This window comes from Sabethes cyaneus, chromosome 1 (genome assembly GCF_943734655.1).
Source record: "Sabethes cyaneus chromosome 1, idSabCyanKW18_F2, whole genome shotgun sequence".
NCBI lineage: Eukaryota > Metazoa > Arthropoda > Insecta > Diptera > Culicidae > Sabethes > Sabethes cyaneus.
Window position 1 is genome coordinate 85,671,683 of NC_071353.1, and position 60,948 is coordinate 85,732,630.

The 60,948-nt window shown below is 41.1% G+C and overlaps 1 protein-coding gene and 1 long non-coding RNA gene across 2 annotated transcripts; both read left to right on the forward strand.

Annotated features, from left to right (window-relative positions):
- Nucleotides 1-34,675: 34,675 nt before the first annotated feature.
- LOC128745908 (uncharacterized protein K02A2.6-like) lies at nt 34,676-36,928 on the forward strand. The gene has a single exon (XM_053842974.1). It carries the CDS (start codon nt 34,676-34,678, stop codon nt 36,926-36,928), a length of 2,253 nt encoding a protein of 750 aa, XP_053698949.1.
- Nucleotides 36,929-40,219: 3,291 nt separating this feature from the next.
- Nucleotides 40,220-43,253, forward strand: LOC128732717 (uncharacterized). The gene is made up of 3 exons (XR_008411833.1): nt 40,220-40,444; nt 40,499-40,667; nt 42,764-43,253. It is a non-coding gene; the product is annotated as an uncharacterized LOC128732717 (long non-coding RNA).
- Nucleotides 43,254-60,948: the final 17,695 nt, after the last annotated feature.

Here is a 60,948-nt window from a genome sequence, read left to right on the forward strand (position 1 = left end):
GGCTACCTATTAGTTTGAACTGCCTGAACATTAATCGAATGTGGCATGGACTTCACGTTATCCTATTTGGGATGAGAAGCGGTTTTAGACGTGTGCTAAACTAACACATACCAATATTTACCTCAAAGTTGTCGAGCCCGTGTAGCTACTACTCTAAAAATCCTTATCATGATGGCACATCCAATGACGATCATCGGTTATTGGGACTTCGAATAAATTGGAAACATCTCCCAGGGGCATTATGCAGCAGAATCCTGTACGGATGGGAAAATCGATAATCCTGGAAATAGTTTTCTGGACATATGCCGTATTCTTGACTGCAGACAACACGTCTAACTTAAGCCTATCCATGATGCCAATTAACTACAGGATAAGATTCTCCACCGTGCACCATGCATTGAAAATATTGTTATTTCAACTGTTATAAACGGCAAGCAAAGGTGATCTCCGTCAAGTGATTTAACAATTGGTTTCTGATCAATTTCATCAGAACAGGTTGGTACAACCGACATAATTAGCATTTTATATATGTTCAGTTCTAAGGGAAAGTCTGTCATACGGCAATCTAATCATGCCGGCTGTCTTTCGTTGTCTAATGCAGATAAAGAGTGCAATATGTCTGAAGCAGGCAACAGTAATTCAACTAGCGGAGCATCCATAAAATCAAACTGCAGGAAATCGTTAATTCCCAGCTGAAATATCATTGTGGTCAAATCGGTACGCTAAATTTTTGGAACCAGCATCGGAAGCGTTTTACGTTCCATTCTAGTTTTTGAGATGAAGACTTTTTGCTCAACAAATCCTGGATTAACCACATAATAAATACCATCGACTGTGAGCGATGTTTTCGTTATGTCCGTTCGTAGTGTGTCAGCAACTTGAATAACAGACGACTGAAATGAACAAAATTGAATAAACATTGAAATACGACAAAAATTAAATACTCACTTCGTTCGTTCGTTGGATATGCCGTAGTTTCGGGGTAGTTTAAAGGCCGGCCGAAATCTTCCGATCAAGTAGGACGTCATAACTGCTGGTAGAAGTAGATTTTAAGATTGAAATATTTCAAAGTCTCGGAGTTGCTAATTGTGACTCTGATCGGTTTTAGAAGTCTATTGTGCTCCAGTGTCTGCTGACGGAAATAGTTTGACGATGGTCTAGCTCAGTGGTGGCCACGGTACAAGCATATTGCGGGCTAAATCAGATCTCCCCAATAGATCCGCGGCCCTAAATGACTTCTGACATTAATAAATTCAACCTATAGTGTCCGTCCGCCATCTATCAAACCAGTTCGCGGGCCGCAAAGGCCAAATTCAAGAGCCGCAGTTTGGCCATCACTGGTCTAGCTGGTGTTACATAGGATGTCATTTTGAATTATTCGACTGAAGGTACCGAAAGTGTAATCCTCAATTCCCGACACGAATCAGCCATCGTTGGCAGTTCCAGAACCTGCTTTTTGTTTGTACGTGTGGCAGGATGTTCGAACTGGTTTGTCTGATCATCTGGATGCTACGCTTGTTCCGCACCTGCCACTCTACCGGTCAGGAAAAATATGTACTAACTTTTGATTCCTGTCGGTCTACTATATTGCCGCTTTCCTCTGTCGAAACGTATTTACTTCTGTTTTTTTTTTTGCTGAAATATCCAGTAAAACACTGTACCTGGAAAACAACATATTAGCCTCAACCGTTTGAAACAGTCCTAATCGAGTTCATTGCTGGTCCTAAAAAGAGTTATTATGGTGTATTTGAAGATAATAAAAGATGATTTTTCTATTTCTTTACCTAAAGCACAAATGGTGCTTCCTGTAGTCCGTACGGTATGGAGTTATGATGACGGCGATTAAAACTTTGGATTGATTCTTTTTTTTTTCACTGGCCTAATAAAATAAAAAGTTTCACTGGCCTGTGGATTCCGATATAAAACATCTGTTGGTGAGCAAACCGTGATCATTGTATTGTATTTACGACGAATCAAGAAGATCTATGACGTGGATCTTGGACCCGGCAACAATACCGTTCGCACAATAGAGGCTAAATGTTGTGATTGCTGGATGCTGTTGGCTCATTCCTAGTTTTTGTAAAGAGCTGCAATCCGGTTATGTTCGATATTTCGGAAGCAAGTAACAGATGCAAATTTTCTTAAAAATATGTTGCGGAAAATATAAAGAAAAAGAAAATATTGTACCCAACAAATATTTTTGTTATATAACAACTTATCAGGCGTTTGCTACTCGGTATTAGCTATACAATGGTTTTAATAAGGTATACTATTAAACAAAAATGTGTGTTGGGTATACAGAAAAATGAATTTTGTCTGTTCTGCATGTGCCTTATAGACTAGGAAACTACTAAACCGATCGGAGTGAAAATTTGTATGCGGTTTTTAGGGCCAGGGAAGGTTCTTATTGTACTAGCTAGTGCTGCTAATGAAAATACGTCTGTGCCGCCCAGTTGTAAAGTTTGTACTTCCCAGTATGTATATTAAATAGCATATCCAAGAATCTATGTTTACTAGATCAACGGATAATAGAGTTTATAAATATTTTACTATACTACACAGGGTGGCTCCCATACAAATAAAACCCAAATTTTACATATCTCGAGAACCAATCAAGCAAATTGAACCAAATTTTGGATGAGGTGGGGTTTTCCCTTCTCTGGAAGGGGTTGTATTCACACAAATAAAGCGGATATTTTTGCAAAACTCAAAAACTAATTGAACTCGAGAAAAATTCTTCCATAAACATTAGTCAATATCAAGATCACTAAAAACTGCTTATATACACTAGATGATTCAGGACGAGACGGCCGCAGGTCGCGAGTACTGCCGGCGGAAGCGCTGACCACTACGAGGGGGGGCAGTCCCCAGAGAAAACACCTCTGTCTAGGTTTATTTGTTTTCCTAGGTCTACTGCCCTCTATTACTTTCCTTCAGTTGGGTCCGAACGAGCGACGGCGGGTAAGTGAGGATCGCACCCGCGAAATAGTACTTTTCGCTAAAAGGGTTTTCGCGAAATGGTATTCCGCTAACACTATATTCCGCATTATGGTCAACTGAGAATTGGTTTTCCGCGAAAATTCGGCGAAATGTTATATAATCACGGTGAATATTTAAATACTATTAGCTTTATTTTATCTGCCGTAATAATAATGGTGGGAGCAGCCACGTAGCCAGGGGGGCCTGGCGGCCTTGGCCCATCCCCCGAAATATTTTGGCTCACATTTTTATCGCGGCACTGCAAGAGATCTGTCGCAAAGGCGAGAAGGTGTGGAGGATCCGTGGCGGTAAAGCCAAATTTTTCCAGAGCGGTGGAGCGATCGACGAGCTGGGAACGGGCTTCGTAGTATTGGGAAAAATGCAGGATCACGTAATGGACTGGAAAGCGATCAACGAGAGGATGTGTGTGTTGAGGATAAAAGGCCGTTTCTTCAACTACACCATCATAAACGAGCATTGTCCATACGAAGGTAGACCCGACGACGAGAAGGAAGCGTTCTATGTGCAGCTGCAGGCAACGTACGACAGCTGCACACGACAGAACATCAACATCGTCATCGGCGATATGAACGCCCAGGTCGGCAGGGAAGCAATGTATAGACCGGTGATCGGGTCCCATAGCCTGCACACCGATACGAACGACAACGGCCAGCGATGCATGATCACCAGCGATGGTGATCAGAAGCACTTTCTTTTCCCACAAAGATATCCAAAAAGCCACCTGGAGATCACCTGACCAATGAACTTCGAACCAAATCGACCATATTCACATCGAGGGCCGGTTTTTCTCGAATATCACCAACGTACACTTCCTGCGGGGTACGGATACCGACTCGGACAATTACCTAATAGCAGTACACGTGCGCTATAAAAAAAAACACGTGCGCTTAAAGCTAGATGCTTCGACCCTCGAAAACGGGTGGAGTATGATACGCTCGGCCGTCAACGGGGTCGCAACCTCGGCGCTAGGAGTGGAAACCTCGAGCGGAACCAAAAAAGTGGTCTCTAGGAAACTCCGGTAATATACGTGGGAAAGGCGAGACCACACGAAGCCAGCTCCCCCTCGATCCAAAGTGTGTTCGGCTACTGGTAGTAAGAAAATTACGGCCTCCATGAGGCCAAACCTCCGGTAGTTCTGTCTCTCCTAAATGCCAGTGAACGGAAAAATCACAAAAATACAGTGCAGATAAACCTTCCACTTGCGAAAGCTGTTTCGGGCGTAATTTTCAGGAGGTTTATCGAACACGGTGTGGACCTGGCCCTGGGGTGACATTGCGATTCTCGTTTCGAGTGATTTTGGTTCGTTTCGACCACGTTAAATGAATGGGCGAAACGAACTAAAATCACTCGAAACGAAAATCGCAATACCACCCCTGATTCAAGAGCCCTGGGTCTACAATGGAAGAATACAAGGTATTCAAACAAGAACATGTAAGTTCTTCTATGATGACAAATATGATCCTCCGAGAGCTGCTGTCTTGGCCAACGCAAACATTAATTGTTTGCCCATTACAGAGTTCATCAAACGAGACATAGTGGCGATCAGAGTTGAGGTATCAATCGCCAAGGGAAATCCGATATTATCGTAGCATCGCCCCATTTTCCTGGAGACGTTCCTAAGGTTGCAACTCAAGAGGTTGCGGCGTTCGTCAAATTCTGCATAGAAGTCAACAAAGACTGTATTATCGGCTGCGATGCCAACGCAATCGCATTTTGTGGGGAAGCACCGACCAGGGGTGTGAAATTGTCAAAATTTTGCGGACTAAACATCCATGAATGGCGACAATTTGGAACCAGCCAGCGTATCGAAAATAACAGCTAATAGTAGTTAAATTATAACTAAAAGGCTACGTTTAACAGCTTTCTAATTAATTTCAGTTGTTTTAAAACGAATCAACCTTTAAGTAGGTCCCAGCACCAAAGGTATTAAAACCAATGAGTGGGACATGGACAATGTATGTGATTTGACAGCCACACCACCTCGCTGGCACCGACATCAACAATCGAGATGAGTGCCTTTTAGAATTTCTCTCGTTAAACAATATCGACATTGCTAATAAAAACAATGAACCTACATTCATGAATGCTATGAGGCAGGAAGTCTTGGACCTGATCTTGTGAGAAGCTAAGAGGCAAAAGGTTTCGAATTTGTGGGTTTTGCTGATGATTTGGTCATCATGGTTCTTTGAAAATTCGACGACGTGATATCGGATAGAATGCAGAGGGCCTTGGTGTAGTAAAGAAGGCCTGGGCATCAATCCCTCTATAACAACAATTGTTTGTGTTGTTTCACTAGGAAGAAGAAACTGAAATTACAATCTCTACACCTTAAGGAAGAAATTAAATGTAGAGTCTCGTCTCAGGAGTAATCCTATACGCTAAACTATCTTGGCACGCACACTTAGATTTAATAATTAGCAAGGCAGACTGCCTTATGGGTATGTGCTAGACTGGTAGGAAATGGGTCCTCAAACCAAAAATGGTGATGTGGGTCTATACCGCCGTTGTGAGACCTAAGATAGCTTATGCCTCGTAGGTATGGTGGCCAAAAACTAATAAAAGCCACAGCTATTGAAAATTTGAACAAACTTCAACGATTAGCATGCATGGCCGTAACTGGAGCAATGAAAAGCACACTTTCAAAGGTTCTAGAAGCTATCCTCCACTTACTACCCCTGAACCAACATGTTCAGTTAGAGGCTAAGAAAAGTGTCCTAACACTTAAACGATTGAAGACAATACTCGACGGAGATAAAACCGGTCACTTGAGTATCCTGAATCTTCTACCTGTTTGTAGGTCCAGCTGCGGAAATGAATAGTGATTGGATGGAAGCTAGAACCAACTATGACATCCCATACACATTAAACGAACCCTCACGTTCGGTATGAGTTGGGGAGGGACCTAGCCTCCACAGTGGTTCAATCAAGTTCTATACCGACAGGTCAAAAATGGAAGTCAAAATGGGTGCTGGAGTGTACGGTCCCAGAACAAGAATATCTGTAGCTATGGGAGACTGGCCCACAGTCGTCCAGGCAGCGATAACAGCTATAATAGAATATAGGGTCACGTGGAGCAAGACGGGTCACCTAAGGAAAGTACCCGATGCGTTTTTCTACGAATTCAATTTTAAGCAGCTTATCATTTATTTAGATAAATCACTAATAATATAAATCCAAAAATAACCAAAATAAATAAAACGAAACAAAATAAAAGTTATATCAGACAAAAAGTGAAATGTCGGAAAACTACCCTTTTGCCGCATTAACTGTTTTGTGGATAAAATATATGCCGGGCCAGCTAAAAACTTATTTAATAACAACAATAAATAAACTCAAAAATATAGATATATGGACAAACATAGAGTGCCACACAAGTCTTTTTCAGTCTAACCCATCTTGCCCCTATTGAGCTGGTAGAACAAAATACATGTTTATTTAAAACTTTGTAGTATATAACAAACTAGCTGACCCGACAAACTTCCCCCATTGCTTAGCCTGATAAAATAAAGCGGATAGCATTTAGATATTCGCCATCATTGCAAACCATTTAGCCGAATACCATTTTGCGGAACACCAATTCTCGGTTGACTATAACGCGGAATATAGAGTTTCGCAAAATACTATTTCGCGAAAAACCTTACGCGGGATGTACCATTTCACGGAAAATCTTTTCGTAGAAAGTACCATTTCGCAGGGGTGACCCAACTGAAGGAAAGTAATAGAGGTCAGTAGATCTAGGAAAATAAATAAACCTAGATAGAGGTAATCTCTACGGGGGGCTGCCCCTCACAGTGGCCGGCGCTTCCGACTGCAGGTCGCCGGCAACACTCGCGGCGTGTGGCCGTCGCACGCTGAATTATCTAATGTTACTATTGATAGTTTTTGGTGGTTAATCAATAACAAGATTAATGTTTTATGAAAGAATCTAAAATTGCTCGAATTCGATTAGTTTTTGAGTTACGCAAAAATTTCTGTTTTATTTGTATGAGAGTCCTTATCCCCCTACCACAGGGGTGAGGGGTCTCAAACCATCATTAAAAGAATGCTGGCTCCAAAACCCCCCCACATGCCAAATTTGGTTCCATTTGCTTGATTACTTCTCGAGTTATAAGGAAATTTGTATTTCATTTGCATGGGAGCCCCCCCCCTCCTAAAAACCGAGAGGGGTCCAATTTCATCATAGAAAAAATTCATGCCTCCAAAAACGCCCACATGCCAAATATGGTTCCATTTGATTAACTAGTTCTCGAGTTATAAGGAAATTTGTATTTCATTTGTATAGGAGCCCCCTCTCCTGAAGCGGGGAAAGGTTTCAATTCATCATAGAAAACATTCTTGTCTCCAAAAACACCCATATGTCATATTTTGTTCCACTTGCTTGATTAGTTCACGAGTTACGAGGAAATTTGTGTTTCATTGGTATGGGAGCGGCACTAAAAGCCTTTAAAGTTTTTAAGTGCTCCTCAAAAATTGTCTGGGATTGCAATTGCTTCTTACGGCAACTAAGCCAAGTGAACTCGGTAAAATTGTACTAGGTTCCTGGTCATTGCGCTATAGAGTGGAATGAACTTGCAGACGAACCAGCCAGATGTGGATCTAACCCTCCATTCACGGTTCCAAATCCATTTCGCTGCATCCCTGACTGTGTGCTGAAAAGTGAGCTGACACAACGGGAGAGCCGAACAGGCATGGCCAATTGGATGGCCGTACAATCCCTCAAAAATTATAACGCCGTGTATTAGGGTTACTCAAAAGTTGACATCAAGAAATCTCAGCACGCTTACCGGTCTTGTGACAGGACATTGTGCGAGTAAATACCATCTTCGGAATCTCGGTTTCGTACAAGATAACATTTGTCGCTTGTGTAATGCCGAGCGTGATACCTCGGAACACTTGCTCTGCAATTGTGGAGCACTAATAGGACGTAGAGTGCAGTATCCCAAAAATGGTCTACCAGAGCCAAGGGAGATCTGCTTTGCGTCGCCGATCAAGGTAACAACGTTCAAAAACCAAGTCATCCCTAATTGGTACCTGTCTCGCTCCAGCTACGAGCCTATTACTTACTTAACAAGTGATAGGTAAGCTTGAAGCGTACAGTAAAAGAAATAAACGGGGCATAGCACAATAGTTCAAAATAATGGACGCAGTGGTAAGAGTACTCAACAGAAGAGGGAGTTTCATAACGCAATTCTTGACAGTTATTCAAGATCAGTGTGATCGCTCAGAAGTACGAAAAATCGAGCAGATATAGTATAATGGGGACATGGCAATCGTTCGCATTATTCCAATTTTTCTCGGTGACGGTAATTGCGGCTTTTAAAAGTAGAGAGTGTTGGTTATTGGGTTATTAGGTTAGGTTACATACTATACATGAAACTAAAACTGGCGGTTGCTGAAGGACTCAACAAACCACCTACTCATGGAAGAGAAATTTATGTATCTAAAGTAATTGCTCAGATTGAGTAATTTTTATAAAAGAGAATTTGAAATCAAAGCATATTAATAGCTAATACAATAAAAACATTAAATGCATACCTGTCTGCAAGATTCTTGTGTTTCGCAACTTTTGATGCAATTTGCAATCTATGTTCAGTAATGATTCTCTGCTCAATCGCTTGCGATAGTGCTTTTCCACTCGCGCCTCCACATATTGCGATCTCTCTAAGGCCTAACTCAAGAGCATGTTTGTCGCTTAAGGATTACTCGATCTGTATAAAACATTTCAATTAAATTATGACTATTAAATTTTCAACCGTTACTCACCAGGTCATTGACTAATTCACAAGGGTATATTTTACGCTCAAGGATTGCAATTGGCAATCGTAAAGCCATAGCTTAGCCAGTACATTTCCTAAAAAAGTTATTTATCACAATTTGCTCCTAGTAGTTTGCGTCTCATGTGTAGTAATCCAAATATACCTGACGAATATTAAAGAAAAGATAATACCAATAATTCATACAATCAAAAAATATCGAATACTACCTATAGATGATGGTCTGCATGCATGCAGAGATATATAAATTGCCTTTATTACAGTTCCAAATATACCTTTCCAACAGTCTATCCCGCAGCTCCCTCACCGCAGTCAAGTTAAATGGAAATATTTGGACATCATTTCGCGTTTTATCCAAAAACACTTCACGGACACGTCTAAACCACCGATTGAACTGTTTAGAGCGGAAGTCCAGCACCATCCGCAATTAAAAAAATAAAACAGACAAGCTATAAATAACACCGATTACACCATAACAGTTTAGCAGTTTGTTTTTGTTAGTACACTACACAGTAAAATAATTCAACCTGTTTTCACGTACACAGAAAATAATTTAATACAATTTGCCACTTATAAAGATTAGATTTTTTTTATTATTTATTTTGCACTAACAAACTGTTCATAATATCAAAAAAATTTTAATAAAAACAAAAAAACTCACAACTATGGTGTCACCACCACTATAGCACAGACAAACAGACATAACTCTTATAAGAAAAATCAACAAAAATTATCGTACCTCACATTTAGCCTGAACACTAGCACCACCTATGATCGACATTCCCAAATATCAAATAGCAACATGGATATCCATCGAAGTAGCAAGTATTTTTTTATGAGGAATTCCACCTCTTTCATCAAAAAGCGCCACTTTGACCAAAACGGAGACATTCCCAACTAAAGCCAAATTTGAAGTGACGGTTTAATCGGTACGAAGAATGGAAAACGAGTGTTATGTCTGTTTGTCTGTGCTTAATATCTTCGGAGATGTAAGCAAAGGAATTCGGCAAAAATGAGGCTATTCATTAAAAAGAGGGGGACTCCGATTAATCAAGTGGAGGTCCAATCGGCGTCAAACTTGGGATTTGTGCTTTGTCGCCCAAAACGAACAATCTGACCAAATTTGGTTGATATCCGAGAAGGTCGACTACACGTTTGTACTTTTTCTCGGTCTCTTCGCGTGGAATGACCCATATGCATCATTTCCAATATCTGGCATAAACAGACGAAAAGGCGAAATCGATCCATTCTTTGGTTTATTTACAACATGCACCCTTTTGTCGATTCGCAACAGGAAATATTTACATCACCGCTGCGGATTGATCTAAATTGAACCATTTCGCCAGTTCTATTTTCAATTTCGCTGGTGCAAATGTTGTATAACTCTGATCTAAATATAGACCACCGTAGAAGATGCCCTTAGAGTTCAAAACCTTCTATTCTTTCGGGACGCTAGCTTGAGATTTTGGAATGACACCCTGTCGTGGAACGTAGTTCTTCGTCAAAACATAAGCATTTCCCATAAAAATCCTATGTAAACTTCGCTGAGTATCCAGCTTTTTACGAGCCATAATGGCGGACATGTTCATAATATTTGAACAGCATTTTTGACATTTCCCTAATACACCGCACGTTCTCTTTTCGCGCGTTCACGGTAAAACTAAAGGAATGTGCGGAAAGAAAACGTGCAATGTATTAGGGAAATGTCAAAAATGCTGTTCAAATATTACGAACACGTCCGCCATTATGGCTCGTAAAAAGCTGGATATGTGAATCAAACATATACTCTACTATTGAGATGTTCGACAGAAACTTATGCGCTGACGGTGGTGGTCTTTGGAACTAGCCGAACGGCGAGAAAGTTGACACACTGTGTTGATTCTGTAACCAACGAAGGAAAACGCTTGTTTGTTTTCGATAGTTTAACAATATATTTGTGGATTGTTAAATTATTCCTATAATTAGTATAAGTTGATTAATTGCTCGTCTTACCAAATCATCTATTTACTTACGTTTAGTTTGCTTCCTTCTTATTAATTTTTCAATAAGCTCGGTTCTATAGTTTTACAAACTTCCGTTACTATTCTCTATCGCTTCATTAAACTCTTTTCACCTTCTTCTGTCACCTTTCCTATTACGATTTATATTAATTATTTGCCCATTTAATAATTTTACCGTTTCTTACAATATTTGTAGCTGTGTACCGAGTAGTTCAGGGTCGCTATAATCGCAGATGTCCAGTACGCTGGCACTTAGTTTAGCTAGTAGTCTAACCCAAATCTAGGTTAACTTTAGATATAACTATATAGAACAGATTTATTTATTATTTAGCTGTAAGTTTTATGCATGGCAATAATACCTGAGTATGGCTTGAGATTTTTGACTGAATGCAGTTACGAAATCAAATAACTTTAATGTATTTTTAATTTAATCTTAAGTTTTAATCAAAGGAAACGTGTTCTGACCTATTCACACTATATGCCTTTTTACTATACTCTGTTTATGACAAGTTGTCATCCAGCCTATCCCTGTCCTCTGTACACGCTAGTGGTGTTGCTCATTTGCGCGATTCATCGCAGTGAGACGCGCCGACCAAGGGGTCGCAACAGTCCCCCCCGGGTATGCCGATCTCCTGGCTTACCTTCGTGTCGCGTCGAACATCTAAAACTGCTAACTTGGTGGCAGGGCGCTCATAAACTCCATTTTGCGTTTGCACAGTGGCTGCTCTCACTTGTCCATCGTTCCCTCGCCTGACACTGATGATCCGGCCCTTTGGCCAGCAGTTGCGAGGTAGTTTTGGATCAACCACCACCACGATATCATTCAATTCTATTGGTTTAACTGCAGTGTACCACTTCGTACGCCTGACTAAGTCTGGCATGTAGTCTCGTAACCATCGACGCCAAAACACATTGGCTTCAATTTGTGATGTACGCCATGAGCGTCGCAGTACCATGGCGCTATCGTTTAAGTTTGATGCTGGCTTAAGTCCACTCGACGATCCCAAGATAAAATGATTCGGCGTTAGGACTGGAGCCTCAGGGTTGTCTACCGGGACATGCGTCAGCGGCCGTGAGTTGATAAGGTTTTCTATTTCCGTTAATAAATTTCGAAGTATCTCATCGGTTAACGGACGTTGCTGATTGATTTGAAGCAGGTTTGTTTTCACTATCTGCACCAGACGCTCCCAGGAGCCTCCCATGTGAGGGGAAGATGGTGGCAAAAATTGCCATTCTGTTTCAGGACTGATTATTTCTTGCAGTACTTTGTCTTGATCCATCATCTTTAGCGCAGCCTTGAGTTCCTTGTTAGTCGCTGTGAAGTTAGTTCCACGATCGCTTATAATTTTTAACGGTTTTCCTCGTCTTGCCATGAAGTTCCTGAGAGCCATTATGCATGAGTCGGCGCTCAGGGTGTGAGCTATCTCTAAATGTACCGCTCGTGTGGTTAAGCATGTTACCAACACACCCCAACGTTTTTCTATTCGCCGACCGACCACCACAGTTAATGGACCAAAATAATCCACGCCCACAAAGGAAAACGGCCTTGTGAACGCCGCGAGTCTTGCTTTCGGAAGGTCGCCCATTAAAGGAGGATGGGGCGCTGCTCTCAAATTTTTGCAGATCTGGCAGTCTGACCTAACCTTTCGGAATAGTACACGAATCTTTGGAATCCAGAACGTTTGTCGTAATTCATTGACCACTGTCTCATGATTACGATGATGGTAACGCTCATGGTAATTTTGCACAATCAGCTTACTGACATAGTGATTTTTCGGCAATATTATTGGGTTTCGGGCATCCATAGTGGCATACTCACACGCGCTAATCCTGCCCTGCATTCTTATTACATTATGCTCATCGAGAAATGGATTCAACTTATATAACGCGCTGGATTTCGAAAGATTGGGTTGTTTACCGGATAGCGTAATGATTTCCTCTGAGAACGAATCATTTTGTGCGGATCTAATAAGCAGGTTCGACGATTGGGTTAGTTCTTGACTAGTAAGTGGATCATATGTGCGTTTCATACCCGTAATGGTGCAGCGGAAATTTCCAACACATCTTAAAACCGTAGCAAACACACGAACTAGCCGCCTCTACTTAGCAAATTCCGTTACATCCACTGGCAGTTTGGAAATGAAACAATGATAGAAAACGGTAGCGCGCAATTCTTCTCTCGTAGCGTCAGATATCGGTGGTTCTTCTGGCCATTCCCGATTTGAATTCCACAGCCAGACAGGTCCTTTAATCCAACGACTTTTACTTCCTAGCTCCGGTCGTCGCGACCATTTCGTCGCCTCATCGGCTACATTTTCCTTCGAACTCACGTATTTCCAGTCGCCTATGTTGCTCGTCTCCAAGATCTCACTGACACGAAACGCGACGTATGGAGAATATTTACGATGGTCAGATCGGATCCAGCATAAAACATTGCGAGAATCAGTCCAAAAGTGTCGCTGATCCACTTTGAACGATAGGCTGCTTATAATGGTATTTGCTAGCCTCACTCCGATAACTGCCGCCTGTAGCTCAAGCCTTGGAATGGAGACGTACTTTAACGGGGCTACTCGTGACTTGGCAGCCACTATGGCACACTCCACATTGTCGCCTTGCTGAAATCTCAAATAGACGACCGCGGCGTAACCAGCTTCACTCGCGTCAACAAATGTGTGTAGCTGTATTACTGTTTCCGGACTAATTGATGTTAAGAGGCGATAACACCGCGGTATACATACATCGCTCACTGTTGGTAGTACTTCTAACCAGTGCTCCCATTTTTCAAATAAATGGCATGGTATTTCCTCGTCCCATTGTATTCCAGTTCGCCAGATTTCTTGCATCAGGATTCTCAAGAATATTAGCAGATTAGATACTAGTCCGAGGGGGTCAAAAATAGCCATTAATGTCCTTAGGACTTCCCTTTTTGTTGGTCGTCGCTTTCCAGACAGCAACTCTACGTCGTGTTTCGAGGACAACTTGTACATGAGCATATCAGTGGTCGTACACCACCACATTCCTAGGACCTTTTCGGTCGCCAGCTCTGATCCTAGGTTAAGATTTTTCACATCTGTTCGTTCGTTCTGGAGGGCTGAGACTACTGCGGTGGAGTTTGACATCCAGTTTCTCATTTCGAACCCAGCTTGCGCATGGACATGGTGAACTTGTTGGGCTAGAAGGAAAGCCTCTTCTTCTGTCTCGGTACTTGCCAACATGTCATCGACGTAGTGGTTTTTAATGATCGCGTTGACTGCTGCCGGATACTGTCCTCTGTGGTTTTCTGCATTTTGGTTCTTCACGTATTGGGCGCAGCTCGGTGAACAGCTTGCCCCAAACGTCATGACCCGCATGATGTACGTACTCGGCTGCTTATCCGACGGATTTTCCCTCCACAGAAATCGCTGACAATCCTGATCATCCTTCGAAATGAACACTTGGTGAAACATTTCTCTGATGTCACCACAAATGGCCACTTTATTTTCCCGAAATTGAAGTAATACCGAAATCAAAGATGTTAGTTGGTCCGGTCCTTTGAGAAGCATCATATTAAGCGATATGCCTTTGGTTTTAGCAGCTGCGTCCCATACGATGCGTACTTTCGAAGGTTTATTTGGGTTGAAGACTGGAAATATAGGCAGATACCAGACGCGCTTTCGGGGTTCATTTAGCTCTTCTTCAGGTAACCTGCGGATGTACCCTTTTTGCAAATATTCATTAAGCTTCTCTCGTATGACAGTGGATAAGCTTGGGTCCTTTTTTAGTCGAGATTCTAGACAACGCAGACGCTGCAGCGCGACAGGCTTGCTATTCGGCAACCTAAACTGATCGTATTTCCATAACAGACGGGCTTCGTAGTGTCCGCTATTTGTTTGTGTAAACGATTGCAAGATTTGAATGGCTCGCTTATCTTCGGTAGTCGCTACAATGTTCTCTGTTTTGGAAATGCCTAGTCCTACTAAAGAGAAGTAATCGCGAACAGACTGATTCAACAGATTATCGATTTTTTCACTGCATGAACACAAATTCCAACTGTGGTGACCAACGAAAACAGTATCCTCGTCGGACCCTCCATGGATAACCCAACCGAGCCGCGTTTTCGTCGCGATGGGTTCATGAATTTTTCCTTCTTTTCCCTTCAGTGGATAGCTAAGGTTGGCGTTATCAATTCCTATCAGTATCTTAGGTTGTATGGCTTGATATGATTCGGCAGGAATGCCACGTAAGTAGTTATACTTCTCGGTTAGCTGCTGTACGTTAAGAGATTGACGGAATAGGTCGAGATTTGATACTGTGGAGCACCATGTAGGCGATGCTTATCACGGTTCGTTCCAGTCCCAGAAATATCGATGTCAATTCTGATCGAGTCGTTTTCTTGGCGGCGCTTATTTCCTGTCCATTTTAAGCATAGTGGCTCAGGCACTCCTTCGACATTTAACTCCTTGGCTACATCCGCGTCAATAAGCGTTAACGATGATCCATCATCAAGGAATGCGTATGTTCGAAGTGACTTCTTTGGGCCGTATAGGACAACCGGAACTACACGAAATAGAACCTTGTGAACGTTCTTAAGATGCAGATTACAGTCATGATCTGCGGCATTTGCGACAGGATCTGAGAAGCTCTGTCCACTTGTGTCAGAGAGTGTTCGCCGGTCATTATGAAGGAGTTGATGATGCTTGTAAGTACACCCGTTCTTTCCACATATTTGCTCTTTTTTGCAGGCTCCTTTATGTCTACGAAGGCATTTTCTGCAAAGCCCACAGTCCTTCACGATGGCCCATTTTGCATTGTATTCAAGATCTTTAAAACGCTGACATTTTTCCAAACTGTAACAGTCGCCTCTGCAAGCCGCACATGCTTTGATGGTAGCGCGCGGCTGTACCTCACTCGTTACACTGTTTTCGTCTACCTGTTCATCGTGTGCGTTGAGGTACGCGGGATTTTTTTTCATTATTCGTGACGCCTTTGAATCGCAGCTTGGTAGCATTGCTAGTGGACATACTGTTTCTGCAAGATCATACAACCACGCCGCAAATGTAGAAAGATTTACAGCCTGAAGAGTTCGTCTGAATCTAGCCCAATCTAGTTTAAGCGACGGAGGCAGTTTGTCTACTAGCTCTCGTAACAATGCAACATTATAAGAATATTCTTCCAGTTGACACGCTTCAATGGTAGCACAAAGATTTTGAACGGCCAAGGAGAATTCTACTACAGTATCTAATCTGTCAGCTTTTGGTGCTGGAGTTGAATTAATCTTTACTATCATGTTATGTATAATAATTTCTGGGTTACCATATAATAATTTTAAAGTAGATATAATACCGGGAACGTTAGAGGGATGCATAAGCCTGCATTTGACTGCCTCATATGCCTTGCCTTTAAGGCATTTTTGGAGACGTATCAGGTTTTCCTCTGGACTATACCCGCACATGGTAGTCGTCGTCGTAAACGTGGAAAAAAATAATGGCCACTCCTCAGGAAGGCCGTTAAAACTTGGAAGCTCTCGTGATACCGCCTGCCGGGCGGCTACCTGACTATGTGTTAAATTGTGGCCTTCTTCGTCGTGGTACTCTGTTCGTCTAGGTGTAGAGCGCCGTACAGGCACAAATCCAGCAGTGTTTCCAAATTGTAAGCTCCTCGTTGGAAGTTGCGAATTTCCTCTAACCTCTGTGGTCCGAATTGGTCCCGGTGGGATTTGTGATCTTTGTTGTGGAGCGGACGTAAATCTCCAATCAACATTATCACGACTCTGTCGACACCTCGTTTCATCAGGCTGTGCTTGAGCTTCGTTCGTACGGGTAACACCTTGTAGCCATTCTGCTACTCTGGTTTGAGATCTGTCCTCTTCGATGCTTGCTACTGAATTATTATCATTAGCGATTTCTCGTAACAAATCATACCGTTTACGCAAGTATTCTCGCTTCTTCTTTTCCTCTTGTTCCTCGAGCGCTCGTTCTTGGTCTAGCAATTGCAATTCCAGTTCTAACTGTCGTTGTTTCGTCGATCGCTTAGAGCTTGGTACCCTTGCACAGCTTCTTGCGGGTTCCACAGGATCTTGCTGCGTGTTTTCCTGTAGGATTTCTGTAAACTGAGCAGGGCATGTTTCTCTAGGAGCTACGATACTGGTAGCTGTTGGAATGCTTGCTGTAGGAATTGGCTGCATCATTTGAGTGGAATGAAGACCAGATGGTACTGCAAGACAGCGAGCTTGGTTGGTAGTTAGGCGTACGCTCGGTGGGCGCGATTTGGTAACCGGTATCTGTGTTCTTGTCACTGTAGCTTTTTGAGGTGCGCTCATAGTATACGGTGGAAAGAGATCTAAAGCTGGCATATTTGTCACAGACGCAGATACCATTGTAACGGCAGATGGCTGAGGCATAGCTCCCGTCAATACTTGATTTTCCAGTACAGTTTCTTGAGTGACTGCGGACACACCACGAGTGACGTTAGTCAGACGTTTCTTCCTGGCACCTTTTGAAGGTTGGCAATTTGAACAGAGAAAATCCTTATTTACGATATCTTCTCCAACTCCTGCGCAGTCGTAATGGAACCAGTGGTCGCACTTATCACACTGTACCATTCGTGAGTCGTCCTGTTCGTCACAAGCTCCACAGCTATATTCAGCGTTGTCCGTGGTCGTTTTATTCTGTTCGCTGACATGGATGGTTATTTCACTTCTGGGCATTATGAACGAGTCTACAGGATCGTCCGAAGTAAACGAATAATTTAATATGTTGATTCTGTAACCAACGAAGGAAAACGCTTGTTTGTTTCCGATAGTTTAACAATATATTTGTGGATTGTTAAATTATTCCTATAATTAGTATAAGTTGATTAATTGCTCGTCTTACCAAATCATCTATTTACTTACGTTTAGTTTGCTTCCTTCTTATTAATTTTTCAATAAGCTCGGTTCTATAGTTTTACAAACTTCCGTTACTATTCTCTATCGCTTCATTAAACTCTTTTCACCTTCTTCTGTCACCTTTCCTATTACGATTTATATTAATTATTTGCCCATTTAATAATTTTACCGTTTCTTACAATATTTGTAGCTGTGTACCGAGTAGTTCAGGGTCGCTATAATCGCAGATGTCCAGTACGCTGGCACTTAGTTTAGCTAGTAGTCTAACCCAAATCTAGGTTAACTTTAGATATAACTATATAGAACAGATTTATTTATTATTTAGCTGTAAGTTTTATGCATGGCAATAATACCTGAGTATGGCTTGAGATTGAGGCTTGAGACGTGTTCTGACCTATTCACACTATATGCCTTTTTACTATACTCTGTTTATGACAAGTTGTCATCCAGCCTATCCCTGTCGCGATTCATCGCAGTGAGACGCGCCGACCAAGGGGTCGCAACACACTGACGAACTGACATGACATGTAGAAGAAAATCCTTTAAAAACCATCGTCCTGCACATTTTGCTTGCACACTATAGGCACCCTCTGTTATCTAAAATTATGCATGTTGCGGAGTAGCTTGCATTTGCTGGGTTTTATACTGCAGGTTTTTTACATTTGCAGGGTTTCATTCTGGAGGTTTTTTACACTTGTATGGTTTTATACTGAAAACTTGAAGCGCCGTGGTGTGGCCATGTTGCGAAACATGCTTTTTTGAAAAATAAGCTGTTTTTGAATGGACGATGGAATTAATGCGAGTGTCTCGTCTGTTTATCTGTGGTTGACAGTTTGCTTGAAGAATCGGAAAAAAGTTCACTTTTTTAATTTTCTTAATGTATAGTGAAACAATGTACAAGTAAAATTATTATTGAAAAATGTAAGAAAATTGAGTTCTTTATTTTTGGTATATACTTTGTCAGTGGTTTGTTTACACTTATATACGAGAAAATAATGTTTTTGTCAAGGGGTCGGAGACTCAGCACATAGTGCCCCGGCACTGCAGAGATATCAAACGGCACACTTCTAAAGCCTTATAAAAATAACATTTATAGGGCTTTACACTCCTCCGGTTCAATTTTACATATATGAAATGGGAGCACTGCCAGTTGTCAAAATCATCTCGCACGGTTGCCAGATCTATCAGATTTTAACGAATTTAACAAATCTTGCAGTTCGGCACTTTCGGTACAGTATCGGCACAGTTCGCCTCGTTTCAAGTCGCCTAACATAAAAACGGCTGTGCCGAGTGACCAACCCCTTGGTTTTTGTATATTTATGCGACAACAAACAGGTTACATATCACGCTAAATTATAAAAATCCACGTGCTTTATTAGTAAAAAACTTGTTTTTTTGTGAAATTAACATAAACCAGGCTATTGCAAGCAAGATACACATTGGCGGAACTAGCGGTCATTTCTAGGGGGGGGGCTATAGCCCCGGAATTTTATTCGACCGTTTTATTGGTCGGTCAAAGCAATTTTTCTAGAGGGGGCTAAATCTCTCCTAGGGGGGCTCAGTCCCCTGGCCCCCCCTAGTTCCGCCAATGAAGATACAGGATAACCAAAGAGAACATTCATATTTTCATCAACATGCAACATGGTTCGATAAGACTGAAAGATGTTCGAATCTCCAGAACTTTGACTTGAACCGACACAAAACAAGCATAAGGATCTTGTAAAGTAGAAAAACATTCCAATAATATGCAAAAACCGATTTAGGATCACTGCTGTGTTCGATTAGTTAAGTCGCCACACTGACTTTTACAGTATTCTTCAAATTTATGCTCTTTCATTTCACTATTTTAAAAGTGTTTTTAAAATAACTTGTAAAACAGCAAATTTTTTACAAAACCTGATAAAAATTTAGTAGTTTTCAATCGAAAACTAGTTGAAAATTAAATTTACTGAAAATTTTTTATGAAATGTACCGCATCGGACATTTGTTTTCGTTTTTCTCACCATGCACTATGGTCGAAAAAGCCAAAATTCCAGACAAAAATCAATATCTCGAAAATCATTGGCTCTACATATTTCATGAATTCAGAAGATTTTGTTTAGAAAAAAAGACCTATCTTTTGATATAGTCATTAGGGTGGTTCACTTTTACTCGTTATAAAATTTTTAAGTTTTTTGTCTTGCGATATAGAGCAATACTTTCTACTACAAAGTTGAAAATAACCCAGATACCGTGGACCCCCGTTCGTTTGACCATTTTTAATCTGAACACTTTTTAATTTGAACCCCGTTGGTTTGCATGACGTGCAAATTAAAAATGGTTCAAATGTCATTCTGAACATGACATCATTTGTTTATGCAGACAATGCACATAAACACGATTTGTTTGTACTGACCTAGCGTGTTTAATCGGTTTCACATTTCGTTTTCCTAACGATTAAGATAGAAATCCGATCGAAAAATGCAATATTCGCACTTGCAACTGCCAACTAAAACAAACCACCAAAACAATAACAAAGAGCAGGGCGGCCAGTTCACACAGGTTTCAACATATTTCGGGTTACCAGTTGTTCAAATTAAAAAGTAACCCCGTTAGTTTGCATGAGGAATCGTTCAAACGAACGGGGATCCACTGTATACAGATTTGCACTGGGATTCGTTTGAGAGCGATTTTTTTCATGACAGTTATATGCTCGTTGGTGGTTTGATCTAAAATGAAATTGATGAGTATGTATCTGTAGTAGATTGTAGACATGAACAGTAAATATTATTCAAATACAATTGACAATGCAAGGAAAAAGTATTAGGGTCCATGCCTAGTGGCACGGGCGCAGGCTTGAAGTAGGACTACGAATGTAGAGCAATTCGTCTCCCAATGCCAAAACCGGCGATTTTTGTACGAATTTCATATAATAGATTCCCCAGTTGCGCAGTAACGGAAGGTTTACTTGCGCTGTTGTATTTTGTACAACCCCTGTGAACCATTGACTTTATCTCGGTATATCTCGGGAATCTAGCAATAAATAAAATTACTGTTTTCAGTAAGGTTGATCCGCAGACAAATGGTGGAAAAAGTTCCATAAGTTTTTCACCAAGTGGCATTTTTTTTTTGTATTGGGTTAAAAGGCCACTGCGACAGTCTTAATGATCGTCTATTGTGGCAGGCCCCGATTGCTGTACACAGTTTATGGATCGCTCATACCCATTGATGGAGTTGAGCGGAATAGTTGTAATCCTGTGCCCCAATTCGGTACTACATGGTTTATAAAGCCAATGACCGTTTTGGGATTTAGGCTCCATACCTGATATGGAGTAAGAAGGAAACTTCCTAAGAAGTTGTGCCTTGATAATGCAAGAGCTCCGCAATAGCAGAGCAGATGCGCTGAACTTTCAGGTTCAGAGTTACAAAAGCGGCAGGTGTCAGATGATACCTTGCCGATATTCTTTAAATGATAAAGAGCGGGGCTGTGTCCTGTTAGGAGTCCCGTGATCGTGCGTAGTTCACTACGAGTTAAATGGAGTAGTTTTTTAGCTATTGCAGGGTTTGGGTAGATAAACTGTTTAGCTTGTCTACAACCCTGTGTTTGATTCCAACGGGATGCTATTTCTAGCTTTTCCCATGTCATCAGTTCGCCTTTCACGGCGGATGTGGAGGTGCCCAGAAACGGTTCAGGACCAATAAATTGCTGAGCTGATCCTTGTCTTGCTAGGTTGTCAGCAAATTCATTGCCCTCGATTCCGCAGTGACCGGGCACCCAAAGTAATAAAACTTTGTTTTGGCGGGAGAGTTCCCTCAATGCTGTGCTGCACTCCCAAACTAATTTGGACACGCATTTGGCGGACTTGAGAGCCAGTAGTGCTGCTTGGCTGTCCGTGAAGATATCGATTTTCGCATGCCTGTACTTTCGTTTCAAGCATATTGTCGCACAAATGTATATGGCATATACTTCTGCTTGAAAAACGGCGGGCCACTTTCCTAATGAGATAGTTTCCCTGATGCCGGGTCCGTAGACTCCGGAGCCTGTGCAGGCCCCCATTTTTGAACCATCTGTAAAAAAACAGATTGTTCCAGATGGAAGATCTGGCCCTCCATTATTCCACATTGAGCGATCTGTTTCAATCACCTCATATGGAACGTCCATATTGGGCCTGGCTTCCATGCAGTCAGAGACTGAAGTTACTAAGGGTGTCAGATTGAATTCCCGAAGTATGCGAAGATGACCGATTTGGTCACCTTCGAGTATGGTTTTACTCCTTTGCAACCGTACCCAGGTAACCGCTAAGCACTGAATTAAGCTTGAAAGCTGCTCTAAATTTGCAAGTTACATGCTGCCAGATATAATTCAGCATTGTCAAAGCATAGCAGCTTTAAAATGGCATTCTCAATGCTGAATTAATATTTACTTGAAGCACTATGAAAAGCTGATTAGATGCTCTAAGCTAGCTTTATTGCCGTTACCGGCATCAAAAGAGATTTTGAACACTGCTCACACTTGCAGGAAATCTCCTTGCGAACGTACGCGTGATAACAGAAAAAATGCTTCCCTCTCTTTTTGTCTTACGCAAAATCCTGCACCGCCGATTGAATAAACATCAACACGAATCTATAGGGCATATGCATACGGATAATATGCAAGAAATATTTCTATACATGTATGCCATCACATAAAAAGAAAATAAAAGGTAGGTAATTCTCCCAAAGCGCAACTTATGGAAGATATGTGAAAAACAAAATCTTTCCCTCCATTCCGCCTTGATAAGCAAATCAAACATCCGAGTTAAGAATTTCGGTAATTTAAGTAGAGCTATTGGCAGCTGACTCGCAACTACCGTTTACAGATCAACTGGTAAAGGCGTTGCCCTACTCCTCTATTCCTATTCCTATCGACAGATTGGCTGGCGGTTCAATTCTAACCGAAAAAGAAAATAACAAAAAACAATCTTGAAACGTCAACAAAGTACGCCATATAAGCAATTAAGCATAACAGAGAGGGAAGATAAAAAAGGATGTACAATATATTTTTCGCATTTTTTTATGTTTGACGTTTTACCGTTACGCAACAGGCGTTACGTTTTATGACTTTTGTAAAGCTCCAAGCACTAATGTAGCCGGATATTTCGCCAAAACCGGCTTTCTAGCTGCTTTTTATAGGCATATTGAACTATGCTGCACGATATGGTGTGCACCATAGGCTAATAAAAAGCTAGATTTCTGCTTCTTTAAGTGCTCACTGGTTACTTGGGTAGTGCGCCGAGCTCTGCTTCCTTCTTCACATGAAGATGCAAAGGCAGTAAGCATAGCATTGCCTCCATGGCTGCAGTAGGTGTTGTATGCATGGCACTGGTAACTGTAAGACAGGCCAGGCCCTGAACTTTGTTTAGTTTGGCTTGGGCTGTCACCTCATTCACCTTTGGCCACCATACGACTGCAGCATAGGTTATCCTAGGCCGTGCAATAGTAGTATATTACCAGAAGGCTAGTTGAGGTTTCAATCCCCAGGTTTTGCCAAACAGTGACCTGCATGCCCAGATAGCCGAAGTTGCTTTCTTAACAGCATAATCTAGGTGGGCAGCCCAGTTCAGTTTTTTTTCGAGAATTATTCCGAGGTGTTTGACTTCATTACTGAAGCCCAGTCTGACACCATTCAGTATAGGCGGAGTAATGGTATGTTTCCTTCGCCTAGTGAATGGTATAACGACTGTTTTGGTGGGATTTACATTAAGTCCCTCTTGTGAGCACCATAACATGGTGGTGTTTAGAGCTCCTTGCAAGCGACTTGACAGTACTGCGTCAAACTTTCCTCTGACGATAAGTACAACGTCGTCGGCGTAAGCAATGGTCTCATAACCAAGCTGTGACAGCTTGTGAAGGAGTGCGTCGGCCACCAGTGACCAGAGCAGGGGGGAGAGAACTCCTCCCTGTGGATATCCTTTGATCACCGAAATCGTGACCGACGTATCTCCCAATGATGCTGTAATTTGTCTGCTCGAGAGCATTGCTTGAATCCAGCTCATTGTAGTGTGGTCGATTCTCTTTTGACAGAGAGCCGTATTAATTGACGCAAAGGACGTGTTATCGAAAGCGCCTTCAATATCAAGAAAAGCACAAAGTGCCATCTCTTGATATTTGAGCGATTTCTCAATTAACGTCACTAAGCAGTGCAGTGCGGTTTCCGTAGATTTACCGTGTTGGTATGCATGTTGATTTACATGTAACGGAGAGTTTTTTAAAAACTCATTGCGGATATAGTTATCCGTGATTTTCTCCATCAGCTTAAGAAGCGTTGAAGTCAGACTTATCGGTCTGAAAGCCTTAGGCATGGTTTTGTCTTTTTTGCCAGCCTTAGGTATGAACACCACCCTTACTTTCCGCCAATTCTCTGGGATATACCCCAAAGTGAAACTGGCTCGAAAGAAGTTGATGAGCTCGGACATTATAACACCGTCCGTTTTTTGTAAGAAAATGGGTAGAATACCATCCGGACCTGGAGATTTCATTGGTTCAAAAGAGCTGAGTGCCCAATTGATCGAGGCCTCCGTAAACAATCGGCGTGCAAGTAGAACCGAATCATTTGGCACATTGTGTAATGACCCATTCCACTGTTGCCCGCCTATGTTTTGCCCAGTGGTCACTGTCGAACCAGGAAAGAGCGTGTTCATCAGAACTTCCAGAGTTTCCCTGGTGGTAACAGTGAGACTCCCATCCTCTTTTTTCAATTGCCCTAGACCATTGCAATGGTCCTTGGACATCGCTTTCTGCAGACGCGTAGCCTCTGGCAGAGTTTGAATGCTTTCGCAAAATTTGACTCGTGATTTCCTTTTGGCTTTGCGTAGCTCAGCGTTGTATTTGGTGAGGGAAGCTCTGTAGTCTTCCCAGTTAGACGTGATTTTGGCCCTGTTGAACAGACGCCTTGCCTTCCGACGGAGATTGCTAAGCGTCTCATTCCACCAGGGCACATCACGGCAAACTGTTCGCGTGTTTACGGGACAGTTTGTGTTATACGCGTCTGTGATCCTACATTGCAGGTCACTAGCGGCGATATCCAGCTCAACTGGAGTTCGTATATTATTGTGACAGGAATTACGTGAGGCAGTCAGATGATCCCTAAAGGAACTCCAATTAGTTTTCCTCGGATTCCTGAATTGTTCACTCTTTAGAGGATTAGCCTCGATGTCGAAAATGATATGTCTGTGGTCTGATAAACTTGGTTCATCAGAGACATGCCAATTTTTGACTTTCTCAGCTATAGAGGCGCTACATAGAGTAAGGTCTAGGACCTCTTGTCTGATAGCGTTTATAAAGGTGGGGTCATTCCCTACATTGATTACATTGACATCGTTAGAAGTAAGATATTCAAGTAGGTACTCACCCCTGTTGTTTGTGTCCGAGCTGCCCCATATCGTGTGGTGCGCATTTGCGTCGCAGCCTATCACGTACGGCTTGTTGACTGCGCTGCAGTACCGCACAAGTTCAGCAACCTCGGGCGGTGGTATTTCGTCCTTGTCCCCTGAAAAGTAGGCGGACGCAACGACTATCTCCTGCTTCCCTCTAGTCGTCGGGACTACCATCGTAATGGCAACGACGTCGCGTTGGATGAATTCTGTACTTGGAGAAAATGTTATTCTCTTATTTAACAGAATGGCAGTCCTAGGCTTGGACTGTGCATTACAATAGATCAACTTACCATTAGCGCCGGATAGACCGAGGATCGTGGTATCGTTGATCCATGGCTCCTGGATCAGAGCAGCACTCAGCTGCTCTTTGGTGAACCTCCGGCATAGGACACTAGACGCGCCCTTGGCATGGTGGAGGTTCACCTGAATGCAGCGAAAGCTGCTCATTTGGAGGCAGGATTGCCGTTTTCAGCTTGATCCAGTACTGGATCGAGCCTTGGCGAACGGGTACCAGCAGCGTTTTCGCTGAGTTGAGCGGCTGGGTCGCTCACACCGGCAGGCTTCGGTTGCCGCAGGCGACAGGCCACAGATGTCCGACCCGCACTTAACGGCGGATTGAGCCTCTGAGGTCTGCTATCGACTGGTGATTGCTGCGTACGCCTCTTGCGAGGTTTTCGCGGCGCTCGCCTAGTCTTCGCAGGATTGCATTGTTTAGGTGGCGGCGGGGCACTTCCAGTGGGAAGTTCCGCACTTTCCACCCTCAACGTTGCAGGATTGCATTGTCTTGGTGGTGGCGGGGCGCTCCCAGAAGGGAGTTCCGCTCGTACCTTCCTCGACTTTGCAGCAGAGACTGTTGCGCCTGTGTTGATCAGACCTCTGCCAACCTGTCGCATGCGTGCTTTGCCAAACATAAAATTTAGCGTAAAGCGCTGCTCAGTGATCTGACTTGCCGACTTTTGGTCAACCTCCATTAACAGTTCCACGGTATTTCCACGCACAATGCGACAGCGTATCTGCCACGCTTGCGTTGAAAAGCCGTCGTTCTGATTCTGGAGGAATCTCAGGATTTTCTCGTCCGTGGTACCGACACTGTCCTGGAAGTACCCTATGAAGGTGTGAGCCTTCGGCAGGTCCTTCGTGTCGTAGGCCCATAGTTGTGCTCCTTCCCACGGGACGAGAGTAGATGCCGTTTGCTCCAGCCATTTGACCGTGTTCTGGTCAGAGCAAGCCAGTATCAAGTAGCCGTTCTTGAACTGGCAGCTCCTGAACTTGGGTCTAATGGCTGGAGTCTCCTGGTCAGCTATTTGATCCAGAAGAACGGCGCGGACAGTCTGGAGCTGATCCGTAGTGTGCAGGGAAACGGGATAATCAGCCGTAGTTATGGTTACACTGAAAGCATCCACCATTTCCCTGTAGGTGCACCCCGAGGATGGTTTTGGTGCCGAAGGACCCGCGCAGGCTCGACTGCGTGGTCTCTTTTTAGTGGGACCTTTGCTGCTGATGTTCGGCGACGCCGTATCAGCGGATCGTTGCCTTTTGGTAACGACAAGGTCCCGCTGGCTAGGCGTGCCGGCCGGCAGAAGGGCAAGTTCCTCCGCTTCGTCCTTTGAGTAGCCCTTGCTCCGATACCACTTCTGCCGTCGCCGTTGCGCATTGGAGAGACGCTTGGCTACAACTCCGGAAGTCCCAGGTTGCCCCTTGACTTCAGGTAGCGTCACCGGATCGGGAAGGTTATCCGCGTCGCTCTCCGCATTCCCTGTTGGCGAATTCAGGATCAGAGATGAAGCCGAGAGTCCTCCTTCCAGCGACATGCTGTCGAGGTTAAAATCCTCTTCCATCCCTGTATCCATTACTTCGCCAGTATTGTCCGTGCCGATCGGACTGCGCACTTCCGGTCTACTGTCGTGCGCCACCTCTACACCTACTCCGGTGTTTATCACCAACTCTTGGGGGTCGTTGGTTGCCCCATCAATTATTGTTTCAAGGTTATCCATGGCGATGGTTGTACTCTGCTGGGGAGAAAATCAACGGTTCTTTACCAGCTTGGAACAGAGGGAGCAATATACTGCACAGGGTGCTCTGGTACCATGCAGGCTCCGTTCGACCTTGGGAAACTTTATTAGACCCCCGCAAGCATTCATCCCTAGGCACGGGTCGCGTTACACCGAGGATTGGGGTCCTCCTCCGCACTTTGCTCAGAATGTAGCATGCTCCTTGCCTACTTGCTACATTGAGAGCAAAAGATTTTTACAAGATTTGCCGCGGAAGAGACTCGATGTGCAGTTCCGGATGGATCCACCATAAACTTACCATGGAGCCATCCGGAGCTGCACGCCGAGCGACAAATCTCAACACTCCTCCTTTATCCTGGCTTGTGACAGACAGCTCGGGTCCCGATCCAATTTCCCCATCACTTGTGGCATTAGTATTCGAGAGAATTCTGTTACGTTTTAGCATGCCTATAAAACGGAGTTGACGCGAGTAACGAAAGGTAAAGGATTGTGTTCTTACATGTGAGAAATTTATAATTTCAACTCTTCAGCTAATTTAAATAGTGGACCTGCGAAGGTCCGTTTGTTATTCTCGAATTCTCAAATTTCTGACTCGTGGTGTCCATTGTCTATTTTCTTCCATCAGATAGGTTATTGGTGTGTTGATTAATAGTGGGAATACTGTTTATGGAACAAACACTACTGGTAGGATCTGTAATCAAGATGGACTTTTATGTTTATGATGGTATGAGTCGCAAGCTAGCTGCCTGCGGATGTGTCTCCAACGAAAGCCGCCGACCGACTGATCACGCACACCGAGACAAAGCAAACAATGTTTCAAATACAACCTTTAAAATTGCCCCCGATGTGTCTCGAAAAAAACTGGTTGTCCCATGCGTCGCAAGCTAGCTGCTGCTGGCTGATGTTTCGCCAACGAAAGTCGGCGACCGACTGATGACGCACATCGAGGCAAAGGCAAACAAAGTTTCAAATACAACCTTTAAAATTGCCAATTTGCCACCGATGTGTCTCAAAAACTGGCTGTCCGATGCGTCGCAAGCTAGCTGCTGCTGGCTGATGTTTCGCCAACGAAAGCCGGCAACCGACTGATGACGCACACCGAGGCAAAGGCAAACAAAGTTTCAAATACAACCTTTAAAATTGCCACCGATGTGTAGCTGTCCGATGCGTTGCAAGCTAGCTGCTGCTGATTGGTGTTTCGCCAACGAAAGTCGGCGACCGACTGATGACACACACCGAGGCAAAGGCAAACAAAGTTTCAAATACAACCTTTAAAATTGCCAATTTGCCACCGATGTGTCTCGAAAACTGGCTGTCCGATGCGTCGCAAGCTAGCTGCTGCTGGCTGATGTTTCGCCAACGAAAGTCGGCGACCAACTGATGACGCACATCGAGGCAAAGGCAAACAAAGTTTCAAATACAACCTTTAAAATTGCCAATTTGCCACCGATGTGTCTCAAAAACTGGCTGTCCGATGCGTCGCAAGCTAGTTGCTGCTGGCTGATGTTTCGCCAACGAAAGCCGGCAACCGACTGATGACGCACACCGAGGCAAAGGCAAACAAAGTTTCAAATACAACCTTTAAAATTGCCACCGATGTGTAGCTGTCCGATGCGTTGCAAGCTAGCTGCTGCTGATTGGTGTTTCGCCAACGAAAGTCGGCGACCGACTGATGACACACACCGAGGCAAAGGCAAACAAAGTTTCAAATACAACCTTTAAAATTGCCAATTTGCCACCGATGTGTCTCGAAAACTGGCTTTCCGATGCGTCGCAAGCTAGCTGCTGCTGGCTGATGTTTCGCCAACGAAAGTCGGCGACCGACTGATGACGCACATCGAGGCAAAGGCAAACAAAGTTTCAAATACAACCTCTTTAAAATTGCCAATTAGCCACCGATGTGTATCGAAAACTGGCTGTCCGATGCGTCTGCTGGCTGATATTTCGCCAACGAAAGCCGGCAACCGACTAATGACGCACACCGAGGCAAAGGCAAACAAAGTTTCAAATACAACCTTTAAAATTGCCAATTTGCCACCGATGTGTCTCGAAAACTGGCTGTCCGATGCGTCGCAAGCTAGCTGCTGCTGGCTGATGTTTCGCCAACGAAAGCCGGCAACCGACTGATGACGCACACCGAGGCAAAGGCAAACAAAGTTTCAAATACAACCTTTAAAATTGCCACCGATGTGTAGCTGTCCGATGCGTCGCAAGCTAGCTGCTGCTGATTGGTGTTTCGCCAACGAAAGTCGGCAACCGACTGATGACGCACACCGAGGCAAAGGCAAACAAAGTTTCAAATACAACCTTTAAAATTGCCAATTTGCCACCGATGTGTCTCGAAAACTGACTGTCCGATGCGTAGCAAGCTGGCTGCTGCTGGCTGATGTTTCGCCAACGAAAGCCGGTGACCGAAGAAGGTAAGGAAAGGAAGTTTAACCCATAGCTCATCTCGTATATATTTCTGTCATCCGTGCTAGGGAAGCACTGACGTGGGAAGGCAAAAAAATGCAAATAATGAAATATTAAATATTCGACTCATATTTTCTCAATTAATAAACGTCTGTTAGGGAAACATGTAATCTACTGTGTTGTAATGGATTTTTTGAAAAATTTCCAATCGATTGATACCAATATCTCTAGAATCTGTTGACGGATGACTGAGTTATAAGCGTGCAAACCATAACCACTTTTCGTTACATGTTCCCTTTTCGTTTTTCTAAAGTGCACCCCAATATAGAAATCAAAGAAGTAGTCCTACTTCAAAATTGTACCATTCAAAGTGCGATATCGCTCATAAAAGTGTTATTTTAGCTTCAATCGTTTCGGTCTCTTCGGCGCACTTATTGCTTGGAAGATGACGAAAAAGTGCGCCGAAGATTCTGAAACGATTTAAGCTAAAATAGCACTTTTATGAGCGATATCGCACTTTGGACGGAACAATTTTTCTTGCAATTGACAATATCAGGTCTCGAATATGTTTACCCCCGGTTATATAATTTTATATTAGATTTTTTTTCTTTGCTCTTCAGATTATTTAATGATTTCTTTGGGGTCATAAAGCAAAGCAAAGTCTACTTAGGTGCAGCAAAACTTGCCCTTCTGTTTTTCATGTGAAAGACTACGCAGCCAGTAAGTACCTTAGAGTTACAGGAGAATTGCTGGGCCAGTTCTGCGATCCTATCGACTCTAACAGCTTCTTTTAAAACAGAGATTCGAACATATGACATATGTCGTACCTCGAAGTCAACTGGGAGACTCGGGGTCATATAAACTACATAATTTTACAGATGGTGTGCATTTTTGGACAAGTTTGTTAAAAAATACACTTTAGCCATTTCCATTATCATGTTTCCATTAGGATGACCCGGTTAAAACCCGGTGTGTAAAAAACAACACTGAAACGGCTCGCGGTTGCTTCTTCACAGCGTACGGGTTGTTTTATCAGGCACGGCAACAGCGTACCATCAACAGACCTCATAGTCTATAGACAAGTATTGGCGCTGGCATCGCTGGTTATTTACAAGTTATGTTCTGTTTTGCTATGTACTGTACTACAAATGTCAAACTTGTTTACATTTAACTTGTGCAGATCAATAACAATCATACAGCATTGGCAGGTTAAACACACTTGAAGATTCTTCTTGCGAAAAATGATGCGGAAATACTACGTAGTCAGCTGCAAACGTCCCGAATGGATGCGGACCAACTACAAGTGTTTTCAATTGTCGAGTCGATAACGTCCTGCACAACAATTTGCAGCAGATTTTTACCGGTTAGCTGATACATAATTTCAAATATACGACAAAATAATGTGGACTACCGCTAACTTCATGCGCAGTTGTTTTTTTTTTTCATCATTAGGGAATTGGTGAAACTTTCCACAATTGAGCGCTGGATCGTACTTTCATTTAACCGCAACCCAATAAACTGACTGGGGCAGATATTCAGCCTTACTTATACCCTAGACAGACATACAATTGTACCAGCGTTGTACCTGTACAATTGTATGTCTGTCACCGTGTACAACGATAGAATCACGCAAGCAAAGTGGTACAACGGTGGTATCTGTACCTACCTCTTTCACCGTTGTACCAAAAACATTCCATCAAGAAGACTGGCAACTCTGCTAAAAATCGAGCGACAGTAACAGTAATGCTATCTGCCGAGTTAAAGTTGAACTTTCACATACTAGTGTGTGTATATTACAATATGGATGTACACAAACACGTATGCAATGCATTGCCATGCGCGCATACATATTTTTCCACCAATACATGTACACACAGCTTCAACGTTTGTCGGGAGGGGTGCGCTGTTCCTTCTGTTACTCGTCATTTGTATGGGCGCGAGCAAAAGATGCCAGTCTTCTTGATGGAATGTTTTTGGTTGTACGAAGCTACAACTGCTCGATTTTTACTGCGCGCAGCGCCAATGACTGGTAGTTGTGATAACAAAAACTAGGCAGAATTTTAAATTAATTATTATTTTGCAAGATTTTGGCAAAGATATAACGCTAAACGCTCGGCATCTTGAAATTTGTGTTAACATTTCGTGAATAGGAACAAAAACCAACGCTTAGACCATGCAATTAGAGATTATCGGTGATGAGCACAACCACGTACAACATACAGCAGTATGTCTGTCACCCTTCCGTTGTACATGTACAACGCTGTACACGTACAACGCTGGTACAATTGTATGTCTGTCTAGGGTATAATACCAGAGACAGACATACAATTGTACCAGCGTTGTACCTGTACAATTGTATGTCTGTCACCGTGTACAACGATAGAATCACGCAAGCAAAGTGGTACAACGGTGGTTTCTGTACCTACCTCTTTCACCGTTGTACCACAGATAACAGACATCCAAGCTAGAACAAAAAGCTTCGTAAACCGTGTGTAAAATGACTCTAGCGACATCTAACTGCTTATTGCCACTTGCATTCTCTAAAGTGATTGAAGCGCCCGCTTGCGATACCTGCAGCTGGTGTTGGGCAGAGCTGCCAGATATCCCGCTTTTTTCAGCTTACCACATATTGTACACATATATTATAAATACGGCATGGTTAAAAGATATGTTTATATTAGAAATCAATATAATTCCAAATAGATGAAACAGAATGCACAAAATCATTCTTTCCGTGATTCGGCGTTAAAATTCGATAAAGAATAATTCTTTTAAAAAATATCTGGCAGCTCTGCAAAGTGTTGCTGATATTTTGAGGTTTGTTCATGACAAAAAAGGAAGGAAATATTTTTTCCTTTTGTTTATCTGCCCGTTTAAGATTTCGTGCAAGTGCGAGCAGGCTCTTCCGCGAAACTAAAAAAGGATGTTCAATTCTTTTCGCACTCACACGAAATCTCATTGTGGATTGGCAATGCGTGCGTGATGTCAAAAGTAAAATATTTCCTTCTGTTTTTTTTCTCGCTAAAAAGCTAAACATCGATGATTCGCGGTTTTGCTGATATTGTTCAGGCGTGAGAAAAAAAGAGGGAAGTATATTTTTGATTTTTTCGTTACCCACACGTTGACAGTTCGTTACGAGGTTTCCTGTAAGTGCGAGCAGCCACGAAATCTCTTTTACTGCTTTCAACGCGAATTCGTGACTACAAAAGTGAACGAAATTTTCAAGCCTGTTCGCACTTACACGAAAACCCATGCCGAATTGTCAAAACTTGTGGAAAAACAACAGCAAAAATACTTCCTTCTCTTTTTTTCTTACAAAAACCAAACAAATATCAGCAACTTCGTAGTCTCGAATATGTATACAAGAGATCGTGTAGGGTGTAGCTTCGTAGTCGCGAATGTGTACCTTATGGGGTTTCCTGTATGAGCGAGCGGGTGTCGATTTCTTTTAATATACACTAGGGCCCCCAGCTATATAGGATTTTGTGTTAGTATGAGCAGGCTTCAAATTGCTTTTGCGCTCATGTCTTCGAATGAACATTTTAGGTGATCGCAGTGCCACCATACTGCTTATTGCCACTTGCGAAAAACCGTTGCAAGTTTTTACACACGGTCCAAGCCTAGCTTGGATGTCTGTTATCTGTGGTTGTACGAAGCTACAACTGCTCGATTTTTACTGCGCGCAGCGCCAATGACTGGTAGTTGTGATAACAAAAACTAAGCAGAATTTTAAATTAATTATTATTTTGCAAGATTTTGGCAAAGATTTAACGCTAAACGCTCGGCATCTTGAAATTTGTGTTTACATTTCGAGAATAGGAACAAAAAACAACGCTTAGACCATGCAATTATAGATTATCGGTGATGAGCACAACCACGTACAACGTACAGTAGTATGTCTGTCACCCTTCCGTTGTACATGTACAACGCTGTACACGTACAACGCTGGTACAATTGTATGTCTGTCTAGGGTATTAAACACATGACCTGCTTAAGTGTCCGGATATTGATGCAGCATGGTAGCACCTGTTGCAGTAATCCTTCACGAAATTCCAAATCGAAACCGCTGGATGTGACAAAAAACATGTAAACAAATCACCAAGTGGTGTCATATGACGGCAAAATGACGTCATCGCAAAATGATCTATACACGGTAAAAAAAGATCACGTTGAAGAAAAGTGATTTACCATTGAATTAGCACTACTTGCCAAACAGTTCAACGCGAAATGCAGACACAGAGAACAGACATCCATTCACGAACAAATTTTTTGGGAATTGTTGGATAAAATTTCAAATTAAAATCACCTAATATGCTAGCGTCACCACCACTATAGCACAGACAAACAGACATAACACTCGTTTTCCATTCATCGTACCGATTAAACCGTCATTTCAAATTTGGGCTTAGTTGGGAATGTCTCCGTTTTGGTCAAAGTGGCGCTTTTTGACGAAAGAAGGGGAATTCCCCATAAAAAATACTTACTACTTCGAGGGATACCCATGTTGCTGTTTGATATTTGGGAATGTCGATCATAGATGGTGCTAGTGTTCAGGCTAAATGTGAGGTACGATAATTTTTGTTGATTTTTCTTCCAAGAGTTACGTCTGTTTGTCTGTGACTATAGTTTCCCAACTAAATGATTCTTTTGGTTTGCACACTGACAACCTTTGGCTCCTCTGGCGCTAGTTTATATGGACTATAAGCGTTATGCTAGCGCCAGAAGCTAGCCGTTGTGAGTTTAGTGTAGAATTTTATACGCCTTCAGCGACATCATCACTATAGTTTCCCAACTAATTTGACATAAGTTTTATCCAAGTGGGGACCTTTTGCTTGGATGTCTGTTCTCTGTGATGCAGATCTCTTGAAATGAATTAATACTGTCATGTCTGGCAGCACTACACGTCACAACTCTACAACCAGCATCTCTATTCACGTACACTGTGCGAACTGCCAACCACTCGCACACTTCCTTTTCTATTCAATCTTCATTCGCAGAGCAACAGAACATTGACATGTGCTTTATACGAAATCAGTTACATAAAATAAAAATGTTATTCTATGGTAACTAGTGCTTTCATTCAGTGAATATCAGCCCTGAGTTCCTGACCTACGTGTCCTGCTACTTATACATAACAATTTGGCGACGAGGATAGCGAAAATTACGGACCATTCTTTTGCATCTATTTCTTCGTTGGAATCTAACCTCAAACTCCGGAATGGATGATGCAATTCCTGCTGTTGCCGCTGGTGTTCCCGCTGCTGTTCCCGCTGCTATCCCGGTTGCTTTTTCTTTCGAACCGTTCAACGCAGCTACTGCCAAATTCGATCGCTGGTTGGAACGGTTGGATATTTCGTTCCGAATTGTCAAGGTCAGTGTGGAGGATAAGCGCGATTACTTACTGCACTACATGGGAAGTGCAGCGTATGACGTTCTATGCAACAAATTGAACGACCCCCCGCACCCGAAAACGTATGAGGAGATAGTAGCATTGCTGAAAACGCATTTCAGTCCAGCTCCACTGGAAATTCTCGAAAACGTTAAATTCAACAGCCGGAAGCAGAAGGACAATGAGTCGTTGAGTGATTACATCATGAATTTGGAAAAGATGGCCCAAACCTGCAACTTCGGGGCGCATCTGGATTCAGCTCTTCGTAATCAATTTGTGTTCGGAATCCAAAAGCAAGAAATTCAATCACGGCTATTGGAAGTGCGTAACTTGACATTGGCAAGAGCAAAAGAAATTGCATTCGGCATGGAGATGTCACTTCGGGGTACAGATGAAATGCACGGTGTTGTTTCACAGCCTCAAGTACAGCACATTGAACACGGGAAGAAGAAGAAAAAGAAAATGTTTCGACCACCAACGGAAAAACAAGGCAACACTTCAAATTCGTCAGGACCAAGTTGCTACAGGTGTGGTGACAGGAATCATTTTGCGAACAAATGCAAGCATCAAAACACTACGTGCAACCATTGCAGAAAGAAGGGGCATCTCGAAAAAGTATGCCAGTCGAAAATAAATGCTAAGAAGGAAAAAAAGGATGCACATCACATCGAGGACCTGCCTGTCGTGAAGGATATTTTCCATCTGCGGAGCATGCGTGGATCGACTGACAAATTTTTGTTGGATCTACCGGTTAATGGGAAGAAGTTGACCTTCGAGGTGGATACTGGATCACCCGTTTCCCTCATCAGTGTGACGGACAAAAGACGTCATTTTTCGAACTTGAGCGTTCACCCAACGAGTACTAAGCTGGTGAGTTATTGCGATACAGATATCAACGTTTTAGGTAAGATATTTGTAAATGTTTCAAATGGTGATGAGTTCACGTTGCCCTTACACGTCGCGGAGTCGAACAGACACCCATTGATCGGTCGTGATTGGTTAATTGAATTGGATATAGATTTAAATCGCGTTTTCAAACCCGGTAATCATTCAGTTTCACATACAGAAAATTTTCAACCGTCGACTTTTAGCGCTTTGAAGGATCTGCTGGGCAAATACCATCGAGTGTTTGGAGACGATGTGGGTAAAATAACTGGGGTTCAAGCTTCTTTGACTTTGCGTACCGATTCGCAACCAGTGTATATAAAGGCTAGGTCAGTAGCATTTTCCGTACGTAGTGCCGTCGATAGAGAGATCGACAAATTCGTGAAAGATGGTATCTGGGAGAAGGTAGATCACTCCGTGTGGGCCACTCCGGTTGTTCCAGTTAGGAAAACGGGTGGTAAGGTAAGATTATGCGGAGACTACAAGATCACCGTCAATCCTCATTTACTGATAGATGATCATCCACTCCCCACAGTAGATGAATTATTTGCTACCGTCGCTGGGGGAGAAAGGTTCTCAAAAATCGATTTATCACAAGCTTACTTACAGTTGGAAGTTCGGCCTGAGCATAGAGATCTTTTAACATTGAGTACACATCGCGGACTTTTTCGCCCGACCCGGCTGATGTATGGGGTGGCTTCGGCGCCTGCCATATTTCAGCGGCTCATGGAACAGATTTTCCAGGGCATACCTGGCGTTACAGTATTTATCGACGATATTCGTGTTACGGGTTCCGATGATGTAACTCACCTTCAACGCTTGGAGGAAGTGCTAAAACGTTTAGACTTGCATGGCATGCGAGTCAATCGTAACAAATGTGACTTCTTTTCCGAGAAAATAGAGTATTGCGGTTATATGGTGGATAAATGCGGAGTACATATGCTTCGTAAGAAAATAGATGCTATTCAAGACATGCCGGTTCCAAAAGATAAGGAACAAATTCGTTCGTTCGTAGGGCTGGTTAGCTACTACGGAAGATTTTTTCCAAATCTAAGTACAATACTTTATCCTTTGAACAATCTTTTAAAAGACGATGTTCCATTTGTATGGAGCAAGGAATGCGAAAAATCTTTTAATTTGGTCAAAAGGGAAATGCAGTCGGATAGGTTCTTAGTGCACTACCCAGGTAACCAATAAGCATTAAGATAAGCAGTAAATCAGTCGTTTATTAGCATCCCTGGCGTTTTATACTGCAGGTTGTTGTTTATCAGCTTTTTGACTGCATAACTGTTGTAAATTGGCATCCACAATTCTATTTAAATTCTTCTTGTTGGTAACTAGCTGCAAATAAGCATTGTCAGCACTATAAGAGGGCTAGCAGTAAAGTAGCCGCATATTTTGCCAAAATAGCATTTAAGTAGCATTTAAGGCAACTTAAATGCTTATCGGCTTGCTTTTAAATTGCATTGGAAATGCTTATTGGTTACCTGGGTATGACTCGGAGTTGTCAATAGTTTTGGCAACGGATGCTTCACCCTACGGTGTGGGTGCGGTTCTCAGTCATCAATATCCAGATGGAACTGAGAGACCTTTACAGTATGCTTCACAGACTTTGAATAGGACACAGCAAAAATATTCGCAAATAGATAAAGAAGCTTATGCTATTATATTTGGCATCCGTAAATTTTACCAGTATCTGTATGGACGGAAATTTACTTTGGTGACTGACAACAAGCCAGTCAGCCAGATCTTTTCGGAGACGAAAGGTCTTCCTACAATGTCTGCAATGCGTATGCAGCATTATGCCGCGTTTCTGCAGACTTTCGATTACAAGATCAGATACCGTCGATCGTCAGATCATTGTAATGCAGATGCTATGTCCCGTTTACCTTTGGCTATTTCTGATCCCGAGTCAGAAGTTGAAGAGCCTGACGTTGTAGAAGTTAACTTGATACAAACAATGCCCTTGACTGTGGACGAATTGGGATCTGCCATTTTATCTGATTGTAGTGTGAAGGAGTTGCTGTTAGGTTTGAGAACAGGTCGACAAGTTGACCAGAAATTTCGTTTCGGTGTACAACAAGTAGAATTCAGCCTACAAAAAGGTTGCATAATGCGAGGAATTCGAGTATACATACCCCCTTCGTTACGCGCTAGAGTACTAGATGAACTCCACTCTACTCATTTCGGAGTTGCTAGGATTAAGGCACTTGCTAGAGGGTATTGCTGGTGGGCTGGAATTGACAAAGACATAGAAGTACTTGTTGAGAACTGTGCTTCATGTCAGGCTACTAAATCGAACCCTCCTAAAATCTCTTTTCATTGCTGGGAGACGCCATCTGAACCGTTTCAACGGGTTCACGCGGATTACGCTGGACCGTTCATGGGTTTTTATTACTTAATTTTGATTGATGCCTATTCAAAATGGCCTGATGTTCGTGTAGTCAAAAACATGACTTCAGAAACCACGATTCGAGCGTGTAGAGAGTTTTTCAGCACTTACGGAATACCATCAGTGTTCGTAAGTGACAACGGGCCTCAATTTACTTCGTCTGAGTTTGCAAAATTTCTTAAACTGAACGGAGTTGTACACAAGTTTAGTGCTCCATACCATCCGGCCACGAATGGCCAAGCGGAGCGTTTTATTCAGACGATGAAGACTAAATTAAAGGCTTTACAATGTGACCGCTCTCATGTACATGCTGAGCTTTGCTCAATTCTACTATCGTATAGGAAAATGCTTCACCCTACCACCGGGTACTCTCCTTCAATGATGGTGTTTGGCCGTCAGATTCGTTCTCGTATTGACCTTATGATTCCTTCCAAGGATCCCAAGGGAAATGAGATCCAAGGAAAAATTCGTGAATTACAAGTAGGATCTAGAATTTCTGCACGGGAGTACATGCACGAGAACAAATGGGCGTTCGGAGTTATAAAAGAACGACTGGGAAAGTTACATTATTTGGTTTTGCTTGATGATGGTCGTGTGTGGAAGCGCCATATTGACCAATTGCGATCTGTCGGCACTGGGGTGATGAATTCTTCAGCAAATGAAACTTTTTCGCGTGGTGATAGGTCTGCCGTTTACGATGATGAAGGCAATAGTATCGCAGTAGCTCCAGGTGAAGGCACTCCTACGGTGGATACTCAAGGCCGACGCGCGGCCGAGAATTATTGTTCGACTGACACTGTTCCTTTCCCAAATCCAGTTTTTCCCAATTCGATAGAACCTTCCATTCCTCCAGTATCTTCGCAGGAATATACGGATTCTCAGAGATCGAGCGGTTCAGCAGCTAAGCCAGTTGATCAAGGGTTACGGCGTTCTAAGCGGACAATTCGACCACCCACCAGATTGGATCTTTAAGATGATGAACTTTTCCTGAGAGGGGAGAGCTGTCATGTCTGGCAGCACTACACGTCACAACTCTACAACCAGCATCTCTATTCACGTACACTGTGCGAACTGCCAACCACTCGCACACTTCCTTTTCTATTCAATCTTCATTCGCAGAGCAACAGAACATTGACATGTGCTTTATACGAAATCAGTTACATAAAATAAAAATGTTATTCTATGGTAACTAGTGCTTTCATTCAGTGAATATCAGCCCTGAGTTCCTGACCTACGTGTCCTGCTACTTATACATAACAAATACAAAACATGATGAAATCAACAGAAAATCACTTAAATCGAAATATTTTTATACATTGTTGTTCATGTGCTGTGGTTTGAAACTGAACAGTCAATCATGTCAATTAAAATGGTGTTATTTATTATAATTGTTTATTTACATGTGCAATGGAATGCCTTACATAAATACCCCCTGTTGCGCTGCACTCTGCGCAAAGACGTTTCCGAATGGTGAATAACGGTGGCCTGTGGGAAACTTCATTGTGGTTGACCGGTTTGGCAGACTGATTGTTGTTGTCCGCTACTTGGAATCGGTTCCGTGACCTTAAAACCAAATGCTAATTTATAAATTTTATTCAGTTATAATTCCTTCTATACTCACCTGAAGAGCACATAAGTGGTTTTATTCGATAATATTCTTATCACTTGAAATGCAGAATTTCACTGGTGCCGCGAGTTTAAAACAATTTTTCACTGACATGCACATTTGTGACATTTGTGAAATGCAAACAATTTCGAATTCAATGGGTAAAGACAGTGGTGATAATTCTGATGGTAATTTCTATTGAATGGTTTTCAAACAAAGATGTTATCATTACAAATTGAGAATCACCTGAAAATCAAAGGTAAATCACTTTAATTTATAGTGCAAAGTGTCAGACTGAATCAAGTGTGAAAGCACTTGAATTAGACGTGACGATTTTTTACCGTGTATGGAATTTGACAAGCACACCATATACACGGAAAACCAAAAGTACCCAACAACTATGTTTAAGTAACCTAAAATTGGGTACTATTGATTCATCTTCAGTGTTGGGTAGTTTTTAAATATATACATTGAGTCATATTTACTTAATAAAACGGTAATGTGCGCATATGCAATGTTGGGTACTATTCTCCAACTTAACGTTGAGTAGTTTGTACCTAACGTTGGATGAAAATAATTGAACCCTATAGCGAGCTTTGTTGATGGTGGTTTTGCTCGTTTTATTTACTTCGTGATTAGTTTTTTCCGCGGTGGCATTTCGTTCGCGGTTTCGTTTATGAACCATTGACTGTTCGATGTCGAATGTTCGAAATTGGTAAGTAAGTAATTTGTGTCTAAAGCAGTCGATTTTGAAATTTTATTTTTGAAGGACTGCAGTGTTACGTATAAACAGCAGAAAATGGAACAACAGCATCAATCTTCTTATGACTTAGATGGATCATCGAGACTACCAGACATTTTCTTACCGACCCGTGATAGCTAATCAGGAAGCTCAATAGTATGCCAAACTGTGGGACTACTGCGGATCGAATCCCGAGGTAAGCTATAGTTTCAAAATACTGTAGTTTAATTAGGCTATTTTTATGGAAATAAGCGTGAATTCTTAAAAACAAAGCATTTTCGGATAAATGTTTATAATAGTAACACGAAGTACACCCAACAAACATTTTTGTTTAAGAGTAGCTTGTCTAACAATTGTGTAACTAAAACCAATGAAACAAGCCCTTGATAAGCTACTATACAACAAAAATGTTCCTTGGGCATAGAGTAGTTATGTTGGAAATTCTTTTAAAACAAAACATGTCTCTTTATATGATTTTACCGCTTCCCAGGCTGGAATGCAGCCGCAGCCGGGTTCGAATCTAATGGCATCCACCCCCACATTTTTGACATAGGACTACGTGCTAGTTTACTACACTGGGTTTCACGCCAACTCAACCAGAAGATAGCTTTTTTGACGTAGGACTACGTCTTTGTTTACTATACTGGGACTGGGTAGCACTTTGTTAAAACGAAAATAGAAGTGTAACGTTTGAATAAAAGGTTTCAAATGGTAATAGGGATCATTCAATAATAACGTCCACTGTGGGGGGAAGTGTCAATTTTGGGACAGGTTGTGACAAAGGGGGGGAGGCAAATGGACTTTCATCAAAAGGCTGCAAAAATATGTTTCTCAGTCATTCATCACTCAGCGATTTATTTCGATTTTCGAATTTATCTTACTTCAGAAGATCGCTGCAGAGCCCGACATCGTCAAAACAAATAAATAAAACTGATTCTCTGCTACCTTTGCTTCACTCTAGAATCGACTTGTTTCATCTGCTGAACAGAATCTTTCAAGCAAGCACTTGGTTGAGTTTTGCGACGCAATCGGACAGAGGAGGGAGAGGAGCAGAAATTTGGTGGACGTCATAATTCAATCGTCCCATAACTACTCAACTACTGAACGAAATTGAACAATTTGTATGTCGTTGGATAGATAACATGACCAGTAATTTTATGGAGGGGATAAGAGAGCAATTTTAAAGAGGGCGTAAGAGGGAGGGCTCCTATACAAATGAAACACAAATTTTCTCAAAACTCGAGAACTAATCACAGAGAACAGATTAACAGGCTCGAAGGAAGTAATCGATTTTTTGTGTAAAATCTGTCGGTAGCGCCCTCCAGAAATAGTTTGCTAAACGCATCAAAAAATATCCATGTACCTTTATCAATATTTCTTTGTGTTGGAGTTACATAGCAGCGACGGCAGCGACATCAAGATTTAGTTTGCCACTTACTGCTCGAGGGGTGCTCTATTGAAGGATTTCTCGTAGATCACATAAAAACCTTTTACACACTTTTTGTCAATTACCTGGTAGTCTGTTCTCTGTGGGGATACCTCGATATAAGACAACCTCGTCATAAAACAACTTCGATATATTGCGGAGTTTCCACCTGTTAAGAGTCCTACTCGAAAATTATTAGCGTGGTTATTTTCTGCGTTTACCACACATGTTTGCAATTTAGCAATTTGAACCATCAATGTTTCGTTATTGCCTCCTCACTGCACCCCTCCTTGCTAGACAAGCATATTTTCAATGTATTTAGTAAGTACAAGATAGTTATTATTAAAAAACGAATTTGCGTAGGACTTTGCGTCCAGGGCAGAAATTGCTGCCAGGTGCAATAAGACAATTCGATATAAGATAATTGTCACATTGATATAAGACAAAACTCTTTAACATAGCTGGTAACGCAACCAGAGCTAATTTTCCATTCCAAAATCTGCGCCATGATGTTCATTATTTCAAAATAACCCTAAAAGTTGTAAAAAACTAATAGCTCCAGCAATAATAAATAGTTCAAAAAACGTAAACACACAAGACGGAGCAAAATTGGAGACCGCTAATGCATTTTTTTTTTTGAAAAAATCATATTTCGATATAAGATAATTTCGATACAAGAAAGCTTTTTGAAATTATAAATTGTCTTATATCGAGGTATTCCTGTATACTGGGAAATTATAAAACAATTATTGTAATACAAAGGCCAGGTAACACCGCTAGGTGGATTAATTTAGGTTTTATCAGTAGAATCTAAAAGGAAAAAAATACATGACGACTAATCTACTGATTTTTCTTTTCACTTCCAGAAGTCCGATGCCTTCCAGCATCACTTGCTTGTGTACAACGCTTCCGATCGTCACTAGGTCACTCTCTGTTTGCTAGATCAGCTGGACGATCGATAACATGATAGATACCCAACAAACATTTTTGTTTAAGAATAGCTTATACATTTATTTTACAGCTAATACCCATGGAACAAGTGCTTGATAGGCTATTATACAACAGAAATATTCCTTGGGTATTCAGAACAGAACTATTCCGATGCAATCAAGCTTGTCACAGCCGGTTGCATCTGTTTCGGGTTTACAACCACTCCAATGTAGTGCAGGTGATGGTGAACAATGTTTAATAGCATCTTAGATCAGATTACCTTGGATTAACTCGAACATAAACGATTCGCTTGTACAGCGTTGATCAGCATCAAATTTCACTGTCGAAATTTATCGTTCAAAAGATCACTCGTTACTCAAAACTATATATAGTCACATTTACAAAATAAATTTAACTATCTTACGATTGTTGCTTTTCGGATAAGTTCGACCTTTTTGTTATCTTTATCATCAGTTCTTCAACATTGGTTCATTCCATCTACTCAAACATGAGTTCTTGCGTATCAGTATAATTAAAAATAATGTAATAGCGAATAACCAGAATTCATCCTATTTTATCTAATCCAGCTTTCCACGAGCGATAATGGCGGATATTGAGCAAAAGTGAGCACAATCTTTTGACATTCATTGGAGGAGCGTCGAGTTCGCCCTGACGGAGTCACTATGGATACATTCATGATTGTTTGTTGTTCGAGTGTAAAAATGTAAACATTGTTCAATTTTGCAGATCAGCTAAAGAGGAACATAATTGAACGGACAACAAGTTTTATGGATTGTGGCTTTGCAGTTTTCACAAATTTCAGGGAGAATGTCCAAATACGCAACGGAAAGTTTCTTATCAAGTCGAGATGCTGTTTGAGAGCAAACTTGACAACGGCTCGACCAACATGAAGTTAATGTTTGCGTTAATGTGTAATGTTTCGAATGTTTAATTCGCACGATTGTGAAAAAGTATTCTGAGCCAGTGCCTTCAGCAAATTATGGCCGCAAACCACTATAAAAGTTTGAATCCGTTTAGTTATGTTCCACTTCAGCTGATCTGCAAAATTGAACAATGTTTACATTTTTACACTCGAACAACAAACAATCATGAATGTATCCATAGTAACTCCGTCAGGGCGAACTCGACGCTCCTCCAATGAATGTCAAAAGGTTGTGCCCACTTGCGCTCAATATCCGCCATTATCGCTCATGGAAAGCTGGATAGAAGAAAATGAACAAAAAAACGTTTAAATACGGCTTAAAGTTTAAACACGAGTAATTGATTTCTGAGATTTTTAATGCAGTTATTATGCTTAAAACAAAAGACATCCACGAAAAAAAATTTGTTTTGTTAGATTATAGTCACTTTAACAGCTTATGTCATTCGTGACTTCTGCGGGGATGGGATTTGAACCCAGGTCTTCGGCGTGAGAGGCGTGAATGCTGACCACTCCGCCGAGACTGACCCCTTCATGAAAATTTATCATTGTGCTCTGACAGACGTAAAGAACACAATAATAAATTTTCGTGAACTTATCTTTTGTTTTAAGTATTGTCAATTGCAAGGAAAATTTTACCATCCAAAGTGCGATATCGCTCATAAAAGTGCTATTTTGCATTAAATCGTTTCGGTATCTTCGGCGCACTTATTGCTTGGAAGATAACGAAAAAGTGCGCCGAAGATACCGAAACGATTTAATGCAAAATAGCACTTTTATGAGCGATAGCGCACTTTGGATGGTACAATTTTCCTTGCAATTGACAATATAAAAACTGCTTTTAAAATCACAGAAATCAATAAGACCTTAAATAGACGAAATCGGGCCCATTTTACGTATTTTTGAGTAATTTTTGACGTAGGACTACGTCTTACGGCAAGTTTTAAGATAGGGTGTCATTCCAAAAAATCGAAAAATGCGAGCGTCACGAAAAATGAAAGGTTTTGGGCGCTAATAGCTCAGCGGTTTTCCAATCGATTTTCAATATTCTTACACCAATCGATCGGAAAATCTTCTAAGAATTGACCCAAATGAAGAAAAGTATGGATTCTTGATGTTGAACTATTGAAAAATTGAAAATAATGAACCTATGTTTTACCAGAATTCTCGCTTCGTGATTGGTTGGAAGATTCTTTACGATGATCTAAACCTACACCAATTTGATATCTGCGCTTGGGAAGTAATCCAAACCAAGTGGCAAAGCTTCCTCATTTCAACAAGATTTTTTATCACCGCGGGTCAACCTAGACCATTTTGATGTCCTTGCTTGGAAAGTACGCCAGAGAGAGTGACAAAGCCCCCTCGTGCCAACAGATTTCATACGAACGCGATTAAACCTAGTCCAATCTGATGTCTGTGTTAGGGAAGTGTGCCAGAAAAAATGACAAGTTCGTTGTTCCAACAGATCGCAAATTCTTTACCGCGTGACGATTAAACCTCGGCGAATTTGATGTCTGTGTTGGAAAAATGTGCTACAGCTGTAGTGTTCGGTTATAATACGACTCTGTATGAATACGCATGCTTCCCGTTTCATTAGAAGTGTAGTGGAAAGATGTGCTGTTGATAAAATAGAATTGAATTGGTAAAATCCCTTCAACGTGGGAAACCATGGATAATAAAAACAATCTTTAATTTCAGTAAGGTAGCAGGAAAGCAATAGTTTCTGTTCTTGATTTTGTTAAATTGTTTTCAAATGCACAATCTTTTGAGAATTGAACGTATGCAATGTTACTACTTTGATAAATGTTACATACAACGCATGTAGCATGTATATATGTTGCATATAGCATGTATACATGAAGAATCGAAGCATGAATACATGCCACTATCACTACAAAGAGACTTACGTAGTCCTGCGGCACCTATATATGCGGTCGTGTCTTGTACACAACCCCTCTGATTTTTTACTCATTATATAGTTTTAAGCATAAACTCAATGTTGGGTACTTTTAATCGAGCATTAAGTAGATTTTACGCAATGGCGGGATCAAAAGCATTACATTATTATGGGTAATTTTAACCGAACAGTAAGTAAATTTAACCTAATAAATGGTTTATAAGCATTAACTCAATGGTAAGTATTTTTAACCTAACATGAAGTAAATTTTACTCAATAGATAGTTCAGATGAACAAACTCAACATTAAGTAATTTTAACCGAAAATTGTGTTCAATACCTTTTACCTAATCTTAGGTTTATTGAAAATACTCAAAATTGGCTTCCTGCACGCATGTTACGGATTGGGTAGAAGGAACTTAATACTGGGTACTTTCAGTTTTCCGTGTAGAGCTTTCTGACAGCTCAACCACCCACACAGCGAGCAAAGTAAATTGATATATACCAGGTATATGACAATGCGAGCTGTCATATACACTTTGCACTAACACATCTACACTAGTTCTGAGATTTCGAGCATTTTGTATGGAAAATTAGTTAATTTTTAAAAAAAATCGCTGGATACGCAAGATTTGTCTATTTTTTTTCTCACAGTTTTTATGTTTATGCTTAGAACACTATTTCTAGTATGTATTTTCATGAATACAATGAAGTGCAACATTCCAAATTGGGTCCTAAAATTTGTGATAAAAAGATGATTTTTTTAGCAGGAACGATAAAGCTTCCCATTATGACTACCAGAGTATAGTTTTTTCTTTTTTAAAAAGATGCAGAGCACTAAAAAATTAAAAAACAAAATTATTGTAATTTATTCTCCCTTGACATTAGAGATCTTCCTTGACATAACGGAAATAACACGTTTCTGGCAACAATGATAACTTTTTCTTACTGGCAACTCTGGTTTGACATTAGAGCAGCTGATCGTTTTGACAGTTACAGCTTCGCAGTTGTCTCTTGTGCTTGTCTGCGTTTTGCTGGTCGTGAGGAAGTGGAACATCAAATTTGTACTAGTTATCGGATAAAAGTTTTGATTCGGGCAATGTATTCCAATCCATCGATTCACGGTGCTAGACTTTGTCCAAATCTAGTTTGCGCTAAGAATGACTAAACGATGTCAAACTGATGACCAACAGTATAATCTCGGTACAATCGACCCCGCAAAACAGTATGAAAAAAAACGCCAACCGAAACTGGCACCGTATTATCAATCCGATTGGTATGTTCTGCTACTCCGATGTGAATCAGCAGTAGGGCGAACGGCAGACCAAAAATTTCTGTGCGTTTCTAACCAAACGGTCGCATCTCGATGGCGGGTGTTGCATCCGAAAACTGAAGCCATCCACGCTGTGACCAAGTGCAGTCACTACGCTTATTGCTGATTTTGACAAAAGCCTTAATTAAACTGAGATGACCGGAACCGGAAAATGAGCTGTAAACTCAGAAAATGTTTTAGGTCGCGATTGCCAAGCCATTTCCTGACTTTGCAACTTTTGACTTTTTGACACACTATCACATGAGCGTGAAGGTAAACAAAAAGTTTTCCGTGACATTTCAAGACTATGGTTTCTTTTTATAATTCGTGTTGTCTAGACACCGCTTGGCACAACTATAGTTTGTCTATATAGGGTTGCCCAAATGTTTATTTTTTGTTCAAAATTTCACAAAATTAAAAAAAAGGTTTTTAACGGCAATAGCCTAAAAATATAAAATTGAATATCACAATATGTGTTCCTAACCCTAACCTCATCGATTCAAGCTAAAAACGACATAGGGCTTTAGGACCCAATTGCAAGCGGAAATTTTTTCGTCAAAACGGTATCAAGATGTCTCAAAGAAATGTCGTTATATCGCTTTCCTACAAGTAGTAAAACAAAAAAGATTTTTTTTAAAATGCTCGGACATGATTGTTCAATAAGCAGCATGAGCAACATTGTTATCCGCCCGCGATATTTTTCGTCTGATTTCTGGTAAGCTTTTAAAGTGTTAATTATCTTCTAAGACCGTTTTGTAGCAATCTAAGATTACTTTTTATGGTTTTCTACGTAGTGTTGAGACGGGTAAATTTATGATAAAAAGGTATCATCTTGGAACAGTGACTTCAACTTAAGGATTTTCAAGCAGTAGCACAAGCATCTATTCGAATAAAACTATTTGTTAAAAGAAGACATCAAAGGCAGATATTCAAGAGCATCATGCAAGCAAAATGTTGGATGGAACGTGTTTTAATTTAAGCAACCGTATACCGTATTGATCGTGAAGTATTAGAAACATTAATTCATTTTTCAATTGGGTCCTAAAGCCCTATGTCGTTTTTAGCTTGAAACGATGAGGTTAGGGTTAGGAACACATATTTTAATATTTAATTTTATATTTTTAGGCTATTGCCGTTAAAAACCTTTTTTTTTAATTTTGTGAAATTTTTAACAAAAAATAAACATTTGGGCAACCTTATATAGACAAACTATAGTTGTGCATGGTTGTGTCAAGCGGTGTCTAGACCAGGGCTTCGACCGATCCTTTTTTTCTACCGCAGTCCCATCAACGCGCATTTAAGTTCACACCGTCCGTTTAGTGATGGAATACGAACGCTATGCATAACACAACTGGCAGTTTGCTCAGTCAAACGCCGATGGCACGCAGTAGTATGAACGCATTCTAACGCTGTTTAACATTTTCGTTTCGATCAAGTTGCCTTTACCGTTTGGAGCAGCGAATGACTGCAAAACAGTCAAATGACTGGCAGTCACCACGCTTACGAAAAGCAACCGCACAATCGTATGATTCAATACTACAAAAAAACAACCACTACATGTGCATGGAAGAAGTCGGTGGGACTCCGTCCAATACAAACGAATATTTTGCTTGCGTCGGACCGACGTCCGGGTGACAAACTATTACTGTGAGCAGCCGATTTGGAGACAAAAAGAGAAACGAAAAAATACGTCACCGTATGCTTCCAGTCAGTTTGCAGTTTATATTCTCAAAGCGCAAAGCAAAACGGGAGATTGACTGTTTGCTTCTACAGAGATGCCGCATGAATTGTAAGACGGCAGCAGCGCAAGCGGGAGATTGACTGGATTGAAAAAACAGTCAAATGATCGTTCAAAAAGCGGAGTTTGAATGCGGAAAGTTCGCATTCACGGCAGTCACATTCAACTTGCGATCCCTTTTCAAGCCCTGGTCTAGACAACACGAATTATAAAAAGAAACCATAGTATGTCTTGAAATGTCACGGAAAACTTTTTGTTTACCTTCACGCTCATGTGATAGTGTGTCAAAAAGTCAAAAGTTGCAAAGTCAGGAAATGGCTTGGCAATCGCGACCTAAAACATTTTCTGAGTTTACAGCTCATTTTCCGGTTCCGGTCATCTCAGTTTAATTAAGGCCTTTGTCAAAATCAGCAATAAGCGTAGTGACTGCACTTGGTCACAGCGTGGATGGCTTCAGTTTTCGGATGCAACACCCGCCATCGAGATGCGACCGTGTTTGGTTAGAAACGCACAGAAATTTTTGGTCAGCCGTTCGCCCTACTGCTGATTCACATCGGAGTAGCAGAACATACCAATCTGATTGATAATACGGTGCCAGTTTCGGTTGGCGTTTTTTTTTTCATACTGTTCTGCGGGGTCGATTGTACCGAGATTATACTGTTGGCCATCAGTTTGACATCGTTTAGTCATTCTTAGCGCAAACTAGATTTGGACAAAGTTTAGCACCGTGAATCGATGGATTGGAATACATTGCCCGAATTAAAACTTTTATCCGATAACTAGTACAAATTTGATGTTCCACTTCCTCACGACCAGCAAAACGCAGACAAGCACAAGAGACAACTGCGAAGCTGTAACTGTCAAAACGATCAGCTGCTCTAATGTCAAACCAGAGTTGCCAGTGAGAAAAAGTTATCATTGTTGCCAGAAACGTGTTATTTTCGTTATGTCAAGGAAGATCTCTAATGTCAAGGGAGAATAAATTACAATATTTTTGTTTTTTAATTTTTTAGTGCTCTGCATCTTTTTAAAAAAGAAAAAACTATACTCTGGTAGTCATAATGGGAAGCTTTATCGTTCCTTCTAAAAAAATCATCTTTTTATCACAAATTTTAGGACCCAATTGCACATCCCTCCCATGGGTAGGTGGTTTGACGCGTACTTCGGCCAAACGACCTAAAAATTCTTAGTTCCGCATGTAGAATGTTTATAGTTTAAGTTGGATATATGTGTAGTATGTACACAGAGAACAGACATCCAGGCTGGCATACCCAACCTGTGTAAATTTTTGTAACGGCCATTTCGAAATAACCCCTCGTTCACGTTGAAGTTACCCGAAGTTACCCCTCACATTTGTTAGGTTGGCGATTCGTTTGATGGCGGCGCCACCCGTAAGCGTCTGTCAAAACTGAAATCCAATATATTTCTTTCCCTTTTTTACTTATGCAAAAACCAAAAAAACATCAAAAGCTCATCAGTAAACAAACCGAACGATGGTTTGTTGTTACTATCGAAACTAGTGTGGTATCGATAGTATCGTCAAACTTCATTGTTAGAAATGATTTGCGATTTGTGATACACACGTGGAAAAATTCCGTCTCCTTTTGATGTTATCGTGTTGTTATGCTAATTATCATTATTATTACTGTTGATGTTTGACTAGTTTTGTTCGAAATAGTATCCGTCAAATCATCGATAAATAGCCCCGTAATATCGATAGTTATTTCAAGTGTTATCTCTCATCGTTAATTGACGGAAATACTTGACGGTGATTGACAGTCAATTTAGTTTGGCGATTCGTAGGCTAGGCGGCGTTTGATAACTGTTGTAATTTTAACGGTTTTTCGTTTGAATTTTTACACAGAAAATTACGAAAAATTTGTTCTAGCTTGGATGTCTGTTCTCTGTGGTATGTAGTATTGCATAATTTAGCTTTATATGTAGCATGTGTCTCGTAAAGCGGAATGGAGCGAAATCGAACGGATTTGATTTTAAATTCAATCCGTTTGGGCCGAAGCACCGGGAGGGCTTACTCGGTTCCCTAGATGAATTGCTGGTATGCACAGAAATTTCTCTAGAAAACTGAAACCAAATCCTACCCACCATTCATGAGATTTTGACTTACTCATGAAAATTAAAATGTATCGCTAGTTAGAACGAACGAGTGTTCAAAAATGATGTGATGTCTTTATTTGCGTAATCGAGACATTTTCTATGAGATTGCCATAGAATTTGTGGCTGTTATGCGATTATGGACAGCACAGCACTGAAAAATATACACACACGTACATGTATACATGTGTATGCATGTATGAGTGTGCATGGGTGTATAGGTACGAATGAATATATGTTTGAGTGTTCTATGATGAGTCGGAAATTCTTCTTATACCTATGCTGCCAAATTACAATTATTAATGGGCAGGAAGTTATAGTCAGTAGCTGTGTTTCCTGTATCAGTTTCCTATGCTATTACTATTATTACTAATATTGCTATCGTTGCTGTTACTGTCACCTCTATTGTATTGTTTTGGATGTAATTAATTATAATTATTTTTTTCTTATTTCCCTCCTTATTAGATGATTTGCATGTCTTGTGACTAACCGCGTTAACGGTATTCAACTAACAACATAAAATGATCATGAATGACACTGTTCGTCTCCCAAGGGCCCTCCTAATGCTGATGAGCCTCTGTCGGAGAGTCCATCAAGTCGAACGGTGGCAACTCACCGGCGGCCTGCTCCTCTCCATTCTTGCGGCTGTCGTCGCGGTCGGACTTAGTGGATCTCTCGAAAAGATTTATAGCCTCGATATATATCTTGTTCTGTCCATTGCCCAATGCTGGCAGACTTCAACTGAAATTCCATTTCTAACTAAATCTTTTAGAGTTAAAACTTCTTCAAGTAAAAACAGGTATTCGATTCTCTGGCTGATTCAAGCGATAGCGAAGGGCTGTCCTCAATCATTTCCACTTCCTAAAATGGGATCATAGTACATAATATATGGCCGTGGTATGAGGATTTTTTTTTTTTTCGATTCAATACCATCCTCACAGAATTATCAACGTCGTTAACATCTTATTAAGTCTTGCTTTAGTGACAGCTTGCACTTAAGACCTAACACGGCATATATACATATCTCCAAGTGAAGTTCTTTTTGATCCACCTCATCCCTTCTTAGTTACAGAATCATTTCAATTGACCACGGTCTGAAGAGCATACCGACAAATCGGTTGACTACCGCTACAAATATGCAATTAATGCCACCGGGAATAATACGAGCGAGTACCAGTCCCCATTATATCGCATCTGCTCTATTTTTCGGAAGTTCAAGTAGTTTTTCGATAGTTCTGAGCGATAATATTGCTCTTGAATAATATTCCGCACAAAATATTCGAAAATTTACGCCAACAGCTACAATACTGCAAAGATGGTAGATAAAGAAGCGGCTGTAGCTTTTAATGACCATAGGTTGTTGAACAGCGCTGGGTCAATCGTGATGACATGGGTATTTGGGAGATGAGTAGCGTCCATCCTAGCGAGTAGTTAGTCGGTAGTAACATAGGTGATGGACAGACATAGAATTCTCGTGATATTACCACAGATAACAGACATCCAAGCTAGAACAAAAACCTTCGTAAACCGTGTGTAAAATGACTCTAGCGACATCTAACTGCTTATTGCCACTTGCATTCTCTTAAGTGATTGAAGCGCCCGCTTGCGATACCTGCAGCTGGTGTTGGGCAGAGCTGCCAGATATCCCGCTTTTTTCAGCTTACCACATATTGTACACATATATTATAAATACGGCATGGTTAAAAGATATGTTTATATTAGAAATCAATATAATTCCAAATAGATGAAACAGAATGCACAAAATCATTCTTTCCGTGATTCGGCGTTAAAATTCGATAAAGAATAATTCTTTTAAAAAATATCTGGCAGCTCTGCAAAGTGTTGCTGATATTTTGAGGTTTGTTCATGACAAAAAAGGAAGGAAATATTTTTTCCTTTTGTTTATCTGCCCGTTTAAGATTTCGTGCAAGTGCGAGCAGGCTCTTCCGCGAAACTAAAAAAGGATGTTCAATTCTTTTCGCACTCACACGAAATCTCATTGTGGATTGGCAATGCGTGCGTGATGTCAAAAGTAAAATATTTCCTTCTGTTTTTTTTCTCGCTAAAAAGCTAAACATCGATGATTCGCGGTTTTGCTGATATTGTTCAGGCGTGAGAAAAAAAGAGGGAAGTATATTTTTAATTTTTTCGTACTCACACGTTGACAGTTCGTTACGAGGTTTCCTGTAAGTGCGAGCAGCCACGAAATCTCTTTTACTGCTTTCAACGCGAATTCGTGACTACAAAAGTGAATGAAATTTTCAAGCCTGTTCGCATTTACACGAAAACCCATGCCGAATTGTCAAAACTTGTGGGAAAACAATAGCAAAAATACTTTCTTCTCTTTTTTTCTTACAAAAACCAAACAAATATCAGCAACTTCGTAGTCTCGAATATGTATACAAGAGATCGTGTAGGGTGTAGCATCGTAGTCGCGAATGTGTACCTTATGGGGTTTCCTGTATGAGCGAGCGGGTGTCGATTTCTTTTAATATACACTAGGGCCCCCAGCTATATAGGCTTTTGTGTCAGTGTGAGCAGGCTTCAAATTGCTTTTGCGCTCATGTCTTCGAATGAACATTTTAGGTGATCGCAGTGCCACCATACTGCTTATTGCCACTTGCGAAAAACCGTTGCAAGTTTTTACACACGGTCCAAGCCTAGCTTGGATGTCTGTTATCTGTGATATTACTAACTTGAAAATTGCAATCAACATGTTGACTAAAAAATTCCTCTTTTCTTTTCTTTTCTTTTCTTTTCTGCCTGATCTCTATCGCTTCTTCTCACGGCAACAATAATGTTGCCGTGAGGGGAGGCAAGAGACCAGCCACAGATGACCACACTGGTGACAACGATAAAGAGGACGGCCGGCGTGGAGCCTGCTTCAGGTTTAATAGGATTGACTACGAACAAGATGAGGAAACAAACAAAGGAAGGAGAAAACAAGATAAGTACAAGCCATCTTATGCTATATTGACCAAGCACACAATTATATCAAGCCAAGTTCTGTCACTCTTCTTCCGCCCATTAATCCATAATCACCAATACATTATGGAGCTAGCGTAATCCGCACGGATTCTTTTAACATTATCACAACCACCTTATCTCAGCCCTGGACAGACTTGGCTCTAACTGCCCCACCTTGTGCTGCAAACAGAAACAGAAACAGAAATTTTAGGACCCAATTGCACATCGAAATAGTTAGTCACCCATGTTCTCAAATTTTTACGCATAATAAAGAAGGCTACAAGTGCAAATGACTTTGAAATATATTCCTTACATTTCATTGTAAATGTTCAAATATTTCTCTGGAATAATATAGCTGCATTCATTAATTACAATTAATTTAGTTTTAATTTTCATGCAAGTTCCACCATATTTCAGAACTATTTCTTCTTCTTTCTACACACACTAATGCAACCCTCGATGGTCACATACCTGGTATATATCAATTTACTTTGCACAGCGAGCACGAAAAACGCGTGTATATACCAAGGGCATGGTGTGTTGCTATCTCTTTCTCATGTAGGAGTGAAGAGAGCAACTTTCAAATGGTCCTCGGCACCCCATCGACCTCTCTATATCGAGCTGCAGTAAACGTCAGCGACAGCATGTCCGGGGCTCAAAATTTGACAGCGGGCCCAAATCAGACTGCTGGCAGTTGAGTGAAACGCAGTGCTGAATTGCTATCTCATTTTCGCACACACGAGATGTTGGCGGCGAGAACATGGTTGTCTGCCATGGGCTTGGTCCTCGGTAAAGGGGAATTTCCAGCAAATTTTTTGGTTCCTGTCAAAATTAACATTTTGGTACCTATGCGTGGGACATCGAAAATGTATGAATTTGACAGCCGCACTTCACCCCGTAGGTAGGGTAAACAACGTATTTTGGACCCCCTCAGCAGCTGTATATAATTTGGACACTTACAGCAAAATCAAATGCAAGTGTCCAAATTATGTACAGCTGCTGATGGGGTCCAAAATAGGTTGGTTACCCTATACAGCAAAGTTTCGTTAATTGGTGGTTCGTTAATTGGGCGGTTCGTTAATTGGGTGTTCGCTAATTGGGCTATGTGACAACCTGAATGTCAAAATTGTATGGAATTTTCGAGTTTAGAAATTTCTAACAACTGTCAGTCGGCCCAATTAGCGAATCAGCTGGAGTGCAGTCGTGGCCAAATTAACGAATTCAGGCTGTATTTGCCTCATTTTGGCAAAGGGCTGATGCTTGTTTGCCTCATTTTCAAGCACCAATACACATAAGAATGGAAAGGTCTATACACTCAAAAAAATATAAACGTATAGATCATTACACGGGAGCTCCTAACCACACTTTTTGACAGCACTTGGTGGTTTGTTTACGTGGTGTTAAATTTTGAATTGAGTTTTCTATCTTTGTCCGGCAGATAATGATAGAAATTTATAGTTTTTATTGAAGAGAAAGTGCCATGCATTTTACAGAAATTGATGCAGTAATCCTTCACAAAATTTCAAATCGAAACTGCTGGATGTGACAAAAACATGTAAACAAACCACCAAGTGGTGTCATTTGACGGCAAAATGACGTCATTGCAAAATGATCTATATGCTATTGGGTAGAGTGACTATATACAGAGTGGCGACAATGTCAAAATTGGAATGATAATTATCTGTCAGTGTCATTCCAATCGAGCAGACGACCTATCCAACGCGTATGCAGGAAAGAGAAAGAAAAACCTTGGAAAAACCACATTGCATCCCGCTTAGGAAAAATTCGGATGCCCAGCAGAAATCGAACAGAATCAATATGGCGCCGGCAAAATTTGACATTCAGAACCGGTTCGTCTTCTTCGTTTTTCGCTCGCTTTTCTGTATGTCAAAAATGACATTTTAAAACGGGAGATACGTGCTTCACACGATGCTGCCTAATGTTGCAGTTCCGCATTACAGGTAAGAAAATAATATTCAACATGTTTCTGCGGGATTTAGTTTCTGCTTTTAAAGCCTCACGAAACATTTTAAATGGTCGATTCCAATAACGTGCGTGCTCCGTGCATTCTTTTTGTTTTCAAACCAAAGGTCCCGCTCATCTGGTTTCAGCTTCTGAAATGCACCGAAAACTAACAAAAATAAGCTGAACGTAAGAATGAACAATAAAGTAGTGTGAAATGCGCAAATGTATTATTGTATTTATTTATGATGACAGCTTTTTTTAATCAAAAAGTTACGCAAAAAACAAACCGGTTGAATCGGTTTCGGTATCGGTTCTGTTCGACATGGCTGACAGAAATCGAACAGAAATCTGGCAGACAAAACCGTTAGGCGAAATTTCTGCCAGAATCGGTTGTTGCATTTCTGCTAGTTTTCACGGGTGACGGCGGCCAGAAATCTGGCAGAATGCCTGGCAGAAAAAGTTTTTCGCTGCCAGATTTTTGTTCGATTTCTGCTGGACGCGCCTAAGCGGGATACATTTGGGATGACTTGTCGCCACTCTGTATATAGTCACTCTACTATTGGGATACACTAATAAAACGGTGCAATAGATTACACCCTGAATTCGTTAATTGGGCCACGACTGCACTTCAGCTGATTCGCTAATTGGGCCGACTGACAGTTGTTAGAAAATTCTAAACTCGAAAATTCCATACAATTTTGACATTCAAGTTGTCACATAGCCCAATTAGCGAACGCCCAATTAACGAACCGCCCAATTAACGAACCACCAATTAACGAAACTTTGCTGTATACCCGTTACAATTTATTATGCTACAGATACAAAGTATTGTGCTTTGCAAGAAATCTTTTCATTCTCGGAAAGTTCATAGAAAGCTGTCAAAATAATTCAGTATTGAGCGAAGCTGACGAATTTTCGTTAATTGAATATCGATATTTTTCACATATCGATACGTATACTCAGTTGAAAGCATAATCAGCAAAATTGCTCGCATCACGTGACGATCAGCATTTTACATTTATTTTATAACACTCCGTCAGGCATGGGTAAAACACCGAACCGAGCTTACACGTGGGCACCATTGCTCAAAACCACTCAACAAACTTAATTTCGTTTTGCACGCCGTTTCCGTACATGCAAACAAACACGGAGTGTAAGAAGCATTACACCGGTGGCGTTAGGTTTAAAAAATGTTCAGTCTGTTTTCAACGTTTTCAATTACACACGGTTTCCGAGTGTTACCGATATCGGAATCCACCGTAGGCGAGTACTTTCAAGCTTGCAAAAACACGCATGGAGGCGCTTCATACTTATTCCAATTGGCCGTGTGAGTGAAAGAAATAGAAAAGTAAAAAGACACGAGTTCACGCTGGTCGTCCAGCATATATCCGAGAAACTTTTACGAAGTAGAAATACACGCCATCCCGAGTGTTTCCGAAGTGTTAAAACCCGGTGTGCAAAAAACAACACTGAAAAGGCTAGCGGTTGCTTTTTCACAGCGTACGGGTTGTTTTATCAGGCACGGCAACTGCGTACCGTCTCAAATAAACTTCGTGGTAGTTTTCAAATGCGGCACGCAGTTTGGTTCAGTTTTTAGACATGCCTGCACTCCGTATAACGTGTTAACATTTACAGAGCTGTTGTATTTATTTATATGCATACCGAAATTAACTATATTTCGAAAAAATCTTTATCGAGATTTCGTCCACAAATGTCGATACCAGTTATATCGATACATTATCGCCCAATGCTGAGCTCGCCAAATATTGAAGGATGTGCTTTTTTCCAGAGGTGCCATACAAATAGATCAATTTCTATTGTTTAGATTATTTGCATCACCATTCCGTACTTCTTAAATTTTGTTACTATTTACACCAATTTTTGTACTTATGATTTATATAAAACAGATTTTTGAATGTAAGAGGCTAAAAGAAGTTTTTTATGGTAGTTTTAGTTGCTAAAGCATCAGTAACAATTGCACATATAAACCAAAAAATATTTGGCCACCTTTCCTTGTTCTCGTTGCGGTGATTGACGATGCGGACTACCGCCAAAGTAAATTGATATATACCAGGTATGTGACCATCGAGGGTTGCATTAGTGTGTGTAGAAAGAAGAAGAAATAGTTCTGAAATATGGTGGAACTTGCATGAAAATTAAAACTAAATTAATTGTAATTAATGAATGCAGCTATATTATTCCAGAGAAATATTTGAACATTTACAATGAAATGTAAGGAATATATTTTAAAGTCATTTGCACTTGTAGCCTTCTTTATTATGCGTAAAAAATTTGAGAACATGGGTGACTAACTATTTCGATGTGCAATTGAAAAATGAATTAATGTTTCTAATACTTCACGATCAATACGGTATACGGTTGCTTAAATTAAAACACGTTCCATCCAACATTTTGCTTGGATGATGCTCTTGAATATGCCTTTGATGTCTTCTTTTAAAAAATAGTTTTATTCGAATAGATGCTTGTGCTACTGCTTGAAAATCCTTAAGTTGAAGTCACTGTTCCAAGATGATACCTTTTTATCATAAATTTACCCGTCTCAACACTACGTAGAAAACCATAAAAAGTAATCTTAGATTGCTACAAAACGGTCTAAGAAGATAATTAACACTTTAAAAGCTTACCAGAAATCAGACGAAAAATATCGCGGGCGGATAACAATGTTGCTCATGCTGCTTATTGAACAATCATGTCCGAGCATTTTAAAAAAAATCTTTTTTGTTTTACTACTTGTAGGAAAGCGATATAACGACATTTCTTTGAGACATCTTGATACCGTTTTGACGAAAAAATTTCCGCTTGCAATTTGGAATGTTGCACTTCATTGTATTCATGAAAATACATACTAGAAATAATGTTCTAAGCATAAACATAAAAACTGTGAGAAAAAAAATAGACAAATCTTGCGTATCCAACGATTTTTTAAAAAAATTAACTAATTTTCCATATAAAATGCTCGAAATCTCAGAACTAGTGTAGATGTGTTAGTGCAAAGTGCATATGACAGCTCGCATTGTCATATACCTGGTATATATCAATTTACTTTGGAAGCTACCATGGTTTTTTTTCTGTGTGTATCAATCCGTCAATTATGAAATGGTTCACAAATGGTTCACAACTGATTTTAACCTAAAGTGACCAGTTTTTTTTGGACGAATGCGGGACGGCGGAGGCAATCTACTCCAGACTGAAAGCGAGGAGTTTAGCGTAAAAATAAATGCAACGCAGCCCAAATACATGAAAAGAAAAGGCTCAAACTGGCAAGTGCGCGAATCCCACGGACGGTATGCCGGTAACCAGGTAAGCCGGCGTCGAACTAGAAGCAGGCTTAGCATACACGTTTCGCTTTGATTTTGCTCTTTTGATTACTGCTCCTCAGCCAAGCAAAATTTGAAAAAGTGGTGTATGGGGCTTTTGTAGATCTAGAAATTGTCTATAATATTGCTGAAGAAAGTGAAGTTTTATCTTCAGTATTTACGGCGCTGTAGGGTAGCAATGCCGTTGGTAGCAAAATGAGCGCTCTTTTTGCTACCAAGAGGGTAGCAGCCTTATAGCGCCATAAATACAAAATGCACAGTAACGCTTACTTCAGCAATATTGTAGATAATAACAAATTCTACAAACGCCCCATACATCACTTTTTCAAATTTTGCTTGGTTGAGATGCAGTAATCAAAAGAGCAAAATCGAAGCGAAAAATGTATGCCAAGCCTGACTACTGTGTTACCTGACTCACTGCGAATATGCGTTGTGTTCGCGGGATCGTGTTGGTTCGAAAGGTTTCGAAAAATATCGCCCTTGTATCGAAAATATCGTTAATTTTGATCACTACAAATAACGTGCTTAAACGTTATATTTCATGCGCCAGTAGTACGCAATAATTGTGTTGTACAACTGAATTGTTATTCGCGCAACTTTTTACAAATTAAATGCAATAACAAAAGCACAACTTATTAAAAATCGTTTGTTATCGATATTAACTGCACATGCGTTATAAACGAATAAAACGTATGGTTACATTTTATTTCAATAATACGCATATTCGCAGTGAGTCAGGTAAAACAGTAGAAGTGGTAGTGAGTTCGCATATTTGACATAACTGGTGGCCGTGGACAACACTAGTAAAAAAAAATCCAGCACCGCATGCACGCGGGAATGCAAGCTTACGTTGTTCTTTGCAAAACGCTACGATCAAGAAGCATATACCACCGTACTGTCGCGACCGGTCCCGGATAAAGCCTGGTCCATGACGATATTCCGCTGCTTTCCTGCCTGATGACTGGTCTCTGATTGGTCGTGGATTCGCGTCCGATTTTCTTCTCACCGCTGGCTGCTGCTTGTAGTTGCTGGAGTAGATGTTGCTTCCTTCGCGTCCGTTTGATGAATGAGGGACTGCACCGGGGGAAAGCAATTATATAGCTGGCGTATTGCGCTCTTCACACTCAATTGGACTGCACAGTTATAAAGTGCAACCTTCAAAACTGTGATGAAAAGTGTGCTACTGATAATATCGCTAGTAGTCTTATATCGATAATATCATCAAACTTTATCATCAGGGAAGAATATCGAAAATTGGAGGGTTTAAAGTGAAACCTTCTTCTTGGCTTGTTATTATTTTAACATTTTTGTTCTATTTCTTACGTAGAGTGACTATATACAGAGTGGCGACAAGTCATCCCAAATGTATGCAATGCGGCTTTTCCAAGGTTTTTCTTTCTCTTTCCTGCAAACGCGTTGGATAGGTCGTCTGCTCGATTGGAATGACACTGACAGATAATTATCATTCCAATTTTGACATTGTCGCCACTCTGTATATAGTCACTCTATTCTTACGTATTTTTGATTATACTATTGCTGATTGCAAGGAAAATTGTACCATTCAAAGTGCGATATCGCTCATAAAAGTGCTATTTTGCATTAAATCGTTTCGGTATCTTCGGCGCACTTTTTCGTTATATTCCAAGCAATAAGTGCGCTGAAGAGACCGAAACGATTTAATGCAAAATAGTACTTTTATGAGCGATATCGCACTTTGGATGGTACAATTTTCCTTGCAATTGACAATATCATATTATCGTTAGTAATTATTAACGATAAAAAACTTTATCAATAATCGTTATAGATTTTGATCGGCATTTCCCATCATTACAACTCTCCCATCTGAGCTGACA

Excerpts from the sequence above, each read along its gene's own strand:
- LOC128745908 (XM_053842974.1), top strand. The coding sequence starts at position 34,676 with ATGGATGATGCAATTCCTGCTGTTGCCGCTGGTGTTCCCGCTGCTGTT.